The 72,089-nt window shown below is 31.2% G+C and overlaps 7 protein-coding genes across 11 annotated transcripts in view; 4 read left to right on the plus strand and 3 right to left on the minus strand.

The window, feature by feature from the left end:
• Window positions 1–852: 852 nt before the first annotated feature.
• Window positions 853–5,065, minus strand: LOC108782034 (zinc finger CCHC domain-containing protein 8 homolog). Its single transcript, XM_018550187.1, has 7 exons — window positions 4,755–5,065; window positions 3,834–4,071; window positions 3,072–3,364; window positions 2,569–2,782; window positions 2,282–2,459; window positions 1,917–2,071; window positions 853–1,431 (listed from the first exon to the last, which is right to left on the minus strand). Exons 1-7 carry the CDS (start codon window positions 5,063–5,065, stop codon window positions 853–855), a joined length of 1,968 nt encoding a protein of 655 aa, XP_018405689.1.
• An 861-nt stretch (window positions 5,066–5,926) lies between these two features.
• Window positions 5,927–8,125, plus strand: LOC108780759 (MORN repeat-containing protein 3). The gene is given in 4 exon segments (XM_018548564.1): window positions 5,927–6,195; window positions 6,763–7,055; window positions 7,345–7,495; window positions 8,023–8,125. Coding segments are annotated over 4 exon segments (723 nt in total). The 5' UTR covers window positions 5,927–6,019.
• Window positions 8,126–9,889: 1,764 nt separating this feature from the next.
• Window positions 9,890–34,756, minus strand: LOC108781633 (calcium release-activated calcium channel protein 1). Of its 3 annotated transcripts, none has more exons than XM_018549674.1 (4): window positions 34,487–34,756; window positions 15,260–15,462; window positions 11,519–11,647; window positions 9,890–10,657 (listed from the first exon to the last, which is right to left on the minus strand). In XM_018549674.1, exons 2-4 carry the CDS (start codon window positions 15,428–15,430, stop codon window positions 10,130–10,132), a joined length of 828 nt encoding a protein of 275 aa, XP_018405176.1. In that variant the 5' UTR covers window positions 15,431–15,462; window positions 34,487–34,756; the 3' UTR covers window positions 9,890–10,129. The 3 variants fall into 3 exon arrangements, with proteins under 3 accessions (XP_018405176.1, XP_018405167.1, XP_018405182.1); XM_018549665.1 differs by lacking the exon at window positions 34,487–34,756 and adding an exon at window positions 29,533–29,710; XM_018549680.1 differs by lacking the exon at window positions 34,487–34,756 and adding an exon at window positions 20,747–20,863.
• Window positions 34,757–40,353: 5,597 nt separating this feature from the next.
• LOC108781201 (SEC14-like protein 2) lies at window positions 40,354–57,630 on the plus strand. Its single transcript, XM_018549117.1, has 11 exons — window positions 40,354–40,407; window positions 43,775–43,902; window positions 49,762–49,831; window positions 50,728–50,771; window positions 53,259–53,376; window positions 55,261–55,470; window positions 55,548–55,628; window positions 56,281–56,480; window positions 56,985–57,127; window positions 57,212–57,366; window positions 57,468–57,630. The coding sequence occupies exons 2-11, from the start codon at window positions 43,858–43,860 to the stop codon at window positions 57,563–57,565; spliced, it is 1,164 nt and encodes a 387-aa protein (XP_018404619.1). The 5' UTR covers window positions 40,354–40,407; window positions 43,775–43,857; the 3' UTR covers window positions 57,566–57,630.
• A 397-nt stretch (window positions 57,631–58,027) lies between these two features.
• On the minus strand, window positions 58,028–60,529 carry LOC108780764 (thioredoxin domain-containing protein 17). Its single transcript, XM_018548577.1, has 3 exons — window positions 60,350–60,529; window positions 58,829–58,910; window positions 58,028–58,187 (listed from the first exon to the last, which is right to left on the minus strand). The coding sequence occupies exons 1-3, from the start codon at window positions 60,501–60,503 to the stop codon at window positions 58,028–58,030; spliced, it is 396 nt and encodes a 131-aa protein (XP_018404079.1). The 5' UTR covers window positions 60,504–60,529.
• Window positions 60,530–62,522: 1,993 nt separating this feature from the next.
• On the plus strand, window positions 62,523–66,474 carry LOC108781292 (ribosomal protein S6 kinase beta-1). The gene is made up of 12 exons (XM_018549224.1): window positions 62,523–62,654; window positions 62,788–62,825; window positions 63,193–63,370; window positions 63,939–64,022; window positions 64,244–64,377; window positions 64,466–64,528; window positions 64,664–64,792; window positions 64,884–64,974; window positions 65,084–65,200; window positions 65,307–65,546; window positions 66,004–66,179; window positions 66,286–66,474. Exons 1-12 carry the CDS (start codon window positions 62,565–62,567, stop codon window positions 66,341–66,343), a joined length of 1,398 nt encoding a protein of 465 aa, XP_018404726.1. The 5' UTR covers window positions 62,523–62,564; the 3' UTR covers window positions 66,344–66,474.
• A 4,443-nt stretch (window positions 66,475–70,917) lies between these two features.
• The window catches only part of LOC108781175 (uncharacterized), a 9,791-nt gene continuing 8,619 nt past the window's right edge, over window positions 70,918–72,089 (plus strand). For 2 of the 3 annotated variants that reach the window (XM_018549094.1, XM_018549107.1), the window contains exons 1-2: window positions 70,918–71,160; window positions 71,264–71,510. In XM_018549094.1, the coding sequence (XP_018404596.1) occupies window positions 71,472–71,510 (39 nt within the window). In that variant the 5' untranslated portion in view covers window positions 70,918–71,160; window positions 71,264–71,471. The remainder of the gene's footprint in view (window positions 71,161–71,263; window positions 71,511–72,089) is intronic. The other variant, XM_018549100.1, reaches the window with a different exon arrangement.

The raw sequence follows: 72,089 nt of genomic DNA on the forward strand, positions 1-72,089 counted from the left end.
GCAGAAATGCTAATCTAAAATTAAGAGAAAGTTGATATCTGCTATCTGATCTTAAGCAAGAGTTAAACAAATAAAGAAGGTATGGTCTCTCTGAGTCTTACCATAAGATTTTTCAAATTTAATTTAAATGTTTAGAATTTCGAAAGGAACATTGGAAAGGAAAGAAAAAATCAAAGAGTAACAATATTATATATATAATTTTTTAGAGTTTGAGAATAAATTCATTTTTTTATGTAAACATATATGTCTAGAGGAAAAAAGTTTTACGCCATCATAGAACATGTCCTACACATACACATATATATATATATATATATATATATATATATATATATATATATACCATATATATTTCAAGTATGTTATTCTAAAATTTTATGTTAAAAACTTGAAAAGATGAAAAAAAAAACAGTACATTCTGATAGATCCAAGTACCTTGTCTAAATTTCAGAGAAATATGATTGTAAGAAAGTTTCCTACATTACGTTGTAAAAAAAAAATTTAGAGAAGATTGAAGAGAAATAATAGACTAAAGAATCCTACTATATTCATCATATTAAATCATATTGAACTTTTAATCATGATTTAGCCTACAAACATGTTTGAGATCTTTCGAGTATAATGTCCATGAACACATTAATCTTATATTTAGAGATACTCAAAAATATATATTTACAATAGAATATCACTCAAAATAGCTCTCCTTTTCCATATTGAATTAGAAAAAAAGTAAGAAAAATAATTTTTGAAGTATATCTTGTTATTTTCTCTTAATAATCTCAATTATTATATATTTCATTAATTTTTAGTATTTACATAGTCTGTATTTATATCACCTATTAATTAATTTATTTATTCCTGTTGATGCAATTTTGCCATAGCGCTTCTAACTTTTTGCAAGACGCCCGACATTTGTTCATATTTGCCCGTTGTGTCAGGTAAATTTTCGAAATTGATAACGTCGCAAATATCTTTGGAAAACTTTTCTGACGATGGTAATTTACTATACGGAGAGGTACTTGGTAATACTGGTGTACCGAAATGTACCGATTTGACAGCAGCTTGATTTGTATCTGAAGATTTTTGCGAAGTAGAACGAATTGGAGTAGAATCGAATTGAGGTATTTTATCGGAAGCTGACGTGTTCAATGTAGTCGTAGTGTTTAAATCATTTTTAAGTGATGTGTCAAGACAGCACTGTATATCCGACTTTACAGAATCTTGAACTGAAGATCTTCTCGAAGTACAAGGTGTAGCCGTAATACTGGAAAATGGCGTTTCCGACACAAACATAGTATTCGAGTCGTTTTTAGTTGACATAGAATCAGAATTAGATTGCGAATTGACCTCTTCAATTTCCAAAAGTAATACTTTTTTCGTTCTTTCTAATTCAGACAAGGATGGCGAATTCCTGTTCGAAGTAGTGTCGTCCTGAAAAGAAAATGCAATTTTATAAGCAAACAATGCGATGTTATCCTTATTATGTATATTTATTATACGGTCCTAATATATAATTTGTAATTATAACCTGATGGACAAATTTGAACAATGGATTTATGTTCAACAGATAAAAATACATTAAAAATGATTATTGACACTCGTATTGTAAAATTATGAATAATATAATTACTTTACATAATTTTTTTACATTTTTTCGATTTTTATGAATTTTTTATAAATATTCCAATTTTTTTGTATTAAATATTAATGATTGCCGATTAAATGATTATCGTTGTTTATCATTTTGCAAATAGTTTCTTAGTAATTGAAATTTCATCAAAACTCAACGTATATAAATTAAGTAGTGTTCATTGCAAGATGTTAAAAATATAATAATTAAGAAAGAGAGATAGGGGAGAAATAGAGGGGGGAGGGAGGGGGGGAGAGAGAGAGAGAGAGTCCTTTTGAAGACATACTGCAGAATCCGACGATGGCAATTCTTGCGATTGTGAGTCTGAATCATCTGTTTGAGGTAATTCTGGTGGCGGTGGTGGTGGCGCTTCCAGTGATTCTTTCGGTAACGGTGGTATAAAATGTCCATTAACAGATATATTCTCCACAATATTTTCTACTACAATGAAATAAAAAGAAATAATTTTTTTTTATTATAAAAAATAAGAAAAAAAAACAAATTGAAGTTATTAATAATATATATACTTGATGTTAAAATAATTCTTATACATATTTACTTCTTACAGTAATTATCTTTTTTTATAAGTATTGTAGAATTACATTCAAGATAGTGATATTTGTTCAATTTAAACATGATTAATAATTATACCTTCGGTATCTTCTATTTCCATATCACTAATCGCTGCTACATTTTTGTTAACTGGCGGAGGTAATTTCAGTTTTTTACGTTTGTAACCATCGTCTGTTTCTTTGCCTTGCAAATGCAATAACATTACTTGTTTGCTATGTATAGATTGCATTTGCGGTACCCAATAGTTGTGGCTCTCCTAAAATTGGTAAATTTTAATGTTTACAATTTCAAATAAGAAAACGTCAGTTGTGAGATAAGATCATTTTCATGTATCAATACTGATTATTTTACTACAAATTACTTACGTCCGCAGTCCCAGGAGAAGGTGGTACATTAAAACCAGGAAAATCATATATTTTTTTAATATCATATTTATCTTTATCTCTATTTATGATAATTTCGCCTTCTTCTTTATGTGTATCACTTTCCGCTATTCCATCAGAATTGAACAGTGATAAACCAGAATGTTGTAAGCGCGCTTCTTCCAACCACCCTGGAGGGTAGCCAAGTAATCTCATTCTAAGAAAAAATGTTTTGACACGTAGAATGAACCTCATTGGCTCATTGGATTGAGAAATATAAATCTTTTCTTCTATTTTAATATTTAATTTCATATAAATGCACTTGCATTTGCAACAATTAGAGATTTCGAAACATTATATTGACTTAGAAATAGCAAACATGATATTAAAATTCTAAAAAATGTATTACTGATAATAGAAATATATATATTTATATTTATATCACACGTCGACTAAAGTAATATGAATGTTTTTCCAAAATCCAATAAATTACATAATTGTCATACCTATATATGTGCCTAGGTAATTGATTATCTTTCAGTCCAAGAGCCTTTCGTAGTTTGTGGCTTAATTGACCAGGAACCATATAACTAAATCTTTGGTCCTCACTCATGTGATATCGAACTCCCGTACCATGTTTTGAAGCAAACTCTTTACGTCTTCTATTGATATTGCTTTGATTTTTAGGCAATGGACAATCTCGTAAATTATGATTTCCACTACAATTGAAGCAATTTAATCTTGGCATGATATCTTTTGGTGTCTCATGAGATGATTCCTCAAATGTATTTTCATATTTCTAACAAAAAATAATGTTGTTTAGAATATAGAAACAACAAATATGAAATAGAGTAACATTTGCTATAAGCTAGAATACAAAATAATTGCAATCGTCCTTAATTAGAATAGAACATTACATAACAATTATACAAATATATATATACCTATATATGTACAATAAAAATAAAAAAATTAGCTAAGGAGAGGCTATGAACTGTGTCTCATCAATTTTTATGAATTTGCATGATACATATGTGTAATAATCGAACAATATGAAACACTTATACTTATTAAAATAAGAAAAAATAATTCTTGAGAAATAAATAAGTTATTTAATATATTTAAAATAATTTGTCAGTTTTTTTTTTAATGGAGTAATACTATCAGAAGGAATACTCAACAAATTACTCGCCAAGTTTCATAGAAATTGGTAAGAGATAGTTAATAGCTTCCCTTAGTAAAGTAGATATATAAAAAAAGCATGTTACCTGCCCATAAGTCGGAATATCCAAATCATTCTTTGCATTCGGTTGTTTATCAATTGTAAATAAAAAATCATGTGTATCATCGCATACATTATCGTTATCTACAAACTTTCCATCTTTGTAATCAATTCCATCATCCCAAATTTCTAAAGTCAGACTTGATTCATTTGAGTCTTTCTTACAACGGGGTTTTGAGTGCACTAAAGTGTACAAAAAGTCTTTTATTTGTCGCCGATATCGTCTGCAAATATATAAAATTCAATAAGAAATCAAATTCATAAAAAAAATTCAGTACAACAAATATAATAATCTTATTTGCATATCAATCTATGTTTAACGTTTAAAAATAGAAATATCAATAATTAATACGTATCTATTTTTACTCTCTCTCTCTCTCTCTCTCTCTCTCTCTCTCTTTCTTTCTCATTTGAATGTAAATAAAAAAGAAAAAACATAGGAGAGAAAGCTAATTAACTTAATCCTTTACATGATGTAACAATAAAAATAATATATTCTCAGAATATATAAAAATAGAAATTATAAATTTGACACGTCAGAAACTAGTTATATTTTGACTGTTGTGATAATTTTAATATTAATGTGCAAAATACATTATTATATTTATTATATACTTAATTTACACACGTTTATTATTTTATGTGCAAATTAAATAAATTATATTTGTTTTCTAATGCATGTCGTATCAATATTATTGTCGTAGCTCCAAGACACTGTCGTGTCTTCTGATAAATCGCACATTATCCTTTTTCCTAGAAACATATATAGGAAAACGCTTATAAAAAAAATCAGTAACGTTCCTATACGTCAACTATGTCGTTCTTGTAAAACCAGACGGAACAAATTCCCGCGTGCGCATTGTAAACAAAACGCTGGAAGCATATCATCCATAATGACAAGACGCACCTCGAGACATTCTCGTCACGAAACATAACCTTAAAGGCGGGCTGCGAGTTGATATCGCTCGACTGAGCGAATTGCGAATCTCTTCGCAAATGGACCATCGTTTCAATTATTTCGATGTCGTTCGGGGTCGAGGCGTGACTGATGCTCTTCACACTGTAGACCTGATTTTCATCATCAAAACAGGAGGTAACTTCTGTGTTGCAACTGGCATCGGCATCCAGCTCGATCACCTCCGTCTCCGAGTCTTCGATCATCGACGTGTTCAAACTCGTATCCGTACTCACATTAAGCACGCGGACATCGCTGTCCATCGTAGACGTGCGATGTAGAGAAACTTCGAAGTTTTCGCGCTCGATCCGTTCTCAGGACGAGACGCGAGACACGATTATCAACGCTACACGCACTGAACTGCACTACACTATGTGTAGAGTGCGTATCTGTATTGGACTGGTATTTGGACAGCAGCCGAGCACAGCCGAGCAGGACGGAACACGGAGCAGTAATTGATATTTAGCGTTGCAAATCTCCGTGCATGCGCGCAATGCGCGAGCAACGTGCAAACACAATTTTGTTTATTTCTATCAATGTTGATTAATTTTAACGGTTTTTCTTTACTTTTTATATATTTCATAGGTTCGTAAAAATAATTAAGTTAAACAACGAAAAATGGAATATAACAGGAAAAATCCAAAATAATGAATACAAAAATATCGATACATATATCAATACAAAACATGAAGAAAAATTATTGAAGTTTTTGGACTAATCTTAATATCCGCTATATCAATAACACACCATTAGATTCATTTCTCTATTATTAAAATAAAAAAAAGGTTCGAAAATATACATTTTTGAACTTAATATGCACTCGTGTATTAAAAAGTCGATTGCATATCTTGAAATAAAGTGAAAATTACAAAAGTGAACTATATAAATGTTGACCAATGAGTGTGTATATATATATGTGTGTGTGTGTATTTCAATAAAAAATTTATTTATTCTTGTAATTTTCTCTTATTTCGCTTTAAGATGTACAGAAGACTGTTACGAGGAGACATTCAAGTAGGGAGTCCGAACATAGTTCAAGAATTGATTTCAAATTTTTAAATACGATATGAATGCGATCGCTTTTTTGCTGCAATAATATAAAACGTTATGCAGTGTGAATTATGTAATTTTGTCTCAATCTATGATTATCGATTACTCGCGAAATCAGCGAAATGACAAATTAAGAAGTTTATTCCTTCGTGAAAATATTTGGCGCAATGCCGTTCTTGAAACCACAGAGAATCACGTGGTGCAAACGGCGAATAGAAGCTTGCAAACGAAACGGCTGGAGACACGCTATATATTTGCCCAAGGCGAAACATATCGCTAAAGCGCATTACAAAGGTCAATGGAAGAACGATAAGAGAGAGGGTAAAGGCATTGGAGTCACCAGGTATCACGAAGATTGACTGCGTTCGGTGAAAAGCAGCTTTGCAACTGTTGTAAAATTTTTTAATATGATATTAGTCTTGCCTTTAGTTCTCTTCTAAACGTATAAACAAATCATATCAATTTTACAACAGTTGCAACGCTGCCTGCTTTAAGCACTAAATTTTATTTATATAAAATGTATAATCTCTGTAAGATATATTTAACGTAAATTCTGAAATTACTATCAAATATACAGTGACTGCCAAAAATTTCAGGCTGTCATATAATTTTATGAAAAATTTTCATCTTTTTTTCCTTGTTATAATCAACTTCAGATTTACGATAATTCGAATATTATAACAATGAATATATCAAGTATCTATATATTAGATCTTTATCTGTACAGATTCTTTTTATCTCTGTGCAATACAATAAAATTATTATAATCGGAAATTTATAGTAACCGCTATATGTTACACATTGTTATATGTATATTATATATATCTTAAGCTTGCTCGCGAGATCATGTACATACAACCAAGCTGCCGATATTACGTTCGCTATTTTGTTAGGAATCGTTCCTTCGCAGCCACGGCTGGATTTACGAAGGCGACTGGTATAACGACCAGAGACACGGTTACGGCGTTCTCAGTAAAATTACAGAAGACGGCGATGTGCGCAAGGTATACGCCGGCAACTGGGTAAAGGGAAAGAAGCATGGGTTCGGAAGTAATTGGTATAAAGACGGCAGCTACTACGAAGGCACATTTCGAGAGAACAAGCGGAATGGTTACGGCCGAGTTTGGTACAAGTGCGGCAGCGGATATTACCAGGGCATGTGGCTGAACGATCGTTACCATGGAGAAGGGATACTCGTTCAAGGTTGCAATTAATTAAGAAACAAAACATGTAGATGTATGTACATGTGGAATCTATGAACTGCTTCGCAGAATGAATTCAAATGAATCCGCTTAAAGTCTTTATCAATTTCTTTTTAATTACGTATTACATATAGAACAAAAAGTGATACATTTTTCTTAGCTTGTGTTTGATTTTACTCTTTGCGTTTGCGAAAAATTGTGAACTATAAATTACATTATTCCTCATTTACGGCGTTTCACAGTTATCTTCAGAAAATCCCAATAAATAATTATCTTAAATAATTTTACAGAAAACGGTAATCTTTACGAGGGTCAATTTACAAATGGCAAGAAGGAAGGTCGGGGTATCTTCTACCATTTAAAGAGACGTCAAGTACAGGAAGGTCGTTGGGAGAATGACGTCTGCGTGAATAGTATGATAGAAGACATCGACTGCTGACAGCCAGCTTTATATCCAATATTATACATTCCAAGGATAAACAATCGAGCAACGGTATACTTATAAGTGCATTGCGTCTCGTTTACGTCTCTTCTCAGATTAATTGAATATAATGCTTCACGTTTTATTAGTTTTTTTTGCGTTCGCAGCAAACGGAAAATATAATGCGTGTATGTAGTTTTATACGTACGATTTTTTATTTTGATAAAGAGAATTAATAAAAGGAATTCATTTTTAATTTTTATTTAGCAATCAGTACGTTTTACACGCCAAAATAATATATACAAATAATAACCGGACATATACATGATGTCCCATCCAACGTGTATCTTTTATCTTTGCAGGATATGCACAAATCCCCCTCCAAATCATACAACTTTTATCTGAACATATTTTTGATTCAACTTGAATCTAAAGATCCGAGTTCAATTCTACCTGTACATGTGTTTTTCGTGTCTGGAGATCACCATTCAATCAGTTACTGAATAAGCAATATTTTGCCTCATCTAATGCAGATAACCTGTTTAAGCCATAATCACACTACAAGTTGCCAGTTACGATTACCAGTTCTCTTTCTGCCAATCACGTTGCAGGATATAACAAAAATGAATAACAGCTTCAAAAAGGCTTAAGCCCAAGACACAATGCGAGAGAATAGCGATAGCGATAAGTTTCAACTTATCAGAAATCGAATACACTGGAATACACATTTTTGATAGGTTGAAACTTATCGCTATCGCTATTTCCTCACATTGTGTTTTGGGCTTTAAGCTTCATTTCAAAGCAATTTGTGGTGTACTTTAAGCTGATTCGAGACGAAATTTGTGATATACTAAATGTAGGCGTCGAGTGGCTCACCGCTCGGTGCGATTGACTTGCGATCTGTAGACCCGAGTTCAATCCTACACGCGATTTTTCGCGTGTAAGGAGTCGAAAAATTACTCCACCTGATGGTAAGAGATCTATAATCATCAGCGCCGTTCGGATCCGGCGTTAAACTGTAGGTTCTCTACGAAAGTATATTGAAGAAGAGAAATCACTTCGGTTTATTTAATATCCCAGGGTATCACTATGGCCAGGAAATCATGGCCAAATTGATCACCAATGTCCGGGGGATCGAATAAGGCACATGAAGAAGAACTAAGGGTACTTTCCAGCAAGGACACAGTCAGACACAGTGAATCATTACATCCTTGTTGTTTTATTAAACAAGGATGAAATGATTCCCTGTGTAACACTTGTGTCCTTCCTGGAAAGCACTCTAAATGTGTTCTCTGCGCCCCGAGGAGGATAAACACTATTCTTAACGAATGGTACTGTGGCCTATGGTCCCATATAGTGAACCGAAAATGTATCGCCGGATACTGTTGACTTCGTACTTGTGTGCAACGAAACTCCGATAGAAATGTAACGTAAATGCAAGGACTATTATTAGCACTGGTATCAACACTATACAGGCTGACCAGGCAGCGACCTGTGAAAAGTCGTAGAACTTCACCCAGGGGAATTCAAAAAATCCTGCAAAGACTGATCACATTAAGTGAAACACTTTGCATATATCCGTACAGCACAGAAGCTTTCAGCAATATTGCTGGAACGTTTACAATGTTATTGCAATATTGCTTGAACGTTACAATGTTGTTACATGTTGCTGGAATAATCCGTGCTATATGAATGTTTTCATTTATCGTCAAAATAAAATATCTCGAGTGGTATCATGTATCTGAATATCACGTACCGAGTCGTTGCTTCTTGATATTTCGTTCCTTATTTTTACGGCAGTTACAATACTTGAATAGTAGTGTACTTGAGAGTAATGTACTTGGCGTGCTAAAAAATGATAAGCGAAATTGCTATCTATTTAAGAAAAATATCAACTTTTTTTTGTGTATCGGCGATGGCCAATTCATATAGCAGAACATATTAGATATAATGTCTATCTAATATAAAGTCACAACACTTAATAAATATAAAATCTATCGCGATTTTTTTTTCTCGTATAAGCACATTTTTCGAAAGATAAGTACATTCGGGTACATAGACAGTCATGTCACCTGTCGATAATTCAGGCTATTATATATCGCTTTTTGCGCTGTATACGATGATAACATGCGAAAGGATCTGGTAATAGCCTTAAAGTATACTATTCTTCCTACGCTTTAAGTCGCAATGCGAATGAAGGAATGTATTTTGTGCCTACATATACAACGATGTTATCGAACTTCGTATTCCTCATGAAGTCGACACGATGCTTTTATAACGCGTGCATCGTGCAGATGAGCGGAGTCTCATCACGCTTATACTAATTTACATCACAGAGAAACACGCGTATAAAAAAAGAAGAGGAAGATCCTTATTTGTTGACCGAATCTTCGCAACATCTGTAGCGCGTATGTGCCGATGTGTGTGAAGAAAACGATTGTCATGTTCTTCAAGTAGTTCACGTCGAAAGACATTCCTGGCAAAATTCTTCGAGAAACATCGCAAGCGCTTGTCGCAGCACGTTGTCTCGGAAAAGATCTCTGCCTCTTTGTCTCTATCTCTCTTTCTTGCGGTGTTCCGCGGAGCGGAAATTCTTTTGTCGCGTTCGATTCGCGTATCCAATTTTGGCGGCATGAACAATCGCAGAGACCGATTCATACGATATGCGTTACTCCGGTCTGCAAAAGATTCACGCCATTTCTGCCCTCCACATCCGTGGACTCGATCTGTTCCTTGAGTAACTCGAGTTCTCGTATACCGGATACCGTGACTTCGTACTTGTGTGCAACTAGACTCCGATAGAAATGTATCGCAAACGCAAGGAAGATTATTAGCACTGGTATTAACACTATACAGGCTGACCAGGCAGCGACCTGCGAAAAGTCATAAAATTTCACCCAGCAAAGTATCGCGATCTCCAGCAGAAACAGAAGGAGGCCTAGCAGCGTGGAAAAGGCCCACGCGACCTCGATGTACCAATGCAGACGCTCGTGCGGCGATTCATGTACAAGGCTTATGCTATGCAGATTGCAAACAGCTTCGATATTCGGCAGTATACAAGTGGATATCATCAGCGCCAACATGTGCACAGCTACGAGCAAGGTCGTGCACACGGCGAAGGCGATCAGCATCTCCGGTGGAACATGTGTTTCGGGATTCAGCTGCACCTCTACCATGGCGACCTGTGGACAATAACTGTTGAATCTTGGAAATTACCTCAGCGCATTTGTCATCGGAACATCACTAAGAAACGCGAACTATCGTTAACTCTACGTGACTCTTGCGTGGTTTTTTTTTTTTAAACATCATTACTCGTGTAAGATATTTCTGACCCAAACGTTATATACGTCGATTTTCATTATTCTCTTTGATGACTTACAATTAAATAAAGATTGATAATATTCTATACTTCTTCAGAGAAATAAATGCAAAAATTGTTTTTAAATTGTGCAACAATTTGCGCCAAATATAATAATGTATATAAAAGCATATATTTAACGACTTGACAATACAACTTGATAAGCGATTTGATGTTCTGAAAAAACTACGCGAGTAATAAAAAATTAATAAATGTCAAATAAATGTCAAAAACGCAATCTGATTCCACCAGCTCGCCACGAGATTAGAAAAAAGCACAACAAAATTTATTAAAAAATAAATAAAACTGAGTTGCTTTCGAAGATACTTAAATATTTAACATTTCATATTTAAAATAAGTATTACAATTTTATACGCGCAGGTGGATATTTTTTATTTGCACGATATCTGCTGTTAGAGAAACATTCGCGTTGATGAGTTCAAACCGAAAACAATACAAATCGCTTCCGGAATTATGTTTTTCAGTTCACAGAGGTTTTTTTTTCATTCCCGTGTAATGGTTACAAAACCAAACGATACAATCTATTACGGTTAGCTCGATTAATTAATCGCGGAGGATGCGAACGCGCGTCGATTTGTGAACATAGTAGATTGTGATAAAAACTTATCGCGCCGCTGTATCCGACGAAGGACAGTATTCGCTTCCGCGAATAACATTTTCTTACCATAGCGAAACCGGAGAGAAGGGCTGATGTTTTACTGGACGCCTTGAGTTTCGCGCGACTCAGTTGTAGTTTTCTCCAGGACAAATAGCCCGGTGTATGAAGGCCATCCCCCGCTTGTGACATTGTCGACTGTGACGAACAAAGAAACGCAGAGATAACAAATTAGTTTACATTTCGGATGGAAGGGCGCAATCGTAGGAAGAGATACGTGATCGCGTTCTTATTGTCTCACAGAGGGACGGGAAGAAAGGATGCCATAAAGCGCCTGCGACACTTGATCTCACAATCTTACGGGGAATAAACTCTTCGTGGAAGCTTAAGCGCGAGTAAGAAAGAGAGGCACGTACCAGAGATCGATGGCAACGTCGGTGCCAATGGGAGAACTTGCCAAAAGTCCCGCAGTAGTAGGACAAAAAACCAATGGATGCTGAACGAAACAAATAATAAGGAAAATTAATGAAAATTAATGAAAATGTAAAAACGAAAACGCGGTGGCTGATATATGTTACGGCGAGATCGACTGCGTCTTGCGGGAGGTCTGGTGGGCGTGAGGACGAAGAACACGTGCACACACACATTTACTCGTTTATATATATACACACAAATTATACATGGAGACATTGCGTGCGAGGGAGCACTTGCGCTGATGCATGCATTAACGAGAGACTTTAACATCGTGACTCGTTGTTTCACATATTCTTCGGGAAGATGTTGCTCAATTTAATTTACGATCGCCGATCTTCGCGCGATTGAGATTTCCGGTTGGGCGGAATGTTAGCGGGATGTTAAATAGAGAGGATAATGAAAAAGTATGATATAACCTGGATGAAAACTGCACGAAAAAAGTATACACAGAAAATAATCCGTGTGAACGATAGACATCGTAAAATATTGCGGCGTAAAGTATTACTTTACAAGCGCATCTTGTCACAAAATGTACAGAATGAATGCTTTCGAAATTTTCTCGATTCTTTTAGCGTTTCGTATAATCTTCACTTTCATGATCGGATTTAAATATTAATAAATATGACATCAGGAAATACCAAATTTAGGATATACGATTAAATATTATTTTTTCTACCTACGTCATGATATGTCATCGTGTCTTGATACGTCTTGAAAAATAATAACTGACAAGCGAAAAAGAAATCCGTTGTCACACGATACTATCTTTTGTTTGTTTAAAGCTAAGAAAGAGATATATGTATTCAATGTCAATCTGTATATTTCAACAACTCGATGTACACAAGCAAACACACTTCCAACATTTGCACTTACTTGCGAGTTGACAACACATATATATATATACAAAATCCAAAACCTAAAAAAGGCTTTTTTTTCAAAAACTATTTTTGAGATGTTTTATGTACTGATTTGGATTTTGTAAAATTGTGGTTGTGTAAAATTTGGTTGTGTAAAATTGCTTCGACTTATACACAACATATCACAGATTATTCACATTTCTTCCGTTTTTTTTTTCATAAAGAATAAACAGGCGATTATAAACACGTGATCAGCATACGGCAAAGCACACATTACGTATATCAATAAGTAAAAAAAAAAGAGGATGCATACATAATGAGAATGTCGCATATCTTGCATCATTATTTGCAGATACGTATGTTTATCTAATTTTGTACCGTTAATCGCAATAAGCTCATATAATAACCAAACATGCACTTCCTGAAGAAGTAAACGTACATAAATTTTCTTGTAACAACAAAGATTAATTAACCAGCATTATTTAAAAGCTACATTTTACACCTTAATGTACAAACATATCAGTAATATCGGAAATATTATTTTGTTCATTCGATGAAACATTTTACTATAAATTGCGAATATAAAGGTAACTATTCGCGCAGCGTGCAAAGAAAAAAAAAAAAAGAGAAATACAATATTACGGCGATATCGTTACGAACGACATCCGGATAATTATCAGTACGTAACACACATGCAGAATGAAGAATTGAAGAATATGTGATAATTGCGCGTTCAAAGTCAAATATAACAACAGTGTTCGAAAAAATAGCATATAATCTGTAAGTAAAAAGGATTTAAAAAAAACACGCATTTGTCATCTATGAATAAGATTAATCACAGTAAAGCTGACGGTATCGCATCGACGCTCAATCGACCAATCGCATGATTAAATTTGAAATACATTTTGTTTTAAATGTTAAAACAAATTGGATATTGAAATAATTCACTAGTTATTGTGTACCGATATCAACAATATTTCTGTTTTTATAAAATCACAATGCTACAATTTAATTATACCGGTATTGAACGACGAACACGAAAAATTTTTGACATCTGTAACTATAAATACATGTTACTATAATTATGATTATTACTACTGTAATAATAATAATAGCTATGTATATATTATATGTAGTAGTCCAAAAGAATATTTAACTAAGTAATTGTGATTATTTTATGATAATAATTACAGTAATTATAGTCTACACTATAATAATTATAGTCATTTTCAGTCAACAATATGTATTTGTTAATAGAACTATGTACATATTGTAGTTAAAAATTTCTGCTTTAAAGCGGAGTTAAAAATATTATTACGAATACGAAGAAAACAGATCTATTATTACGGACTCAATAGAAACAGTTCTACGTGCCAGAATCATGAGAAATCTAATGTATATTGATCCTGCTACGATCTTGCTACCGAACGTTTCAATTTTTCGTAATACATCGGAAATTACAATTTTTTAATGCAAAAAATGTATATTAGATACTTATATAAATTAAAAAATTGAGCTTATCTCGTTTTTTCTCTCTTTCCATTTTTGTAATACGCAATAAAAGTTTACAAGATTTAATATGTTATTTTACGTAGTAATGAAGAATAAAAAATAATTGAACATTTTTATGTAAGCAGAAATAAATCTATTGGTTAAAAATAACAAACATAATAATACTACCAAATCTTAATAATTTCTAGTAATACGCAAATATTGTGAAACGTGTTACGTTTAAAAGTAAAATTCTCCTAAATTAGAAACATTTGTTGTTTATTACACATAGTAAATTGGAAGAATTAATAAACATTTAAAACTTAATAATTATTTCATTCATCTCTCTTATTATCGACTTCTTTAACCCACTCTGTATAATAAACAATAAACAATATTAATTTGAGAAAATTTTACTTTTACACATATAAAATAGTGTTTCTCAATATTCCCTAATGATAGAGATAAATACAAATTGAAATGGTAAATAGATAATTGTAAATAATTAATTTGAAAAAGTTATAAATACTCCATATAAAATCACAGAAATAGAAAATGTTTTATTTAAATGTTGCAAACATAAAATAAACGTTCACTATTTATATCATAAATATATCTCACACATATATCATTATTTTGTATATGTATTTGAAACTTAAAATTTCAATACGTGTGCTAACAGATTATTCTCAGAGAATACGAGAGAAATAAAGTCTTTAACATTCCAATCACGTTATCGTGTAAACTTCCCAGCAATAATAAAAAAATCAATTAACTCGAATCAATTGGCGAGTACCGGGAGCGAGAATAATAATGATACAATGGAAAGCAAAATGAGATATAGGTAGTCAAAGTGGTAACAGCACAGAATAAACGGAGGAGGGAAAAAGACGCATATACTAAACGCGACAGGCACGTACTCGTGGAGTGGATGAAGAAGAAAGGATCTCTGCCGTGGAGAAGGATCAGCTAAGGCAAGTCTACCGACCTGACAGTGATCGTGGAACGGTTTGTGAAAGCAGTGGCCGTCAGCGTTGCGCAGGTGTTCGTGCACCACGTGTACGTGGGTCGGCAAGTGCGATGAGGGGGGCAGTACCGCTCCGCTGCTCTCCGCGCCAAACAATGAATTTCGTCCGGTGCTGGTCGACCATACGGACATCAGGCTCGATCCTTGCGCTGCTCTGTCCGGAGCTGTAATGAAACCAGACTGGATAAGAAGATTTCCCGATCACGCGATCGCACATAACGGAGGTGCGACCCTTTAAAAAATGGAGTACCAAGAATAAATAAAAATAAAAGCAGAATATAAAAAAATGTACATTTATTCAAATTACAAGATCAAAGATATGCGAATCGAGATGTGACATTTTTATTTGAGATATCTATTTTTTTCCTGACTGGATATAATAGATATAATTGTTTTGTTTCTCAAGTATAGTGGCTAATAAAAAAGTAGCGTTTAAAGTTTATTAAGCTCTAAGAGGAGACAAGAGATTTGTATGGTTTAATTGACAAAAGTGAATTTATCAGGCAAAGGAAGGAATAAGTATAATTCTCTGTTTAAATATTATTTACTACTAAATTCAAAATGTAAAAAATTAATTTGTTATATAAAATTTGTTAAAAATATTTTGTTTTACAGATTTGGAATCTAAAAAAAATATTTAGAAAATTATTACAAAACGGTAGCAACATAAATAAAAGCAATTTTTACGTAAAATTGAAGTTTTACATTTATACGGTTGTTACCATTATGTAATAACATTTTTTAATGATCTATTTTAAGTTCCATGTAAAGAGCAAAGTGTTGTGAAGAAAATGACTAGATAACTAACAGATTAGTTCCTCAAAATTTACGCCATCGTGGTAAAGTACAAAGCATCAACATTTTTAGTCCTTTGTCTTCAGTAATATAAAAAACTTCATATATATTTTTAATAAATTTTGAATTACATACTAATTTTCTACATCTTATATACATCTACTAGATAATAAACAACACCTAAACGTAGATTTGTATCTATTTATTTTTTTTAAACAAATTTTCAAATTTCACCTTTAATTTGATTTCCTTTCTTAAATTTTGGAAGTTACGCTTTATTATAGAAGTTTTGTATTTTTTAATAAATATTTTCTTATGTATAAAAATACAATATACAGAGAGAAGCCCAAAAATTACGAATGAAAATGCCATAACCAAAAAGGTTCTTGAAAAAATAAGTTAAAAAGGTATTCCCCATTTTTTGTTTTACACAATAGTTTTTGAGGTATAAAAGTTCAAAATTGACCAATTACAGATTACGAATAAATGGTTGTCTGTCCGTGAGTCGCACATCGATAGCGTTAACAGTAAGGACTTCCCATTTAGTTACAAACATCATTCTATCTTCTTCAGAGAGTAACAAAGATAGGATACACTTATGTTGACTTGTGTCGGTTTATGCCACCAAATGGAAACCACTTATTGGTGACTCACAAACAAACAGCTGTTTAACCGTAATCTGTAATTAGCGAATTTTAAATTTTTATATCGTGAAAACTACATGGAACAAAAAATGACAAATATTTAAACTTATTTTTTCGAAAACCTTGTGGTATTTTGATTCGCGAAAATCGAAACACCCTATACATATATTATACATATGTATAAATATATAATTTTTGGAATTTATGTATCTATTTTATTTCATCATTTTAATTTTATATGGCAGAAATAACGCTACCTCGTAGAGGAACTCAAGAATGTCTCTCTCTTTTTATTTAAAATCATTAATCTTGATTATTTTCATTTTTATTTCTCTAAAGTCTAAGCGGCCATTCTTAACGACAGACGACGGTAAACAGGCGCTGAAGGAAATAAAATATAAAAATATCGTTCATATAACTCAATGCTGTTAACATGTGGATTCCGGTATCCTCCGCTTTCGATTTCGTGACATCAATTTGACACGAAGTTACAATAAAATCAAAATGCATGAGATGCCGAAGTGTTCTACACTTTATAGTGCGCCAAGGAATGCAATTAGAATTAGATATGTCTATATATGTGTATATGTCCTTGATTCACTCGCTATTTCGCGATCGTTAATTTCGTCCGCTATGCCAGGCCTCGAGTTCGGCACTGAATCTCAGCTGATTTATCTTTTTAGATAAAGGTTTTCTTACGATCGTACATTCACGTGTCTAGGAGACCTTAAAGAAAAATATATAATGGTAAGAATTATAAAGGTAATAACCATACAAATTTTATACCTAGAGCAAATATATACTTTCTAAATTTTTTGGAGTAGAATGTCACTTTAACGAACGAAAATTAACCAATTTAAAAAATTTAAAGAGTGGTTCAATTATCGATATTTAACAGTGAGATTTCAGTCTTCAGAGTAATTCACTCTAAAAATTTTAGAGAGTACTTAAATAAATTATTTTATAGTTATATAGCAACTATAAAATAATTTATTCAACTATGGACATTAATTCTACATATCAAACTTTTATGATAGTGTCAGCTTTATAATTGCTAATATATTTTTCTTTAAATGAGCTTGAACAAAGACTCAATTAATATGTATGCTGTCACACAAGAATTTGATATAATTATTTTTTAATTTATCTGTGGAGATATGATAAAAGAAGAAGAACGCAGTGGAGATTTATCAATGGTGGAGTATCACAAAGTAAAATAATAGAATGCGAAACGCGACATACCACTTAATTTGCTTTAACGAACGTGTCAATTGAACAAATCACGCGACTCGTACGCGTTGTTGGCCTATCATACCGATTACAGCAATGCCGGAGCGATCGAAAATCCGCGACGTAATACGTTAGAGGCCGGTGAACGTCTCGATGAATTAATGCGCTTGTCTCCATGTACACGTTCTTGTAACACGCGCGCAAGGTCGAAAAATGTGATGCACGTTCGCCGGAAAGCGGTCTGGGTCAAACCAGTGCAGCGAGCTGAAAAGGATCGCCGATCTGAAAGTGTGATTAGTTGGAGCAGAAATAATCAGAGCGTACCGAGAGATGCGGCCTCTTGGCAAAATAATACAAAGTCTCTCCTAACTTACGAATTCTAATCATATTAAAAAGAAGAAACATGAACGAAATGTTTTACATTTTACGTGTATTCTCTTCTTTTTCTCCATCATATCCTTTTTATATTTTATTTCTAGCTTGTGGTATTTATTTCGATTTTTAAAAAAAGAACAATAATTAATCTTCCTCTTCATTCTAAAAACAAAAGATAAAGTATACTAATATATTGAATTGATAAATTATACTGATGTGAATAAAGTAGAAACTGCAATTTCCTTTTTTGTTCTTCAATATTGATTGTTCGTCGAAAGTTTCGCAATAACTGATAATTAATGAAAATTTATATCAATAAATGGTACGAAGAAATACGGAATTATATTAATTAATTTTATCATAAAGTTATGCTTTTTCTCATAATTTCGTATACTTATGTTTCTCATTTTTTTATTTTTTAACAATAAGATATAAGCACGTGCACAATTATTTTGTTTACGGAATAACAATACAGGGAGAGATAGCAAAAAATACAAAATAGATCTGATGTGATCGCGGCCGTTATATTCTTTTATAGGTATCCGATTGTTTTCCATGGTAGTTATAGCCAGGCAATATTATAGTTTATAAACACGTTTTTCATCGCCCAGGGGGATTACAATTTTAAACGCTGATTCATTTAAAATGGTTTGTACATTTGCATCTCTCGCACCGACAATGATAATCACCCTTAGTATTCATAATCATTCTACTCTGTCGCCGTTGTACACAACGATGTAATCGATACCTTAATATATTCATTCAATGAAGAATTAAATTACATAAGCAACAAGTATAAAAATTATGTAATATTTGCAACAAAAACATTCGTATATACTGAAAAAAAGATACTTAAAAATTTATTTGTGAAAAATAATTCACTGTAATATATATATATATATATGTATAAATCACCTATTTTAAAAATACTAATTAATATAAGGCTCTGTAAGTATAAAACAATAGAACCTTATTACTAATTATTATTTTTATTATATCAAAACTTACACTAATTATATAAATTATATTTGTGTTATTATAATTTACATTTATATCTATAAATTAGATTTTTTATTATTTTTACAGAGATACTTGGAAAATATTTGAGGAATTTGCTTTAGATTTTCTTTCAAATATTCTATTATTTTATTCAAAACATAATAAAGACGGTTACATTACATACGTTTCGATGCCGATCGGATCATCTTCAATGTTGCATGCAATAGTAACATACAAATGTATGTAATATAACCGTTTTTATTATGTTTTGAATTAAACCTTTTTATCACATAACTGGCTCTGAGCCCTTCGACTTTATTTTTATTTTATACTGATAGAGCCTTATTATTACTTATTACTATTATTTTCTATTTTATAATATTTCCTTCCGAAGTCAGTAATGATTTTACAATACTATACTAAAAACAAAATGTGACTAAATCAACAAGAATGACTTGGTGAGATGTCCAGAACTTCTATTTAGTCCCACCAAAATGCCATTCTTATTGGACTTATTTTTTGATTTAGGTAATCAGAACATTTTTCTCATATAGTGTTAATAAATATATGCTCTCTAAATCCTTTGGAGTAGAGTCTTATTCTACAGACTGAAAATTGAACCAGTCTTAAAAAAAAATGGCTCAACCTTTTTTTAAGAATGAGATTTCATTCTTCAGACCGATATTCGCTCTAAAAATATTAAAAAGTGAGTAATTAAAACACAAAGTAAAAACGCCAGCGACATATGTGATAACCCTAACAATCCGTATTCTTTTTCTCTTCTTCCTGTACTATTCTTCCTCCTTTTTTGGCATCGCAGATACGCAGACATCGGCACTTTGACCCACGATCGTTGATTACGCCACTGGTATCATCCTAACATACAACAAATCGCGATATATGTAACTCTGCCGTCTAGACGGCGGCGAATTGGCCGCGGAGGACAAACATAGAAGCGGCGGCTACGGTCGGGATTTGCGGCCAGTGCGAATCTACCGGGCCGATCGAAAATCTCTTCATCTCCTCGCGAAAACTATAAAGATATTATCGCGTTGTCACCATCGTTGTGGCGAATACCGGCGTCGTTATAACCGTCGTGCCAATATCACTAAAAATACAGAATCTGAAAAGCATACTTTTATTACGATCCCGCCGTTGTGACTCGCGTACGGAATTAAATCGCGATTAATAACGTAGACGCAGACTCAGCATCAATGACACACGATCGTCGTTCACTCACAACGAACAAAGATTATCCTCACGGCTATAAACTCCTTCCGCGAACGCGCAATCGATGATAACGCGGAAATCGCCCGTGACGGTCATGCATTCGTAAATATCAGTGTGACAAAATGAATCGGGATAAGCGAGAGGAGGTAACTTAAAGTGTCCATTCAAAAATTACCATTCTCGGGACGCGGATCGGCGAACGTTGCGAAATCATGATGAATGAATGAACTGAATGAAGGCTCGACACGCTGATCCCTTTCTCGATGATTGCCTCGCTTTCTTCGGAGGCTAACGCGTCATTGGTCCACGTCGGAACACGGTGAAAACACTTCGACACACACGCGCGTTCAAAACTTGGAGCGCGCGCTCGCGTACCCACCAGCGAAAAGATTCACAACGGACAAGTACGAAAGGACACCGACCAGCGCACTGATGAACGAGCACAACGCGGCAACCCGGAGCGACCGGCGGCGGGCGAGACAACACAACGCCGAGCGCTGCCGAGGCGGGCCGAGTATCGCCGAGCGCCGCCGAGACCGATCGAGGATCGCCGAACAGTCAGCCGTTCGGCGACGAGTCAAGTGCGCGCGAACGGTTTAATTACGGCGACATGCGTTCTCGATAAGCAGGAAACATTTTGGGTACATTTCAGCAACATTGTAGCAATTACAACGTTACTACGACGTTGTTAAAATGTTCCAAAATGTTTCTTGCTTACTGGATTGGTGCCAGGAAAACTCTATGTTTATATAGTTTCTTACATTGAAGACTGTTTTAAGTATAAATGTCACGAACCAATCGAAAGGCCTTATTAGCATCTTAAGATTTAGTAATTAACACGATCTAGAAATAAGAACAGGCTATGAATATATCAGCCTGTAATATACTGGAGCAAGTCATCGAGGAGTGGAGGTGTCTCAATTCGTAAACGAGACACGTGCAAAAATGCAAAGGTAGTAGACTGTTTTTTTTTATCATTTGCTAGTATTATTTTACTATCATAAGTAAAAAAAAAAAGACCAGTATTTACCTTCCTTCTTTCTGTCGTATTTTCTATAACTTTATATAGGAAGATTCTAATATATTATAGAGATCTGGTTGGAGCTGGTTGAAACCATCGAAGATTGGAGAAGACATTGTTAAGGATGTATCTAACATACAGTCCCTACTAAAAGTTTGAAGATAAAAATCTGTTACTATTTACATTTTCTGTATACATAAAAAGTATCTTATAAAAACTATATGTATAAACAGTTGTGTGACTAACATTATATTTTTAATCAACAACTTTTTATAGTTCATTTACTGTATTTGTGTTATTATTTTTTTATTCTTATGATACTTCAACTTAAAAAACGATAACAAATATGTCAATTTTTTAGGAAAAATTCTTTAAGCATTTAAAATGGTTTATGCAAAGTTTCATTGTGAGAGATTCACTGATTATTCCGTAAATAAATAAATAAGTAAATTTTTTCGTATTTCTTTATTTACAGACTAACTAGTGAATTGCAATAAGACATTGCATAAACCATCTTGAATTAAAAAAAAATTAAGACTTATCATTTTTTAAGTTAAAATGTATAACAATAAAATAATAACAAATACATACAATACATAAACTACAAAAAGTTATTGTAGAATAAAAATACAATGTTATTCATACAACTATTTCGTATCTATAGGGTTTTCATACTTATTTTTATATAAAAAATGTAAATATCAATACACTTAACTTCCAATTTTTTATAAAGACTGTATATCAGATACATCTTGAAGATTTCCAATATAGTACGATATAAAAGATTGCACGCGTAATAACCGTAAAGTAATCAGAGTTTCTTGACACGCGAGACTATAGAGAGAAAGAGAAAGAGAGAAAGACATTCATTCATGTACACTTATCTGCTAATAAACAATAATGTTTGAAAATAAACCATAACAATGTAAATGCGTGTAGGAATCTAAACTGGATATTCGTGTATCTTATTACATAAATTTTATTAGATATGCATTAAAAGAATAATTTAGATAATTTTTTAATGGATATTTAATAAAATTTGTAAAACACACAATATTACTCTGCAATGTAAGTTCTTACAGCATTTACATTAATTTATATTATATTTAGAACTTCATATTATATAATTTAGAATGTTTGGAAACTTGCTCTTTCATCCTTGTCCAATTTTATAACAGTGGCATTATGGTATAATAAAAAGACATATTTAGAAAAAGAAAAATAAGATAAATTATTGTCATTGGTGTTTGACTAATCGTTTCCTTGACGATGGACCGTAGCAATGCTTTTGTTCGCGTTTCCATTGCTCAGTATTTTCCGTTCCAAGTAATACGTATACTTTATGTTTATCGCGCCTCTATTCTCGATATAACGTATTAATCTTTAGTGCACACATGATGATTTTTCGGTCTTTTATTATACACGATATATTTCCATTTTTATAAGTATACAAAAATTATTATACATGATTCTCACATATACTTTAACATTTTTTTAAGTATTTGTAGAGTATTTGTATATTTAAAAAAGGAAAGATTATTATTTAGTCAGGTGCTCCTAGTATTTCAAAGAAAAGAAATGCGTAGGATACGAATGACAATCATGCGTAAATATTAAGGGTTAATATATGTATATATATATATATATATATATATATATAGATAATATATAAAATAGCGACGTTCGTAAATAATATGCAATATTTAAAAAAAAAATTTAATATGCTGATTTTTCGCGTGAATTGAATAATACATTAAATAATAATTCATATAGTTTAAATAATAGCGAACATATAGATACAAATTATATGTAACTATCGCGAAAATAATGTACTTAGATTTGTAGTTTTAAATAGACATTCGTATTTTTGGAATGCTGGAAATAATAAAAAGAACAAAAATAAAGTGATTACTTCGCGCAATTACATTAGCATAGAAAAGAAATAATTTTCTTTTTTTATACAAATATAATATAATGCTCATGTGGATATATCGTTATGATTATGAAAACATGTTATTACTCGTAATGATGTAATGTTCCTGCAAAATACCACGTCGTGAGATTCATTCTATTATGTCACTTTGGAGCACTAAAAAAAGAAGAAAAAACAAAGGACAGATTTTTGCTTGCTAGACGGAATAGATAGAACATCACGAACATTATTATCCAGGAAAATGTCACGTTTGCGGAACTCACTACAGTTAAAACATAGAAATATCAGTGGACATGTAAATTCAATTCCTGTTATTACCTATATATACATATATTGCATCGCTCGAAAATTTTATCGTATGAATAAGATAGGAATATAGTAAATCAATATTAATTATATGAAAATAAGTACACAACTTATCTTATACATATTTTCCACTCATCGAGGGACTTTGATCAAACAAGTACTAGAATATTAATTTGAATTTAACATGTTTTTGTCATTACTTTAAATTGCCTTTATTACTATATTTATCTATTCATTTTTTCAAACAAAGTTTCAAATTTTAGTGATAAAATTTTATAATGCTATTTGTTTATCGCAAAATATATACATTACTTCAAAGTCTTTCCGACTTATATATTTTTCACAGTAAACGTTTTTATATAAATAGTCGACTTTTATGTAAATATTCGAATATTAAAAATTTAGTGAAATCGTTAATGCAAATTTAAATAAAACATAGAGAACTATAATATATCGTCACGCATTAACGATGTTATGTTTGACGCAAATTAAATACACACACATGTATAAATCAATTTAATTAAATAAATTAGCTTTAATCGATTAATTTGCGATCATTTGTATAGCTCGAAATTCTGTGCATTTTAAAACGTTATACTTTATTGATGATGCATGTATATATTTCTACATAGAAATTACAAAACTGTATTTTTAAGTAGGTACGTGTGCGACGCCATCATATGCAATAAATTATATAAATGCGATATATTTTTGCGCAAATTACGCGAATTGCTTTTTGACGCGCACGTGTAAGCATAAATGCGCATTTATGTCATGTACGTGTGTCCGCTACTTTTATTTATCAGCTCTAACACATATAAAGTAAGAAAAAAATACGTCGTTATTGCTCCATTTTTTAAAACGATGTGTTTTCGTGACTCCTCACAATAATGCATGTCAGCATTCGCTTCCTATCCTGCAATGTTTCCTATAGAACGATATGCGTAGTTTGACTGAAAAAATTATTTTCAAAATAATTTTATTTTGCCGAGTTGATGGGCATTTCAACATTATAAAAGAGCTAGAAATATATTCTCAAGATTTCTGAGATATTTTTTTTTAAAAGATATATTTTTCGATCGACATTTCGCATCAATATTAAATACGTTTGAAAAATCAATGAAATTATGAATAAAAAAATAAAATTATATTGTATATCGAAAAAATTGAAATAATATACAAATTTAGTAAAGGCGAAAAGTTTGACCAATATTTTTTTCAATTTTATTTGGTAATTTTTTAGATTGTTATAACATTAGAGTGACTATTACAAAAAATCTTATTATTAAATATAATAAAATATATAAAGAATGCATTCTAAACTCATATAGTCTCAATGTATAGTCTATGTTAATTATTAATCTTCTCTCTTCGCACTTGTTTTTGTATTATATTTCTTTTTTCAAATATATCTTCACTACATATCAAATTCTCTTTATTCATTCACGCAATAGTTTTAGCTCAAACAACTGAATGGCTGATGACTACATAGCTAGAAACGTGAATAAAAAGACAAAAAAATTGTCTTTTTATCACTAGTTTAAATTTAGCAATTAAATGTACTATCTATTTCAAAGTGTTATTAGAATTTAGTAAAAGCATCGAAGGTTAAAAGTAAATTAAATATTTCGGTATATTCTTGATATACTAAAGCAAAATAATGAAACAAATAGGTGTAGGATCCTTCCGTATACATTATAACAAAAAAAGTATTTCGTGCTGTATGTATTATAATAGTTTAAGTAAAGTAATTTCGTGTATAATGTAACGTAATCTCTAAATTCTTCGGAGTGGAATCTCATTTTAAAAAGTGAAAATTGAGCTAGTCTTGAAAAAGAGTGACTCAATTTTCTATCTTTAAGAGTGAGATTTCACTCTTTAGAGCAAAATTCACTCTAAAAGTTTTAGAGAGTATACTTCGCGGACATACAGCGTTCCACTTTAATGTATCAGAAGAAATAGTCTCCAAATGTTCAACAGTGCCAGACATTCTGGAGGTAATTATAAGATGAGGAATAGAGAAAACGCGCCCACGTAATATGCGCGATACAGTTTTAGGAGAGTTATTCATCCATCGGTTAAAACATTCGCACTTCTCGTGCAAATAACCGATGCGAAACGGAATCTGTCAAATGGAAGCGTCGGCAGCAAAGTGGTCGTCTCGCCGCCACACTGTAAGAGTACGATAGGTAGTTCTATTTAGATATCTCGATGTGGCAGCCGTCCAGGATGCGGTCGCCTACACTGCGCCGTGAAGACGTGTTCGTTTGCCGCGACAGTCAGGGTCAGGGCATCTACGGCAGCCTAGTTACACTTAGCGCGGCCGATTTGATCTATTTAACACCTCATAACAAACGAAAGACCCAGATACACTCCTTGCAAATAAGGCACGTTCTTTATTACGTCTCACTTGATCTTGTCTTTGAAATAGATGGCTACAATGGCTTTCCTTTATTTTTTTAAATTAAGAAAGACTGTGGCAGGATAAAACTCAGAAAGGCTCCTACTCACTGCAGCTTGGATTGTGACATCAAGAGAGACAAAGATACAGAGAGATAAAGAAAATTCTTTTTTCGAATCATTGAAATTTCGCGATTTAAACGCTAAAGTGCATGCTTAATATTTAATCTACAACACGATTCGTAGACAGGTAGCAGGTAATCTGGATCCCTATTCTTGAAAAAAAAACATAAACAAAACAAAAACTAGGGAAATACTATAATAGGATCGTAAAGTAGGATTTCTTTTCAAGAATAGGGTTCTTGTGTAATTGATTATATTTAAATGTTTATATCTAAAAAATTACTGCTTGAAATAAAAATGTATACATAACATTTTTTTAATCTTTCGAAAACTTTCTTGCTGTAATATTTAATTAATTCGCGAATTTCGGAATATAGCCTGTATAAGTATTCTTCGTCAATATTTTCTTTAAATAAAATTATTTTTCTACTGAATAGTTATTTTATACATATTTTTAATGAACAAATAAAATTAAAGTTGAAGGATTTTTAATGAGAAAAGTGTCAAATATTATGACTTAAAACAGACAGACGAAACGTCTCAATCAGTGAATCATCGCAATGATTTCTAGATGATTTACTGTTCCAGATGATTTATGCTCTATTATAAATAAATTTCATAGATATACTACATGGCTGATGTTTTCTGTGAAAACCCGTCGAAGTCCGAATCAATAAACTGCGACGTCGTGAAATTCTTCCCACGCGAGATGATGGGGTCTTCAGCGAAAGAGGTCGAATACTATTAAATCCTGTTGATCTCTTGTAAAGATGATGATTCATGCATGTCACTTATGTCATCATTATTCTTAAATTTACATTTATAATACGCCGAATTGCTAAAAGATGGACCACAGGTTACATTCTTTTTTCGCCGAAAATGAGATGGCGTTTTACATACATTCTCTACAAATTGTCCTTGAATTATAATTATATCTTTATAAAAAAACCAGATATTTATCTAATCACTATAAATCAACGATGGAAATTTAATTCTTTTCTTTCTTCTTCGCACATCATTGAATTAATCGAGGAGAAATTAATTAATTCAATTAAGCGTTTTCTATCTTTCATCCATCGCCATCTCAAGGTAATCACATACAATGTAACGGCAATTCGTAATCTCGAGAATTGAGACCGAAAGAATAAATGATAATACTATAGCGAAGTTGTGTACAAGAGAAGTGCAATTGCGAAATGGAAATGGGTTCATTATAAATGCGGCTTGATATTTATTGTAGTCAAGTAATATCGTCTTAGAATTTTAATTAACGTCATCAGTTGTACGTATGTCTTTCTTCGTGTGAGATTTATTCGATACATATACTTTATTATTTAACTCAAGAATGCTTGGCTTTCGAAAACTGTCAGTCGAAAACAGAGTCGCTAGTTCTGGAGAATTACTGCAACCGCGGAAATGCGTTTCGATTCAAGTGCTATCTAATCGTATATTTTTTAAAGTGTTGCCGACTTATGTATTTCTCTTGTTTGTTCCGCATATTTAGACGATTCGTTCGTTCATCCTGACGCGCGTCCTTGATGACGTAGATGCAGACGTAGATGTCCGAGAGAGCTACGTCATTTTCGTCGGCATTGCATAATTGTTCGACTTTGTATAACTCTTATAAGACGGGATGGCTGTATCGACTTCTACAATTTCGGGAGCCATTGATTAAAGAAGAAAACGTGAGTACATTCATTGTTACGTTAGCAGCCCATTATTTGCGGTATCCTGTTTGTGCGATTTACGAGTAATTATACAAGCGGTGTTGTGACTGAAAAATCGGTTTCGTACACGTGCACTTCCGAGAATCTAGTTGCGATCCGTTTTGATTTCTTTCGAGGTCAATATCAAGGGAAACCCGGGAAAAATTAGTTAACGCCGTGATCAAGTAAGAGGAGAAACAAGTAACGATTTCAATTACCGAGTTTTATGCAAGTCACCGTGCTTCATAGCTATGAATAATTTTCTCGACTGTCGTGAAGTTATCCTCACTAAACTGGATATTATTATACTTATCATGTTGTTATCTTAGAAAACTTGTAAGACATTCTTATAAGACTATGTAAGACATTCAATAACCAAACATATATATACGCACTTTTTATATAGGTAGCGACAAAGCAAGGTAAACTAGAAAGATAACAGCAAGATAGTAAGTATTCACAACCAGGGATAATCTTTTCCTTTAACGGAAAATACGTATTTAATTCTTTAACAAGTGCAATTTAAACATCGCTAAAATAGAAATAATTGTACAAACAATATGTACATTAAACAAATTAAGCTAATCTTTGTAATGAGATAGTAAGATCGACAAAATGGTAAGCAGTAAAATAATAACGTTACTTCCAAAAATAGAATAAATAAAAAAGTAATTTCGAAACTGATAATCGCTGCGATTTTTCAAGATAAAAAAATTATTATTTTTATATGAGTTTTTAAAGAAAATGTCAATAAAATATGTATATGAGCCTTCATAGTTGTTAGTGCATAAATTATATAATTTTTACTTTAAAAGTAACGCAACTCAAATCATAATTTTCAAATTATTATGAGTTTGTACAAATTACGTATAAAAAATAAACTAACTTGACCTTACAATCCATCAAATAGCCACAATTGTGTCGTTCTTAAAATATTTTAGAAAATCCTGATATCTACAAAAGTAACGCATTTTGAGTTATGACATTTTTATAAACAAAAAAAGAATTTTCTACAGAGAACATTTAGAATTAAGATAGTTTTGGTGATCAAAGTTTGAAAAAAATATTCTTTTACTTTTAATTTAATCATTTTATCTAATGACAAGATGTTAGATATTTAAAGTAATGACACTTTGATGAAATATTCTATAGTTATAACTTTGTAAGATATCAAAATCGTTACAATCTAAGAATAGGTTTTTTAAAGATGGTTTTTTAAAGATTGTGTAACAAAAATGAAATTTGTTCACATTTTTGAGAGTATATTCTTTTTGCCAATAGTCAATAATTTTCTGTTAAATTAAAAAATAATTCTTCCGTTTTTCCGAAAAACTTAATTTTTTGAGTTGTGTCTTTTAAAGGAAGACTTTTAAAGGAACAATATATTCACATAAGCAATAAACATTTTACTTGTATTAGATTTATTCTTATAAAGTCGCAAATATTACTTAATTTATTTTAAAAGAACTTACGAGTGCCGATATCAATACGCCGACGAGTTTCCATGTTCATAAAGGTAAACAACCACGAAAATTAGGTCGCAATATTAGCAACTACGCACTCGGAATGTAAAATGCTTTGCGCGAGCACTAGTTCCTTCTATACCGAACATTGAGAACAAAACTAACAAGATTTTCGATGTGGTCTTGATGAGAGTTTTATTCTTTGCTATACATAGATACACTGAGAGAAAAGTTGCTAATTTCAAAAAGTATTAGATGATTTAACTAACTATGACGGTCAAGTAAATGTCTATTATTTTAACAATTCAAACAAATAACATATTTTAAATTACAAGATTTTGTTGACAGGAGTTGTTAAATATACTCACGTATATTTAACCAAGATACATAAATATACTTGAACTAAAAAAAATCACTGTAAACTAAACGTAATTAAATACGTTAACAACTTTTCTTCGTATATAGTGTACACAGAAGAACCGTATTCTACGCGGCGCTCGTTGCGTTTTTATTATCACGAGTAAACATTAGATATTATTCTTTTGATATTTATAGCACAGAAATCCGATTTATGTCGAGATACTGTATTCCACCATGCACGGTAGCGTTATTTCGACAAATAATGACGGGAGAGCCGGGAAACCGCTCACGAATCCAATGGGAAGAGCGACATATTCCCGTTAACACTCGCGGAATGCAGGAAAAGAACCGCTAGAACGGAAAGAGTGGAAAGCAGCGCGACAAACTCCGCAGTGTACGCGCTACGCTCACGAATGTCGACTGGCACGCTGCTCTCGAAAGGCTGTTCGTTCGGAGTATCGGTCGAAAAGCCACGGCCGTGTCAGCTGAGCGTGGAAAGCAACGGTACACCGGTTACAAGAAAACTGGAATCTCTCTCTCTCTTTCTAGCTATCTATCTTTGTTTCTCCCACGTATCGCTATCACGCGTCGTCGTGAGAGTGCACGACGATAGATCAGCACGCAGACTGACAAGGACCGATTAGTGTCGCGAGCTACTAATTATTTTACGATAAGCGTGTAATCAGACACGAGGCGTTCTAATAGATGATGTTAATATTATTGACAAATTTTGAAATTAACACGTGTCCTTTCTAGAAACTTATTATTAGAAAGGTAATGATTAATTGTATTTATTTCGCATTGAGAAAAATGTTGAAAATAAACGAAGATTCTGATTATACCAATAAGATTTTCGGTTATCTTAATTAGAGTAGTGGTAGATAGATTTAACTAGAAATTCGTCTATTTTCAACCAGAAATCCAATTAATTCAACCAGACGTTTTTCTCAATGTGAATGTTATTTAAAGTACTGTTCAGTGCTTTTATAGTATACAAACTAAATAATTAATCATTATTTTTAGTATTCCAGTATTAAAACTAAGTTTCTGTATATGTAAAGATTTTGATAAAGTATTTAAAAATTTAGACAGATATAGATCTGAAAATAATTTTGTTGGCCTATTAAAATAATTATATAGGAAACTCAAGCATGAGCAATTTTGCAAAAAGTTTTGATAAGCAACTATAGTTTCAATGTTCTACATAATTATTTTAATGATTCCGACAAAATTATTTTCAGATCTGTATCTATCTAGCTAATGGGTTAATTCTAAGCAGAATCGTAAAACTTGTAAAACCTTATGACTCGTATTCTAATTTTATGTATATGTATCTCGTAAGATATACGATTAGTAAATATCTACAATTTCTTGCAAATCCTATAGCTAGTAAGAAGCTACTTATAAGATATTGTATAAGGGTATAAGCACTTAAAGTTCTTATAAGTTTCACGAGAATATGTCACGAGCCTTACGATTCTGCTTAGAATATTTATTAGACATAAGATACTTTAGCAAAATTGTTTTTTCCATACATAATTGAATAAGCTGTCGATTTTTGATAATTTCTTGTATCTTCATTATTTTATTATTATTACTATATTTATAGAAATTGTATGTGATGTTTTGGGACAAGTAAAAAAAATTGTTTTGAGTCAACTGTATATGAGAATCAAAAATCTTAGTTAAGATTTTTTTATTAAGATACTAAAACTAGACTAAGATACTAAGATACTAAAACAATAGCATTTCGAAATTTTCTTGATTAATATCAACGGTCTCATTATATAAAACTTCAGTTTGATGTAGAATTAAGAAGGTCACTTTCTTTAAAAGATAAATTGATATTATTAAATTTAACATTAGGACCGCGCATTTAAATTCACCTAATCACGGTTTAAGATAAATCTGGCTTTTGAAGGAGGATTGTCATGGTAAAAGATAAAATTACTTGTAATTAATTATGATTATTTACAAAAATCTAAAGCTCTACGTGCAAATTAACTAGGAAAGAAAAATGATCAGATGAGTCAAAAATGACACGGTCGCGGTTTTAGTGTTAAAGAAGTTTTTATAAAAAAAATATCACAGTATCTCTGGAATAGTATTGTTATTTCTGCGCACGCAATTATTATTTAAATATCAAAGTTCAAGCTTTACATCAAAACACTGATAATTATATGTAGAAAAAAACGATTAGTCACTGAAAGAATAGTTGACAGCGTCAGGAACAAAATTTTTTATCTAAGTTGCGTGTGCAAATAAAGATTATCACATCACAGCTGAGATTGAAATTTAAAATCGGATATTTTTAAATAAATTATTTATTGTAATAAATGTTAGCAACTAAAAAATATATATATATATACTATTAATTGACGTGGAGAATTAACATGCGCGTGTTTGCGGCATCAAAATCTGAATTTATAGAGATTTAATCATTTCCAATGATTGATTCAATATGTATCAATAAACCATAATCTATCGTTAGTCATGAATAAAAATAGAAACGAGTTTCATGCATCAACTGAAGTTACATCGGCTTCAACTTAAAATATTATATTTTAATCTATGCGGAAATCTACGAATGCATTGATATTGCAGTTGACTAACGACAATTGCTATATGATAGCCATTGTATTTATCGATTTAAATTTTACAGAGAGAGTGTTTAATTTGACCCTTTTTTGTCGTTGCCTTTACCGATACCCTTTGTTCCACTCAATTAGCTTTTACGAGCCAAGTTAACGCACCATTAACATCGACAGCAATCGCTATTAACTGCTTCGACGCTTAAATATCGTTTTATTCAAAAGTTTTCGTAATAATGACTCTTTAATAATGTAATCTCTTTCAGAATAAAAATATCTCAAAAAAAAAGGAAAACAATTTTGTAAACGTTCCTCTAAACGTTTCTGCTCCAATTAATGTAATCTCTTTCAGAATAAAAATATCTCAAATAAAGGAAAACAATTTTGTAAACGTTCCTCGTTTTTGCTCTAATTAATTAATACTGATTAAAAACTTCTTATCTTAAATTAAAATATTTAAAAAAGAATGATAGAAATGGCAAGAAAAAATCACCGACAGTCTACTATTTTTGTAGAAGCAACGCTATGTGTTTTATCAATATTATGTCATCGAGGTGATTAATTGTAAGTGGAAGTAATTCTCGTGTAATTAAATCACATCGTTACTTAATCTGTTGAGTGTGTTTATGTTACTTTCTGATATGTATACAGACACTATTTAATCTCAATGTCAAGTTTATAAATTTCTGTGATGGTAGTGTGATTTTTTTTCTATATTGCGCGTTACAACAAAAATAGGAACACGTTCTCGCACGTGTATTCGTTCCGATTTATTTGATTCACAATTATATACGCGTGTTGAAAAGAAGAAATAACTCCTCCCCTCCTGCTCTTTTCTCCCATTCAAATTATTAAAAAATATAGTCAAAAAGATAATCAAATTATTAAATGTATACCTTCTATATGAAATTATATAAATATATTAAAGATGCAACCACCAAGGAATTTTAATCATGCTAAGCACATTAATAAATATTAAAAAAAAAATAAATACTAAACAATATTTTCTGAAATTTGAAGAAAAAAATTTATAATGTTTTAATGTTATAATAATAAAAAAAAATAGTAGTCAAAATTTGTATACAAATAAGAATAAATATCTCATAACTTTTTAAAAAAATGAATTGTTTAATACTAAATGTAGCAAAAAAATTAATATATTTAAAATTTATACAATCGTCTTTATATTTCGTTTCTCTATTATTTAATAATTCAGAAATCAATTTCGCTTCAATAAATTTAAAAAAAAAACTGGCAAAAACTTTTTAATTCTAATAAATTATATACCAAATAATAAGTTTCCATTATAAAATAAACTTGAACAATAAAATATAAAATAAAAGACGTCAATTACTAAAATTTGTTTTTTCGCCAATAGCGAAAGTCCAAATTTTAAAGTAACCTAAAACTGAAAGAATAAATTCATTCACATGAAATTTTCGCTAAACAGCAGTTTTATTTCGAATATATCGATGAAAATGTTAATTAAGCAAAAACTGATATAGCATACATATATATACTGTCTCTTTGTCCCTTTCTTTCTCGAAATGCATGTGTAAGTTTGCACGTAAATGGGACATCAATATTTGTCACATTCATGCTGAAATCGCGTAAACTCTACTACATTTACCCACGTCACATCAGTTTCGTGACAGCCGAAAGTCACCCATGCACCCAGCGACAATCCTTTTCCTAATTCCTCCAAATATCATTTAAAACACACGTTCAAAATTAATTACAAAAATATCTAAAATATTTCAACTATCATAACAGTACTAACCCAGTGATAAAAATTCAGAATCTATTTCAACACATACATATGGATCCTTCCCTCGTCACATACATATTTAACAGCGCGTTGTCAGTTACCAAAGAAACATAACCTATACAGTGAGGCGGTCGGCGAAGCTCCATTCGTTTCGCGAGCTACCTCGTTAATTGTCTTATCCATGATATCGTCGCAAATAAGACAAAGCACATATACGTATCATTTTAGAGCAAACCTGACTTACGTGAAGACTGCTGGCCCACGAACCTGCGTGGGTGAGCCGCGCGCCCTTGAAGTCAACGTATCGACCCTGTCACCGTGCGATTCGCTCGCTCTTTTTTCGCGGGGGATACGCCGGATGTGACGACGGAGTTCGACGGTGCCGATAGGACACGATCGCCCGATTTGCATGCTTCGTTATACGCGGTGTCCTACGCGAGGCACCTCAATCCGCCTCGCGAAAACGACTTGAGGCTCGCGAGAACTATGGGAACCGCGGGAATCACTGTCGCACTGCCACCACGTCGAGTTGCGTCACGTCGAACTTATTCGCGTCGCATACTCGCGTCGCGACCTTCCTTGTCATAAGTCGTAACCCCCGCGATCACCCTCCAATCGAACTCGCGATGTATACGCACACAACTGCGCGTTGTACTCATCGTATCGTTGTATATGGCCTTACGTTTGCAACTCGAAGTGCGTTTAGAAAAAGAAATTGTGCAATTTTACTGTGGTAAATTCTTTAATATCATTTAGTTTATACATTTAGATCCAGTTAGGAATTGAGGACAAGAGCAATCGTATTACAAAATTTTACAACAGTTACAAAGCTTGCTTTCTTCACTGAAAACAGCCAATGTAATATTGGAGCAGCTCCGATTTCCAGTTAACTTAATCGACGATATTACAATTTTACAATTTTATATATTATTCGTATAATTGTTTAACTTAATTATACGAGTAAGATGTATTTTAAGTTCCATTTTGCATTGACCTCTTTGATAATTTACAATTTATAAATAAACGTTGATGATGTTCTGCATACTTTTTTATACTTAAAGATAAGTAATAAAGTTCTTGTTTAATCATCGTAAAATAATTTATACAGCATTCAATCATAAAAAAATTCAACTCCGTCTAAATTTAATATATTTCTATTATACGATATTTTACATCTCGTGTCAATAACGCAAAGTTCGCTTTTCTCTAATCTCTCTCTCTCTCTCTCTCTCTCGCTCTCTCTCTCTCTCTCTCTCTCTCTCTCTCTCTCTCTCTCTCAATGTTAGCCAATACTAGATTTCTGTGAAAGTCACACATGGATTTAAGGGTGATTATAAGAATATATTAATATATGTTCAAAAAAACGCATATAGATGTATACGTAATTATACGGAGTGCCTCAAAATTTGCAACATAAAATTCTATAACTAGATAGTTTTCAAAAAATGTAATAAAAAAATTATTTGTAAATTTTAAGTAGTAAATTTTTGAAATAATTAAAATTTAAATATAACCAATTACAAATTATATTTAGATACATTTCCGTGAATCGCGATAATATTAATGAGCACTGATACGCGCGCACTTTACAGCGTTTACTGATATGTATAGATGACTATCTAAATACTAATTTATATAAAATCTTTATATTATAGAGAGAGAGAGAGAGAGAGAAACTATTACTTAAAATAAAAATTTATAAATAACTTCTTTTTACTTAATTTTTAGAAAATTGTTTTGCTATATCTTTAGTCGCAAAAATTCTGTTTATGAGTCATAAATCATACATATGTTGTTATTTGTATTATAATTATTTTATATGACATGAAATCCTATTGTTAAAAATAAATATCAACCGACTGAAATTTTGCGGTTTCGTATTATGTCATTTTGAATCGTTGCTATAAATTTTGGCGCGTCTGATATATTTGTCCAAAAATTTCGAATGATAGAATTCATAAAGTATGGAAGTCAAATCAAATGATGATCAGGTTCGATGTTCAATGCGAAAGCAGTACTCGCATTTGTCGACAGATAACGCCACCAGAACCATGCATGATGCTGTTGTGATATAATGAATCCTCGTTGAAGAATAACAAATTTATACAGTCTGAATGGAAATGACACAAAAGAAATATAATACATACACGAGCGATAAAATCTGATTAATGGGATCAATTAGACACGCTCATTATCGCATATATTCTCGCTGTAACTTATCTATTTCCATTTCTTATTCGTAGTAAAAATTAATTCTACAAATCTACAGCATAATATCAGATCCACGTAATGCAAATAATTTTTAATAGAATTTCAAAAAAAAAATTAATGTAAATATTATTTTTTTAAAATCGAATATAATATATTAATAACATGGTTACCATATTTCAAATAATATTTCGGTAGATATTCTTCGAAGATCTCACACTATTCTGCCGGAGATTGATTACTATTAACAAAATTCGTTTTTATAATGCTTTCTCTACAAGAAGAGGTGATCAAAAAAATTGATACACACATTGCGAAAAAAGATCATTAGAATTTAGAACAATTAGCTGAACATTTTTTTTGTCCACCGGTCGGAGATCTTCTCGTTCAAAAAAGCGAAGTTTCCTGCAGCCGAAAACTCGAGAAAAAAAGACAATCAATTAACAATTATAATAATTCTCAGGCAGCATTCTCTAAGTTTCGTAACTTGCGTAGCGTATATGCAAACATAATGCAAATAATAATAATAATAACAACAATAATGGCCCTCGATATATATACATATATACTTAATTTAAATTTAAAAAGTCCGATGGTCAGCGCAGTAAACGATCTTTATAGATAAAAATCTCTGCATATATATATAATAATTCAATAAGTCAATCGATATACAGATATATGTAGATAATTAAAATATTATAAACCGGACGTGGCTCATCATCATCTTCTATGAAAAGAAACTAGAATAATGCGGTTATTCCGATTTTAATTTATTTTTTCCTTATAAGAAAAATTTATGTCAAAACTTCCGGTTTGTAAATTTTTATGATTTATCATGTAACTTATTAAATCATTAAAAAACTTCATCTTATCTATAAAAACTGCGCATTATTCATGCTAACTAACTTTTATCGTTCTTTTTCCATTGTTAATTTGTACCTGCAAGTCATTAATATTTATTATATACGGAAATTTTGGCACTTATTAAAGCACGTATGTGCTTGAATACATGCTTGGATATCTAAATTCATGCATTAAATTATTGACATTATCTATATATAAATTATCATATCTTGCTTTAAAAAAAACATTTACCTATGTATTTATTTTTTTTTTACATCGTATTGTGCAGCACATTTTTATTTCAATTTTACACATAAATTTTAATACTTTACTAAATTCATGTTTTTTCACTTGACTCAATATATATACATATATGAATATTATAATAAAATTTAAATAAGATTAAAAATATAATCAGAAAAATATAACAGGTTTCACTTCCTTTTTTGCAACATGCTGAGCATTTTTATTTTTAGCTTACGTTGTATACAAGGACAGTACTTTGTGTGTATACTTAATGTTATCAAAAAAGAAAGTTAAAAAAGAAACCTTCAATAATCTATTGAAAGATTAAATAGCAATGTGATGGCTGCTTCCGCCAGCATACGATCAATTGCAATCGCTAATTTAAAAGCATCGGTTAATCAATGCAATCACGATTAAAACTGAATTTGACTTATAGCTTTTAATTATAATTTAGGACAGAACCGATGAGAATGAATTTTATGCGAGAAAAATTTATTATTTTCGTTTAAAACGCAGACTTTAGTATGTGTTTATTTCGATGTGTGTGATTTTATACACACACACATACATAAAATTCTGGTAAAACCGCGCCAAAATCTTCAATTAATTCTTATAATAACGTTACTTCCTTATTCAATTTGCAAATAATAATTTACAGAAAATCTATTTTGCATCAAAAAAATCAAGACAAAAGATAATTTTTAAACTAATAAAAGAATGGTGCTCAAGTGTTTTTAAATGTGACACATACGTCTTTAATCTCATTCTTCTTTATTTGTCACGATGATCCAGTAAACATTCCACGTCAGACAAAATTTCGACTGCTGAATTAACGAAGCGCAGCGATGTCTCGTTTCGCTTGCACTTGCGACGCAATTCATGTCACAGTAAAAGCGTGACAGAGAGGCGCACATGAAGAATTAGTTACCTACTATTTACAGTGTCGTGTGTCGACTAGAAAATTTCCACTTATGTGCGGATCAGGTTGAATCTTCCGTTACGGAGAATCATATATGATTACTGCGAGAGATGGAGAACGATTACATTGGTGCTCAACTTGTCAGGCATTTAAACTGACCTTGAAGCCAAGTTATATTACGATTTCTCCTGAAGTACGCATGACAATCAGTACAATTTTTTTTTACAGCGATTTCTCGGATTAAAATCCGATGTGCGCGGACAGTGAGATTTTAAAGTCCGAACGTCGTTGTTCAAAATAATCACATAATATACTTACAAACTTGTGACTCGAGATTGGATATGATTAGATAAGATAAACGAATCGCTAAATTGAACGATGGCATTTAGAGCGCCGAATGCAGCCTATAAATTCTCAAGATGAACCTCTGATACATGTCATTCCATGCGTGTAGGTACATCGCGAAGACGCTCGTAAATTCTTAAGTTAGTAGCCGAGTCAGATAAAAACGCAGATTTCGCATCATGCCGCAAGAATATTAGTAGAAAAAAGCAAAACATGAGTGTGCTATGTTTATAAATATCCACACAGCACGCTTGACTATTGGTCGACTGATGGTCGACATTTTTTTATCAACTTAAGTTTTTTTTTATCGACTTTCAAAGTTGACATTTATAGCAGAGACTATTAAAATAAAGTTATAGATGATTGTCGGCTTAAAGTCGACTACACTGGCTAATTAACTGACACCTAACTATAATCAGGGTATCTGTCGTCTTTTAGTCGACTAAAAGTTGACATTCAGTCCAACTCAAATCCACTTTAGACTTCTTCTGCTTCTATGTGTAATACATTCCGTTTAGCAGAGAATGTTAGGAACGCGTTAAGCATTGTCTGCTATGAGATTTTAAAGACGCAAAACTTAAGCTTTAAGTTTGAAGCGTAAAAAACTGACCGATCATAGTCGATTATTCTCTACACATTCGATTGTGATCGGTCACTTTCTTACAACTTAAGGCTTAAAGCTCAAGTTTTACGCCTGAAAATCTTATTGTAGACGCCGCTTTATATGACAATGCGCAAACGTTCGGCACTGCATCATCGCCAGAGCACGATGCAATCGCGCCGCACCAACTGCATGGACCTCATTCTGTGATGGTGATGGTGGTAGTGACGGACGCTTAATGTCGAATACATGCCTGCGTCCGGTCGCGATGTCGAAACACAACTGCATGCACAACAAGTTTTACTGTCTAAAAATCTAAAAATTTAACTAGATATATAAATTTGAAAATAAATTTTATTGGACTATCGAGATATACTATAATTACGCAGGACGCTCCAGTAAATCACTAAAATATCAAACTTTTTTTTGCAATATTGCTCACCACCACATGCTTGAGTTTCCTTCAAAAATATTTTGATAGATTAACAAAATTATTTTCAGATTTATATATCTCTCTAAATTTTTAGGTGTTCCAGTGATTCAGTGTTCTCTCTGCGTGAGGACCAGGTCGGAGAACTGGAGCTCGAGTGTAAGAGCTTGTCGATCGAGTTTCTGAACGGAGACAGGATCGCGCGTTCACTTTACGTAGACCAGCTCCACCGAACAACGTCGCGGCGACGGCGAAGGTGGCTGGCGTAAGCGATCCGATAGTGGGGCGGTTGGAAATTCGCCATGGTCGAGAACAAGCCGGTATACCATTCCTTCGGTACTGTTCGCCTCGTGACGTCTCACCTTCGTAAGTGTGATCGCGTCGAGTGAAGGCGCGTGCGAACGCATGCACGCATGCACAGACGCGTAGCAATCGCGGTCGCTGCAACAGACACCTGTTGCCGCGTCAACCTGAACACAGCCAGCACAGTCGATGCCGAACAGTCGCAATCGCGGGTTCGAAGTGGTCTCCGGGTTCGTGTTCATCAAGTGATCTTCGATATCTTCGAGGAGTGTTCGTAATTTCTGATAACTTTTTGAATTTAGCAAATCCCTTTTTGGTATCGCATATTTCCAGCTAGTAAACGTTAAAAAAAACGCGTTTGTGACGATAACTTGAACGATACATATATAGGAAAATATTTATATATTGTGTAAAAAATGGAATGTTTTTTTCTAAAATTATGCCGACTTATTCTGTGTAAAATTTTCTTATTAGACATTTTATTTATAGCATGACGAAGTTGTGATGATAATGACAAGTGTCAATGACAATTGGTTTACATTCTACGGAATATAAGCGTTTATTGTGTAGAGCATACACAAACTATTGCTCATATTTTATTCCTCCGTGTATTCAATTATAATAATCATCAACAAAAACTATACAAGTAGTAATTTAACTACGATTGCGTGATCCAATAAAGCTAATATTAATTTTATTAATTTTATAATTAGCCACTCGTTTTGGGGTGATTAACGAATTGTCAATAATTGTCATTCGTCACAATTAAGAATATTTGAACTATACTATGACTGTGTTCATTTTTCACACTGTAAACTTCATCTCATCATTATTACTTGTAGAAAAAAAGATAGAATGGAGCTTCATACAGCGCATAAGCGTGAAAAACGAACGCAGCCTAAAAAATATCAACTGAAAATTATCAAAATTATAAAAACCACAAATTTTTTAAATATTTTTTGTTATCAAAGGTTTATTATCAAAAGTATATTATATTTATTATCAAATATATTATATTAATATTTGTTATCAAAAATATATTAATAATCAAAGTATATACACGTATAGTCGTGAATATGCCTTCAAACCAATTACAAAGAACAAAACAATTTAGTCATAGGCGCAATAAAAATAGACCACGTATTCCCTAATCTGTGCTTCGTTAAAAAGAATTGAATCAGCATCTCTTTTCGATCTCTTCTCTTGGTATTTTAGAAAGAGAAAGAGTGATATGATTCAACCTCATTTTTTCTGAACCGACATTGAGAACATTATAGAAACGCGTAATTTATCCTTATTAAATCTCTACTATCATTATCGCTCTGTGATAGGAGATATTGCTATTCGAGAATGAAAAAATCTGAATCTAGAGATAGTCTACATTTATCAATATTACATTTACATATTACATTTATATATTATATTTGCACAATATTTATTGAAACTTGACGATATTATTGATAGTGTAAGACCCAATTAAAGATATTAGTTTTTGATATATGTACAAAATTTTATTTAATCTCTTAATTCTACTTTCTCATTAAATTTACAAATAAATATAAAATTTTACGATTTTGCATAATACGATTTTACATAAAAATAAAAACGAACAAAAATCATGTAACTACTAAATCAATAAGAAAATGTGATCAAATTTTATACAAATATTTAGACGTAATAAGAGAACAATCCATGAAAAGAAAATAAAAACTTTTGGCTAATATATGAAGAAATACTGAAATGTAAAACTTACATAGCAAATTAAAAAATTTATAAATACTTATGCAAAATTGAGTAATATAATATATTATTTCTTAGACAAACAATAAGAACGTGAGACAAAGTCGTAATTGAAGACAATAAATGCTATTGTATTTATTAATAAAGAAAAAGAGGGAAAGAGAAGTAAAGTAAGACATCGAGATATCTCGAGAATTAAGGATTGTATTATTTAAATATATGTATAACTCAAAGATAACACTTTCAAACAATGTTTCCGATATTTACCCATGATAAGCGACATATCATTCAATTCGCTTAAATAAATTTTAATGAGATATATAACTTACCTCTATATATACCTCTCGAAATTTCTTACTATTTAGTCAAAAACAGCTAAAATTTATTTCTAACATATCCTCTTTATATTTTTTGTTACACTTTAACATGTGATATATATATATATATCATATCTCAAAATATAACGTATACAGGGTATTTAACGTAACGGTCCTCACGATTTTTTAGACACTTCTGACAATTAAAAATAAAGGTTGAAAGGTGATTATCCATCTGTTTCATGCGGGCTAATTTTTAGCGCATGTAACATGCGATAAAAAAATTAAAAAAAATTTTTTTATTAAAAAAGTCAAAGTCATCTTGAATTTTTGAAATAGCATCACAATTTTTTTCTATAATATTATAGGGATCTTCAAGACGAATTCAACGCACTATCGAGATTGTCACTTATGGATCTATATGTATATATCAATAAAATCAATAAAACATCAATGAAAGTGGCAATCTCGATAGTGTGTTGAATTCGTCTTGAAGATTTCTACATTATAGAAAAAAAATTGTATGGTGCTATTTAAAAAATTCAAGATGATCTTGACTTTTTTAATAAAAAATTTTTTTTTTAATTTTTTTTATTGCGTGTGTAGTCCACATGAAACAGATGGATAATCACCTTTCAACCTTTATTTTTAAATTCAACACACTATCGAGATTGCCACTTTCACTGAACACTCTGTATATGTATATAAAATATACAATATAAAAATATATATAATATATGGTATATCTCTTTAAAGAAACAACCAGATCATCTCATTTCTATGATACGATATTGTTTCTCTTGAACTTTAATCTTAATCGACGCAAATATAACGTACACTATCGATAAAAGAATTGTTATATTCTTCATATTTATTTATCTCTTTGTGTATAATTCAAACATATGATAATATTAAATTAAAATTACAACTAATAATTTAACCGCATCTGATAATAAACGCAAATTTTATAATTAGTCATTTAATTTGGGGCAATTAGTGGATTGCCAATATATAATTTTCATTTATCATAATTAAAGAAATAGTAATACAGATCTTCATGTTTTATTGTTTAGAACATTGGCTCTATACTGTTTGAATTAATTCTGTTTATCGATTAGAAATATTCATGAATTGCATATTTTCCTTAAACTTTGATCAATACAAACGACGTCATCAAATATAAAATTCCTTGAGGGGACTACGTAAGAAATAATTAGAAGATTTAATTATTTACAATATTTTTAGATTATTAGAGTTGCGTTTCAAGACCGACGATTGTTCGGCGCACAATCTTGGGGGGACTACGTATATTAGTTAATAACGAATTTGTGACTTGTAGCCCTTTTTTTCCTATTATTATAAAATATTTTTGTGATTTAATATCGATATATATAAGCGTTTTCATGTAATAATAATTATTCTCTCTCTCTCCAACAACAATGTCATATATATTATCACATACTTATGTAATCGCAAAAGATATGAAAATAGATATGTACATGAAGATACTTCATTCCTAAAAAAAATTTACTGTAACAGTTAATATGCATTATATATAGATATCTATTTTTTAATTCCAGCTGCAGATATATAGGTCGACTGCGAATACAAAGAAACGATCTGTCGATAACTTAAGAGACATTTAGACTGACAAACAACAAAAATGTCTTTAAAATTGGCAGACGATCAACGATTTGCATTGATGAAGGTAAGTCCCAAAAAAATATTATTTATTCTAAACAGGAAAACGTTAAAAAGTAGGAAGTACAGTATGTTAATAATTATCTTAAAATGTTGAATTTCACGGATACTAAATCATATTTTCTACTAGTATAATATAATGCTCTCATTTTTAATAGTTTACATCTTGCTTGATAAAAAAAAATAAAAAATATTAATATCTAAATTATTAGATGTCTAAAATAGATGTCTAAAAATAGATATTATCAATGAAAACTACTATTTTAAACCTTAATTAAATTACGACATCTTTGAAAGAGAAGGTTATTGTTTACACTCAATTTCAAGGATTTTCTTCCTACTCATGCCAGTAAGGTCAAACGTTCAAAATCTATCAGAGATCTTCCAAAGTTATGTTGCTGATAGTGATAAAATTTCGATATATTTATATATAAACGTACTATTTTATTATATATTATTTTAAATAATTTTATATTAAATAAGCACAATAACAAGCACAGTTTTTTTGTATAAATAAAGTATATCATATATTTATTTTATGTTGGTATTCATAGCTTAGTTTTTTCCTCATAGAAATGAAAAATATCTTCCACAATTATAAATAATAGAAAACATATATAACGATATGAAAAAATATAAGTCTGTGCTTATAAATTTATTATTAGTAAGCAATATGGATAACATAAAAACAGCGAATACGTACACATAATTATTAATCAAAATAATTAGATTACCAGAATAATATTTAATTGTTCCAAAACTATAATGCAATAAAAAAAGTTCAAACAATTCTTATTATTTCTCGAATGCTAATGAATTGCAGAACTTCAATGATTTCTTGAGTTAATATTAATTAATCGTTTTTTTATAGCCTTTTAATTTATGATTGTTAATTTGTTTTGAACAAAAAGAGTTCATAACTAGTTTATATTTATTAAGATTTTTTAATCGTTTTTATAGAGAATTTTAATTAACGTATAGACAAAACTTGTTAACCGAGTATCACTTTTTCTTTCCTCTAGGAAGGATAAATTACAAGGTCATTTGAAAGACTAAAAGTTGTCTGCTACACTTGAAATATTTTTCGTGAATCTAAAAAATAAATAAGCATGATAATTATTAAAATTTTATTTTGGTATGACTAATACATTTAAATAAAGAAATAAATGTTATGCGACGGTTTAAAGAAAAGAAATGTTTATTATAATATATTGCATAGTGTATATAATGCTTATTTATTTATTATTCCCGAGTTTCTGCATTATCTTATACATATACATATGTAAAAATGATAATATTATATGTGTGTATAATAACGCTCTATAAATATATTTCCATATATGAAATTCTAAACAAATATTCATCTTCAGGATTACTCGAGATCGTTCAGAAATATTTACAACATCCGCGTCAACAGAAATATCAATATATCACGTAAACGATGCAATATACATTGATATAATAGCGTTAGTTATCACATAAATCTAAAAAATTGACATTTATTAGATACTTGACAAATTGACAATTCAATTAAGAGGCATGCACATAAATACAGTTGATAAGTATAGATGTTGACACTCATGATTAATCAGCATAGCAAATTTTTTCAAATAAATCCTTTAAATTTTTAGCAATCTGTTTTTCTTTTCTTCTCGATAAAACAAAACAACAAAAACTGAAGAAAGATTTATTTAAATGAAAATTTTTTATTAAAATTTGAGATATTAATAAAACGCACAGGAGTAAAATGGAGAACCTGATAAAGTAAATAATTATATTCTTTTTAAATATAAAGAAGTATTCATATTTTTGTCAAATCTGCTTCTCTTTAAAATTATAAAAAGAAAAACAAATTTAATATTAAAAAGTATCATATTAACTGTTAGTTTTATTAACAAAAATGCCATGAAAATAAATGCGCTGTGAAATTTTTATAAGATACTTTTAAACTTTTAAAAATATAATTTTCGTAAAAAGCCTTGTACGTTAAAACAGATTGTAAAAAAATTTCAATGTCTTTAAAAGAAATTATACGCACTGGTTCGGTAAAGATTTCTCAAGGGTATCAGGTTAATCCAGATTTATTGACACGATTTCTCAATAGGGTTGAAAATTTTGTTACACGCGATACGGCAAACACTTCAATGCGCGTAGAGAAACTGCTTTAGTCTTCTTACAACCTGGTGATCATTCACCTCTGATATCTAGAACGGATAGTAAGCAGTCGAGCACTTATTTCAAGCAGCAAGATGCAGCGGATCGCGAAGAGATTGGCACTTTTCCGATTGCACCGTAAGAAAAGAGTTGTCCTCGGACTTGCCGATTGCCTTTCGATTTACGACCTTGTTTCGATATTAATCAGGTTTTTTTATGTCAACTTTATGCGTCACTAACAAAAAGAAAAGAGTAAAACATACAGTTCGTGATATATACATTAAAAAAATTTATTAAGTTGCTTTGTTTTACTCATTTAACACCAATTAACGTGACCAGTTAAATTAACTATTGTTTTTTTTCCTGTCGCTCGAGAGGAAAACGTTGCGGTGATGTGGCGACACTTTCATCTTTTATGTTTGGAAACTATCACACAGTCTCGCGACTAAAGACAATTGAGCACATGTAAATCTTGCACACTTCAAGAGTCCTCAATGCATACGTAAATCCGAGCGCCCGCGCTGCACCGTCTTGAATTACGACATCGATGCAAAAATAAACAAGATAGCTATCGCGACGTGTATATGCATAAAATGACTTCTTCTCGGCCCAATCCATTTGAGTGAAGCAATCGTACAAAATGTCTTGGAAATATCAGTTGAAATTTGCAATATTAGTCACTAACTGTATAGGCAGTATAGGTAAACAAGGGAAAATGTCGAAAGAAAAATGCAAAATTTAATAAACATGTTATATGGTCTTAAAAATAATATTCGCTTTTTTTATGCAATTATCAAAGCATCTTTGCAATTGAGAAGTATCTTGGAAATTTACAGAAATTGTAAATAAATAATTAAGTAAATTATTAATAATAAAACGGGAAAAATATTAACTGTTAATATATTTGCATAACGTGTTTACGAGATTTTTCATTTCTTTCAACATTATCCTGTTCTCTCTATTTCAAGCTAATGACCATAAATTAATTAATATTTTATAATTAATAAAATAAAATGTTAATTCAATTATTTTTAAAATCATGTTCATTAAGAAAAGAAAATTTAAGCATATAATATTTCTAAAAGTCGTCTGAATATCTTTGAAAATTTCACGTTGGAATTATTTTTATGTAATTTATTACAAAATTTTAAGAGAGACTTTGATTACGTATCTTGTATTTTAATAATATCATTAATAATATCGTATCAGAATAATACATTAATTAATAAGTACTCGCCTAATTTTTCTAATTTTCTTTTCTATGTCATATGCTGTTCGGAGAATAAAAATATTGAATGGTATTGCATTCATAATTTCGTGAAAAATGTATACAATATTTTTGCTACATGTTTAATGCTCGTAATGTTTACTACAAAACCATATAAATTTTTCATTTAGTCTATAGATATTGTTCCGTAATAGAGCTATCATAACTGACTGTAAAGAAATATTGCTTCACAGTGTATTTCTGATACTTCCTATAACTTATAGCGAATTGCAATATATATAATATTTTACGTAATTCACGTAAATAGTCTTTTTTCCAAAATCAATTATTTGTTTCGTAATTTACTTTCGAGAAAGTTTCTCATGACAAATCCTTGATTTCTATTTCATCTCTACTTCCAAGTAACTTGTTCTCGATTTCATTGTAAAAAACAATAGAAATTGTATCGAGAAAAATATTGCATTTATACTGTTGATTGTTATCGTTTCGCTGTAAATGGCTTCCTAGTAGATATGACAAAAATTAAACATGCGCGACCTTCATTGAGAATTCGACAAATCTCCCAAAATGTACGGATATAGTTAGCATCATGGAACTAATATATATACGTCAAAGATATGTTTGCTCTTTTTTATTACTTCTTGCACTTAAAATAAACAGCGAATAAAAAAGCTACACTGATAGCATCTGTAAAGTTCGATTAGAGCCTATGTGTTTTTTTCCGCTTAGCGTTTCACACTCAGCGCACCAAGACTATATTCGAATCGGTGTGAAAGAACTTTTTGTGTTCATTATGCACAATACCATTAACTTTAGCCGACGTACATGCGGAGAAAAAAAATCGCAATTACAGACAAGTTCTTCAAAAGAGAAAAACCGGTTTACTTGTCGTTCGATAATTATGATGACGATGTGTGACCTATTCTGATCCTCTTACTCCTGTTTACATTCTTTTTTTTATTCTTATTCATTAAGAAATAAGATCAATGTCATAACATCTTTCATACAAGAGATCGACAATAATATTCTTATCATATCATTTCGATTATTTCATGCATGCAATGGGCAATTATTTTGTGACGAAACACACACACAATTCGCAATTTTTTAATAGAATAATTAGCAAGATTTTCCTTCCTATTCGTAAGAAGAATTTTAACTGCTATACGCTTTAATCTTGTTCAACTATTCAGCTCTACTAAAAACTTTCATTATATGTATATAAACATATACAGTTTATGCTACTCTCGTAGACTCGAAATCCAGTCGAAAATTGTTTCCACCTTGCAGCAATACTTTCTTGTCATATGCTGTATTTACTGTATATTCTAAGTACTACCATCAAGGAAATTACATGTTTTGACAATTCGACAAATACGAGTAATTATGCAAATAATTTTGTTTGTTAAGAAAAAGATTCACATTGATTAACTTGATGGCACAAAACAATATTCCTTTTCTCTTCTTTCCTTTCCTTTTTATAAATAAAAATATTTCACCAATAGATGCATATGCATTTCACATTTTGTTCAAGGCGATATCCATAAATAAATAAATTCATGCGCAAAATTATCTTTAAAGTTTTAAAGTAACTTTTAAGAAGCGACTTTTAATCATGTACGAATGCTTATCGAGGAAAAATGTGAATTCTATTTTAGTTCATGATAATATATTTACGCAATATAAAGAGAAAAACTAAAATCATTAGAACAATGAAAATCAACTGAATTGTAAAACAAATTATATTCTTGAAGATGAACATCTTATATATATATATATATAGAATATATGCAAGATAAATATTAACATCATCAAACTCTACGCTCTCTGTGATATCCTATAGATTTAAGTGAAAGTAGACACTGATTAGGTTTAATAATAATGTAACAACTCGGTACAGAGATGTCTTTTATCTCTCTCTTTCTTTATTTCGCGGAGATAACATTGATAATTACAAGAGTCGACACGGAAGTTTCACTTCCTCACGCTCGCGTACATCATCATTATTATTATATCACACGGTAGCATTTGTTTCCTATAAATCATAATTAAGAATCGCACGTTGAAAAACCTTGCGGTGCAACGACGATTCCAAGCAACGTGAACAAAGTTAGTGCGCACTATTTCTAGAGAGAGAGAGAAAAACGTATAATATAATCTTTACGTAAACATGTTACGTTTTAATGAAAATAAACATTTAATTGCTTATAATGTGCGCACATCATACATATTTATAAAGTAACTTAATATTCTTAGTTTTTATATTATCTTCATTCTCACGTTCGATTTGTAAACACTCAGACAAGATCAAATGAAATTATAATAATCATATCATAAAATCAATCATAAAATTGTTTTCAATTAATCTTATTATTGTCATAAAATTGTGCAATCAAAAGTGTACGCTTTCGATTGTTATATAATGTATATATAGAAAATAAACAAAGCAGATCTAAATATTTCCTTTCTTCTCTTTTTGTGCAGTTCCGACGGTCAGTGCAAGACATCTTACAGCCACACCACGATGACTACTTTCTGCTTCGCTGGTTAAGAGGTATGGCCCTCCGCATTTTCTACCTGATAACCAATTAATAATGGCTGCATTCAGCAAAAAAAATATCTTTGCAACTGTTGTGAAATTCTTGAATATGATTGATGTACATATTTAGATCTAGTGAGGAACTATAAAGGCAAGACCAATATATTATATTAAAGAATTTTACAACAGTTACAAAGCTGCTTTTTCTACTGAAACACGACCATTATCTAACAATGAGAAACTATGCTTCGTGATTTCGATAAATGTTTTATCCTGTATTATGTGTACATAACGTAGTCATGCGTATCGTGAGAAATATCCATATATAGAAATTGACACGACATCCATTGTCTTTTACTTGTTTTGTATGTGTACATATGTTCCGAAGCGGCACTTAACGAAGTTATTAAACTGTTTTGAAATGGAACTACAAAATTGCGGAAACTCGACATTATCGGTTATCATTAGCTACTTCCAGAATTGTGAGTCATATAAATTGCCAAGACTCATATACGCCAATAAATAGTGAAAATGTTTTCAATGTATATTTAAACAATATTTTTCATTAAAATAATATAATTTAATAAATTTAATTTTAAATAAGTAATGCAACAACTTTGTGACTACGTGAGTAAAACTGAATATTTTTTATCATTTTTTTATGTTGTCATATGCATAATAATATACGAATAAATTTTATTTTATATTATATGCAAATTACACCATAATAAATGAATAAATTTTGCACTAATATTCGCCATCCTTGTTGAAATATAGATGTCTTTGATAAATTATAAGTATCGTAGATTTACATATAAGCGATACTTTTTTTTACCGATAATTCAAATAGTTCTTAGAAATATATCATTTACAAAATGTAAATTGAAATAAATTTGTTTTTTTTTTTTTAGCGCGAAAATGGAATTCAACTGCAGCCGAAAAAATGCTGAGAGATGTAAGTATAATTGTGTAAAAACATGTTTTTTTTTATATCGCAATTGTGTATCTAATACTCATAACATTTCACTTATATCTTAAATCTAAATAAAGTACATGTATATTTTTGCATTACTCGGTCTATGGACGCTACGTTAGTTACCTACTCGACCTCCGTTCCCGCAGATTAGATTCACTATTCGTATTACACAAAACGCAGGCGAATCCAATTGAGAAAGTCTGGTGAAACACGTTCCGGATACGGTCACCGAGCCTTTTAAATTTCTCTGCCACGTGAATTACTCGCGAGTCATTAAATATTAACGCGGCAGGCGTAAACTTAGTGAATCGCGTCACAGTTCGTTACATTCTAAAAACTTCTTTTGTGTATTGTATCTCGATGAGAAATCCTCATCTATTTTTTGTGAGTGGAGTTCTATTGATCGGAACTGAATACCGATCGACAATGTCAAGACAACTTCATCATCTCATTGTTAATCCGTCTCCTCCAACAGAAACGTTATTTCATCAAAGGTCATACATCAAACAAAAATAGATAGATAAATGTAAATGTTCTATTTTTTGTAAGTATTCTTTGATTTAATGATAAAAAAATAAAGATTAATTAATGTACACAATACATGTTCAATAATATATTTGTATATACATATATAAATTTAATATGTAACAAACATAATAGATTTAATGTTTTGCATTATTTATTAATGTGAAGACGATAATTTAATGATCTTTTTATGCGTAAGTAACGATCAAATAATTGTTACATGATTCAAAATAATCGCAGTTAATTCTATCGCGATTAAATTAAAGAAAGTATCCTTCCGGATTCGTATCGGATATTGAGGATTTGCTGTCAACGGTCCCGCTTTTTTGTTCTCATAGATGTTTTATATGAAATAGAAAGTTGCACTCTGTACATACCATTTTGTAAGTCGAAAGTAATGTGCTGATTCTCTGAAGCACGTTCGCGAAGTCACCATCTGTACTCTTGCGTTGAGAAGTTTCACAATGATTGAAAACCGAGGATCTATGATACGACTCAATATCTTCCGAAGTAATTTCTTCAGAAAATTATCCTTTTTCACTTTCTATTCCGCGTGAAACCCCGTTATTCCTGAAATCGTTAACTGTAAATTATGAGAAATATTTCTTTCATCTTTAGTGTGTCTTCGGATACCTCAGCACTGACTGAAGACGTTCCAACGGCACATGTTATACCGTAACATATAAACCTACAAGCCGTATTCTTTTACACAGATATTACACGTGTGAAAAAAATAGCACGGAACAATAAAATTATTTCAAATTTCTGTTATAAGCGTAATATTTGGTTGAACTAAATACATATTATATTTTTTACATATATTTTTATATTTAATAATTTTATACGAAATGATATTATTGCGTAACTTTTATAACAAATTTAAATATGTTTTGACCTACTTACATCAAAAATACTAGAACGTTTGCGGGTCATCGCCCTATCTTTATCCGTTACTAATCCATGCCAACGTTTTGTGAACCTTGCTGTTCACTTCATCAGAATGAGGAGTGCACTGATCTACTTACATCACGATAACCTAAGAATTTTAAATGATTTATAACACTGTTATAATTTAAAAAAATTAATTTTTTTTATTTATATATCGCCAATTTATTTAAAATGTAACACTTTTCTATCATGTACATCTGTTTTGAGTGAGTCAAGCAATAAACAACTGATATGTTTAGATTCCAATTAATCTATTATCGTTTTTTTATAAAAGAAATTTAACTTTCACAATATATTAATGTTACAAAGAAAAAAAATTCATATGGAAATATTTCACGTATTGTAATATAAACATTATATGTTGCACTTTTAATTTTGCGCTATTGAATAAAAAATAAAAGTTATTGAAAAATCTCTTGATTAAATTATTTAAGATTAATTAAAATCTAATTAAAATAAAAATGCCGGCATATGTATATCCATACAGTATAGATATTGTTGTAAATAATGTAAAATATCCGAAATAATAAAAATACAATATAACAAAACACGTATTTATCAATATAATATCAGAAATATATATAAAAAAACATTGATAATTTTAAAATACCAATATGAGCCGACACAAGTTATCAGTGTGTTTTTTATATAAAATTTATTCGAAATGAATAATAAATCTTATTCGTTACGACCTTCGGTTCAGGTCCTCTTCAGTACAAAGAAAATTAATTAAATATAAAAGTTACATACATAATGGTAGCGCACACAAAATATAAATTATTTAAGTGTGAAGTATAAAATACCGTGGTGGTAACGTCCGATTTAAGTCAAATCTTGTGTTCAACAAATTGTTAAGTTTACTAAAAATAATATTTTTTTTCGATTGAAAATCTTACAATAAGCCTATTGATTATCTTGTTGTTTTGATAATTTTAATTACTACACAATGTACATTCTGTAATAATTAAATGAAAACAAAATTTATTTATATAGTCGATACAATGGCGAAAACAATGGGATGCTGATAATTTGGACGATTGGGAAGTACCTGAAATAATAAAACCGTACCTGCCTTACGGATTAAGTGGATTCGACAAAGATGGAGCACCAGGTAAAATCTATTTTATTATAATCAGTATGGTCGATTTTTGCATCGTAAATCTACTTTAACCTTTTTACGTTTATAACATCCATTTGATTTTACTTCACGTGTTTAAATTTTTCCTTAAATATTTATTATAGAAATTGAGTAACAAAAATAGTAATACAAAAAGTAATACAAAATTATAAAACAAATGATAAATATAATATAAAAAAATAAAATATCCGAACTTATCGTATTTAATTTCTTATATAAGAAAAAGTAACATATAAATATAACTTGTAAAGTAACTTTTCCAACTCTATACATATTATTCAAAAAATATTATAAAATGTTATTGTAAGAAAAATTCGAGAAAAATAAAAATTACAAAGTGTATATTATACTAAATGAGCAAACATTTTGCTGATACACTTTAATGACATCGATATAGTTACAGTGAAAGTTCGGGTATAATATCATTTATAAGATATGTATATCGTGCTTTTATAAATTACATTTTACCAGCAGAATCGTTATAGAAGATTATTTTCAAAATATTTTTCAATCTGAAACTTCTCAATCTGAATCCGAAGAGAATTAATGACAAGAAAGACTTAACAAGAACAGATTACGAATAGTTGTATAAGAATAAAAACGATAAAAATAAAGAAGAATAAAATGTAAAAAAAATAAATAATGAAGTAAAGATAAAACATAAAAAAATAAAAAATAAAGAATCAACAAAAAAAATAATAAAACAAAAAAATGGAGGCAGTAACCGTCACGTCCCCGTTCGTTGACTCCAGGTCACGCACGATTATCTAATGTAAAACCTATATTTATGTAATATAATTGATCATATAATTGTGCGATTTCTTTAATTATCCTTCACATTGTCCAATTTTTTGCATAATAATATGCAAAAGATCAATTATGCTTATATTTTTATCATAAAAGAAAAGCTGGGCGTATATATGTAGATATCATATATTTACCACTTATATATATACATATATATGTGTGAGTGTGTAGATCTTCCTGGTAGGATATTCTTATAATATTTCATGATCCAACATGTGTTAGATGTAAATAAACCATTAATTTCGTTATCGTTTATTAGAAACAAAATAAGTTTCTTTGCAGAGCATTTAAACGACCTGTTTTATTATTTTTGAAAGGTTTCCCAAGCTTTCTTGGATAAGTAAGTATTATTCCATGAATCTATGGAAGCTGTACATTCAGGGCCAATTTTAGCCATTTTTACACTCCCTCCTTTTAGTTTAGAACCTGAAATACAGGTTTCAATATTTCAGTAATCCGGTCAAGGTCTTCATTCAACTCTCGCAAAGGTTCTCTTTTAATTTCTTCATAAAAAATATATTTAACAAACCCTTGATCACAATTATTTCGAAGCATAATATTCTTTTTAATGAATCTTTTTGATTTTCTCTTTTTCTTTTTCTCTCATGATAAAAAAATATCATTAACACTCGAATCAAATATCGAACACACCAGTGTATTTTAACTGAAAAAATAATTGTTATTTAAGACTTTATATGATACTATCGAAAATTCTTTATTTAATTAGATTGAATTCGAACAAATTTTTCTTATTGGCGATAAAAATAATTTTTATTCAGATTTTATTTATACATGTTTATAAATCTGAAATCGACAAAAAAATTATTATTTAATTGCGCCGAATTTTTGTTATTGCATTGAATATATTAAACGTTTACTTGTAATATTTTTATATTATGAATATAAAAGATAAAGTGTAATAAATAAAGCAAAAGAACTTTCAAGCATAAAAAGATTATGAAAATTTGAAATCGATAAAATGCTTTGCTTGTGCTTTTTTAAAAATTAATATTATTTTTTATTATATGTATATGTATATTATTTTTACAGTGATCATCGTACCATTTGTTGGTATGGACATGTACGGAGCATTACATGTAATAACACAGAAGGAATTCGTCAAACTTATGATAAAATTGTTAGATGGTTATTTGAAATTAGCCAGGGAGCAATCCAAGAAACATGGGCAGATTGCTAATCAACTAACCGTTATCTTCGACATGGAAGGATTTAATCTTAAGCAGTACTTGTGGAAACCAGGTAAAAATACGACATAAATTTTTTCTTAATACATTCTATTATTTTTTTTTTTTACTGTTATTGTTTTATCGGTATAGCTGGCGAGCTTGTCATCACCTTCATCCAAATGTACGAGGCAAACTATCCGGAAATTTTAAAGATGTGCTTCCTGATCAACGGTAAGTTTAATAAAATATAATAATCATAATATACTAGCACGTATTTAGATATCAGTGATCTATTACTGCTTGAAATAAAATATTCTTTGATATACTGATGTCAAAAAAAACTGAAAAAGAAAATTAATAAAATACAATGAAAGTGCAACGCGGTTGTTAGTGCGTAAATAATGCGTGTAGTATTATTTAATTGTTTTGCTCTGTTGAGATATACATATGTACATATATGATATAACTTCAGAATAAGACAACAGTTATACATGATACTTATATACTAACTGCGTCGCATTCTTATTGCACTTTATCGATTTTCTTTTTTGTTTGTAGTTGAACATTCTTTCATTATTAAATTAATTTGTTTTTGAAAAGGACTATTTATAAAATATCAATACAAAAAATATGTTTTAACGTGTTTCATGTTGTCCCATTAATAACAATTTTTTTAATATGGATCATCAATGAGTCATAGCATGATCATATATATTATACTTGAAAGATGCATATTAGTTTTGGGTATTCCGACATTCTTTCAATTCCATTCCTCTTCGAAATGTCAAGTAGTCTGAATTTTGTTCAAGATAAATTACTTACAACTGACATATCTAGAAGATTTTTAGAAACATGAAGAGGAACTGTGTATGCATTGTTGCAGCTCCAAGAGTTTTTGCTTTCGCTTTTACCATCATTAAGAAATTCATGGATGACTATACTTTGTCAAAAATACAAATCTACAAAGCCGAGCCGATAAAATGGCAAGCAGCAATTCTTAAACTCATATCAAAAGATCAACTACCTGTCCATTATGGTGGAACACTAACAGATCCAGACGGCAACCCAAGATATACTTCAAAAGTATTTTAAATCTCTTTCAAAATTACGCACAAAACACGGAATAGCCGGTGAAATGAAAACTCCGATAGAATATATGTTTTGTAATAAGCTTAATTACGCCTCAATTTAAATACTAGTATTTGAAATTAATATACCTCTCCTCAAAAATTTTCATTTAAAAAAACTGTAAATCTCGTCAAAAAATTTGGCTTTTTATTGTAATTTTTACATCTTGCTTTATAAGATACATTTATTTGGCTTTGTGATAATAAATCTACTTAGGTTTCGTTAAGGCTTCTGACCATCATGGATCTTTAGATTGATGATGTCAGAAACGAGAAAACACATAATAAAATTCTTTTAAAATATATTAAAAATTCATTTTAATATAGTTTGCAAGAGTTTTTTAAATGTATTTTTCTCGCTTTTGATGTTATAATCTTAAGTTACAGTGAATAGAGCCTTAAATGTAAAATATGTATCGTATAAACTATTTCGAAAAATAATAATTAAAATTATTGTCAGATCTGCCAAGGTGGTAAGATACCTAAAGAAATATACACCAAAAATATGGATAAGCCAAACGAGGATTATACTACCGTCGTCGTTCGGAAAGGAGGAAAGTTAGAATTCGATATTTCTGCACCCGAAGTGGGTTCCATCTTAAGGTAAATATATTTTCCTTACTACAAACATATAGGAAGGGAAAGTTTCTTTCTTTTAATTCATATCCTTATATTCATATCCTTCAGTTGGGAATTTCGAAGCGAGGGTCATGACATCAAATTTGGAATTCTGAAAAAAGACGAGACTAATGGTACAAAAACAGAAGTTATACCTATTCGGAGGGTTGCGTCCCATCAATCGGATGAAATTGGATTATTAACTTGCGAAACTCCAACGATTTGTAAGCCTATATTGCTTGAGCAGCAAATAACAACGTTGTTTTCTAAATTTTATTTACATATACGGTCGAATAAGATTCTTATTGTTTAAAATTTATTTCAGATTCCGTCGTTTTCGACAATACCTACAGTATTCTAAGGAATAAAAAGGTTCATTATTCCGTACGTATATTACCACCGACAATGACATCAATTATGTAATAAAATGGATCCTTTTAGGAAATTTACAATACCATTAGTTGTTCATATTTCATACTCGTAACAGATCAAGCTAAAATTTTGGAAGGATGTTACATCACGATTTCATAGTAAATTTAGATATAAAATAAATTCTTTGTAATTTATAGATTTTAGAACAATATTTTAATTGATTGTTTGTTTGGCATTTCTTTTTCTTTATTGCTCAAAAGTGGTCGATTATTACAATAATAATTATAGCATATATGCATGCAATGCATAAAAAATAAATATACCCCATTAGTTAAATTTAGATAATCTTTACTCGTATTCTTGACATTTTTTTCAAAGTAGGGTAAAAAGGATAATTATAAAAAAGAATAGATAAACAATACAATCGTACATGAGAATGTGATTTATATACATTTATAATTCAATATGTATTTTTTATTAAAAAAAATATAGAAATATGTATTACAAATATTTTTAGTCTACATCTACATCTGACAGTAACATTTCGATAAGCTCAGGATTCAGTAATTGATCACCCTCTAAACGTTTCTCAGTCCTCCATTTAACTAAAGTCGGCAAGACCTTCAACCTGGTATAACGATCTGTCCTGAATGGACAATTTGGATCTTTCCAGCTAGGAAAGTGTATAAAAGTATTTTAAAACTTTCTCTCTTACATTATACAGTATGTTCTATTTTAATTGCCATAAGTAAATATCTCAAGAAATATGGAAGATATATGGAGAGATGCTTTAGATAAAAATTTTATGGATTAAAAGAGGACAAACAATAATAAAATCTTTTTTTTTTTTTTTTTTTCAAGAAAGTCGTTCTTTTTATGTTATATAAAGGCCACTTTTTAAAATGAAATTCTATGATATTATTACGTAATTAATTCTGTAATTATTTTGCATATAAAAATACAGAGAAATTATATGTAAAAGAAACCATACAATTTTATTTTTTAAAAATGGTCATAACTTTGTCTATAAAAATTTGACTTTATCGAAAATTCTATTGTTTTATTTCCCATCAGATCATACAATTTGAAAAATGTTTTCCTGTATCTTCCATATTTTTTAAGACTTTTCCTGTATTAATTAAAATAACATCTATATACATATGTTATATGTTATTTTATGTTATTAAATAACAATTATTACATAATATACGCTCATAATAATTCATATGAAAATAACAATTGCAATATTTGTATTATACATAATAATTCATATAAAAATAACAATTCAATAGTATAAATATTTTATATACTTACAATGCCCTGTCCCCGACCTCCACTGTCAGTAATACTGTACCCTGAGGTGCATCTGCGAAACCAGCTTCAATAAATGGTTCAGCTGAAAGAAAATAAAGCAATTCTAAGTACATATAATGATAACCTAAAACCCAATTGTATCAGCATTAATATATATTTGCATTTTCTTCTTTCCAACATTATATGCATAAAAGTAAATAAAAAATTAGTGTATAACTTAAAATTAATTAAAGAGAAGATATAATATTTAATAAAATTTCAATTTTCTCTTAAATAAATTTCTTATTCTTATATTTATATCTTGATATGAAAGTCCTAAATGACGACTAGTGCAATAGAGTTCGGATAATTGATAAATTTTTTATTTACGGAAATAGATATCTCATGCATTGTTTCATTATTAGTCATATTATTTCCTATCATATTTCCTGTATTTTAGAAATCTGACATTGATATTTAACTTAATTTTAGAACATGCAGCAATCAATGAAATATATAATATAGATAATAAGAAAAAATAGTGAAGTCTGCTCGAATTCTGCAATTAATTTTCCGTTATATACTGTGTTGGCATATTTTGAATACTTTCCAGCAATATATACAAGTGTACTGTGCAACTCAGTGTTTGATTCGTATACTTTCAAACTATAACGCAAGTCAATAACATGATACACTGCAAAAATGCTGTTTTCGATTAAATAGTTTTATATCACTTTACAAATGTTTACATTTCATTACCATTTAAATTTCTAAAAGTGATACTTCGATAAGAGATTTCCAAATTATATTCGAATATATTTAGATATAAATGCGTATGAGACACTTTATTCATTCTTATGAATTAAAAAAGCTAACCAACATTTCAGCTACAAATTGTTTCAGCTACAAAAGTTAGAAAAATAAAATAATGTTTGTGTCACTAAATAGAAAGCATCTTTTGTCATATTTTGCTAACATTTTCCCAAGTAGAGAGACATCAAAAGACAACGTAGTGACGTCTGTTTTGCTTTACTAGACGTCAGTGACATACATTTATACACCACTATTAATCAGATTTAGTAATATCTGTAAGTATCGACAACTGACGTAAAATATATATGTAAACGCTAACGAAATAAATGATGTTATATAAAAACTAATTAAATCCGGCTTTAAAACGAGTGTTTTAAAAGTCAATCGAATTAACTAGCGCTTACATGACACTTCTTGCGTCAGAAGCAATAACTACTTATAGGTAAGTACATGAAGCGTTAAACCCGATCAATGATGACGTCCGAACACAGTGACGTCTATTTTGAAGTACTAGACGTCACCATCACGTCTTTTGACGTCATCCTGCCATTCAAGTAGTAAATCCAAATTTACAATAGACTTTTGTAAAATTCGTCTCCGACAATTCTGAGCTATTCAAAGAGATCCGACAATACTCAAGAGTTAGGTTATGTCGATGCGAAAAAAAAAAAAAAAGGAAGATCGCTCACCTTCCACGCAATCTGGACACCAACTCTTGCCGGAGCTCACCTTCCACGCAATCTGGACACCAACTCTTGCCGGTGTCCGACAGCTTTGTACCGGTGAACAGAACGTAATTAGGCTGTTGTGGATCTGCTGAACTCGTAACTTCAAGAAACTTCTCGTATCCTTGCACGTATCGACGTTCAATCGATGGGACCATTTTTGGCAAATACGAGCGAAGAAGACCCGGCGCTCGCGTCTGTTTAGAAGTACGGACGGACGGACGGCAAACGTATGAAATTCTATCGCCTGTAGGAGGATACTTCTTGCGAACTTACGTTATCTCTATCAGCAATATATACAATAACGTGTTATCATTGTTATCCAACGTTCGGCGCGATAACGACACCGATAAGTAATCATATCGAATTGTATCAAAAACGTATATAAATCATTCAACAATATTAAGCAAAATGATTTTCCATTCGAATTCGATACATTGCGAATTTCGCAAAATTGCACAATTCGCAAGCGCGCGATCTATTATTGTATATAGTTACACCGTGCGATGAGGATCTTTATTCGCGAACGAATGACGCATTTGCGTTCCGAGAATTTGATATAGCTCCTGGGAACAAAAGAGGGATGAAAGAAATAACGCTCGAAATGGTCTAAACAAAGATCTTTGTGACGAAAACTCGACAGGCATTCCAATTCTTTTAGGGAGCGAGAGATAATTGTGACCGTATACGCATTATATTTAACAATTGACGCGAAGATAAATTTATGATATGAGAACAAGCAGAATTAAAAAAAAAATAAAACAATTCCCGCTTATGTATTATATTATGAAACTTTCTTTTTTTTTCGTGTATATTTAGGAGTATAAAAATTTTCAGACAATGTATTCTTTTCTTAAGAAAACGACATTTCTTTTATAGATCTTTTTGAAACGGGGTTGCACAAAAGAATCATTTCTATTGATATTATTCTATTCTTATTGCCAACTGAACAATGTTTCTTTTTTCTATTTTTCTTCAATGTCAGGTAGGAAAAACGGAAAGTAAAACAAATAAGAAGACATTTAGCTAAAAGAATATTTAGATAGCAGAATCCAAAAAGATTTCAATTTTATACCGTCAATTAGCATTATTTTTTCTATTTCTTAATTTTTCGATCTTTTAATTATATAAAAGTAAATTATACTTCGGTGCAAATTAATTATTACTTTTATTGAAGGTAATATTTTTGTATATAAAAAGTATATAATATATTTGTGTATATATATATATATTTTTTTTAAATTTATTTTAAACAAATTATGTTAATTCATAAAAAGAACTTAAGAAGGTGAATATTTTTTGAGTTCAAACGGATCAGTTGTGTTATCTGGGCTGGGGTTGATTGCGTATCTTAAAACGAAAGGAAAGTAAATGAATTTATTTACAAAAAAATGAATAAATTTATTAGATATTGACCAATAAAATTATAAATATTCTAGTAGAGAGATTCGTTCACTTTTGTAAATTTTCATCTCGTTTCAAAATACATATAGCAGCTTTCTATTTGGTAATACAAATCGTTCTGTCTTTTGTTTGTTATACTCGCTGAATGTCAGGAACGATAGAATGATGTTTATGCCAACTGTATCACTAAGATCCGATTGCACTAACATTATTTTGACTTTAAGCGAAGCTCAACCCCTCTCTCTCTCTCTCTCTCTCTTTCTCTCCAAAGCCGAGAGAAAGAGAGCCTCGCTTAAAGATAAAGCAACGTCGGTGCAATGATTGTCTAAATGGAAAGCAATATGAAAAGCAGCCAAAAAAATGGACGACTTGGAATGTCGAGAATGCTCGATTCGAATCCGCCGCGTGGAAGCCTCATGGTTAGTGCGTGGGAGCGGCAACGCGCGACGCGATTGGCTGAGAGGTTCGTGTTCCCCCTCTCCACGGCAGTCGGCGTGGTTGCGACGGGACAGGAGTGATTTCGGTTTGTTCTGCGAATCGAGTTCCCGTCATCACTCGTCGTCACTCCGCGACCATCTGCGAGCGAGTCTCGAACGCGTTCGTCGTGCGGCTCCGCGTATACCCCGCTCGTACCTGCTGGGGCGGCCTGCTGCTTTCGCGTACGGCGCGCTAGGACTGTACGGATTTCATGTGTTGACATCTCGCGCGCGCGAGAGGACGCGAGAGAGTGATCCGGCGCGCCTGAATCTCTCTCATCTCCCAGGTGTCGGGTGTAAAGTGAACAGCGACGCGACTGCGAGCGCACCGACCACACGATGTCCGCGATCTTTGATATCGAGCTGCAGGATGCAGGACTGCCGCACAGGGACGAGTCGGAGGACGACGACATCATTGAGATCGACGCGGTAATTAGGACTTCCCCGCCCTCCTTTTTATATCTCCCGACTGGAATCCCAATACCACCTCCGCGTCGCGCCCGCCCGCGACAGCGGCACGTGTACCGTCATTCTAACGTCGCATCTGTTTTCCTTTTCGCAGGAGGAATGCGTCACGCTGAACGAGCATGAGATCGTAAGGTGAGTATAGGACCTCCGCGCGCGTGTTCCGCTCGTGTCGCGTGTACCTCTACCTGCACGCAATCTGCCCCCGCTTGTCATTTGGGTGATCGAATTCTTGATTAGCTAATTTCGGGATATCAACTTTGAAACATTGGAACGACCCTGGGATTTCCCCGCGTTGGTTTAAATGTGCACTAGTAAATTTATATAATGTTCATTTACGTTTTGTGATAAATTGGGATAAATGGCGTTCTTTCGAGACGCTTTTATAGAGATCCGAAAATCGAGATGGCCTGCAAAATTTGCGACGGGTGGTTACTCCACCTTGCCACTCTTATCGTTAATGCCAAGAAATTATTAAATTTCTCCTGCTTATCGCTTCCAGCTCGTCGGACGTGGTGGAGACGGTGGCGATATCGGAGCATAACGTTAATCGCACGCACGAAAAGGTCGGACCGCAAGACTTTGAATTGTGCAAAGTTATTGGAAAAGGCGGCTACGGCAAAGTGTTTCAAGTGCGCAAAATAACGGGAAACGACAGCGGCACGATCTTCGCTATGAAGGTACTGAAATTCTTTTAATACAAAATTGTGCAATGTGATTTCTGTAAATATGCAGTGTTTGCTAAATAAGCAATGTGTGAAAACTACCTTCGATAAAGAATCATTACAGCAATATTGGTAATTTAAGAATGTTATTTCATTGTTTCGTATTACTAATATGTCAAAATTATATGATACTTTGCTGCATTGTTTATGATTACATCTGATAATAAATAGTACAGTTTATGTAATTGAAAGATGTATTTCAATTTTTTATAAATATATATATCGAATAGATACCAAAATCTAGTCCGTATATTTGATCCTTCTTTATTATTTGATTTACATTTCATATTTTTCTTGGTCAGCCAACATTTTATGAACAAGAAACTTACATGATCTAGCAATTTTACTTTAATTGTTGTGAACTGAAAAAAATTAGCTTTTACAGTTTTATCTTTAGAATGCTAATGATAAATTCTTTAATCAGTATCTATTTTTATATTATCTTCCACTGTCATATGTTTTTATCTGTATCACTTTTTTCTTCAATCATTCAACATATTCTTTTGTGTTTTGTTTGAAACAGGTATTGCGCAAGGCTTTGATTGTAAGAAATCAGAAAGATACAGCTCACACTAGAGCTGAAAGGAACATCTTGGAATCCATAAAGGTTAGTTATATTCATATACGCTAAAAAATATGCAGTATTTAGAATTCAACAAATGGTTAATATACGTATATAATCTCTTAATAGTACGTATAAAAAGATACTTGTAATTCCTAACTTTTTAACATGTTTAAAAGCTAACGTTCTATTTTCTTTTATCTCATATATCATACTCATATTTTAAACAAAATATCAATTCATTTATTTATGCTTGCATTTGGCAGCATCCCTTTATCGTAGATCTCAAGTATGCCTTTCAAACTGGTCATAAATTATATTTGATATTGGAATATATGTGTGGTGGAGAATTGTTCCATCATTTAAACGACGAAGGAATTTTCATGGAAGATACTGCGCGGTGAGTGAATCATGAAAATATCTTAAATTATTTTGTTCAAACTTCAAAGATATAACTAGCATTTTATATCATATCATTTGTTTTGCAGTTTTTATTTATGCGAAATTACGTTAGCTCTACAACATCTACACTTGCAAGGAATTATATACAGGTATCGTATTTTCTTTTTATAAATTCTCTACATCAAGAGTTAAAATATAATTTAAAGCTGCAATATATAATTGATATATATTAAACATTTTGTTTGCGGCATTGAATTTATGACGCTTGTAATAAATTGTTTCAGAGATTTGAAACCAGAAAATATTTTATTAGATGCAGATGGACATATTAAATTGACTGATTTTGGATTATGTAAAGAGCATATACAAGAGGGTGCTCTTACACATACATTTTGTGGAACTATCGAATATATGTAAATATCATAAAATGTAGATTGCTAAGAAATTTTACAATTATAATTTAAAACTATAATTTGTATTGATTGTTGTACTATTTTATTAAAGGGCACCTGAGATTTTAACAAGAAGTGGACATGGAAAAGCAGTAGATTGGTGGAGTTTGGGAAGTTTAACGTATGACATGCTTACAGGAGCAGTATGTATTGCCTTTACGTATGAACTAAATGAAACCGTTATAGTATATTCATGATATGAACTTAAAGAATGTGCATATTAATTCACATTACTATTTGCTAAATTTTTAGCCACCGTTTAGCTCAAACAGTAGGAAGAGAACTATCGACAGAATTCTACGTGGTAAATTATCTCTGCCAGCATACTTAACAGCCGATGCTAAAGACCTTATTCGAAAATTATTAAAGGTTAGTGTTATGAATTAATCTCGCTGTTAATATTCTTAATTTAAAAGCGATATTATTTTGAAAAAATGTAATATATATTAAAAGTATGTAATTTTCTTTTGTATAGAGGCAAGTTGCACAAAGATTGGGATCTGCTCAATCAGATGGTGAAGAAGTAAAGGCACACAAATTCTTTAAACATATCAATTGGAACGACGTTATATCTCGACAGTTAAAACCTCCTTTTAGACCAAAATTGTCTAGTGAAGAAGATGTATCACAATTTGATAAGAAATTTACTACTTCAGCACCAATAGACTCTCCAGTAGATTACACTTTGAGCGAATCAGCTGATGGGTTATTTCAGGTAAGTTTTTTCTTAATTATATTAGGAGCATAAGAATTTTATAATAGAGTACGGCTACAAGCGATCTTGCTAAAGTTCTACGAGAAAGTTATGTATACTTCTACACACATACACACTCATGCTCACTCACTCACTCACTTTAACTTGTATGTCTTACTCCTGGCTTTAAGTATGAAATAGTATAATATACAGAGAGAAAAAAGTATATCTTTCTCATAAGACTTGACAAAATCGGTATATATATGTCTAATATTTATTTTCACCAATGTAGATCTTCTTTCTCCATTTCTTAAAACTAAAAAAATTAATAAGTCATGATGCTTATCTGAGACTATATATGTGTCTAATATTTATTTTCACCAATATAGATCTTCTTTCTTCATTTCTTAAAACTAAAAAAATTAATAAGTCATGATGCTTATCTGATAGCATTTCTTAATAATATAACTTTCTTCAGGGATTCACATATGTAGCACCAAGCATAATGGAAGATGTATTTCTTCAACAACCCTATTTAAGTACCATGTCATCACCACGAGTCATAAAAGCTAGAAGTCCTCGCAAAGCAACTCGTGGTTTTTCACCTCGGACGACGCATCTTCATTTTCACAATACCCATTTACCAAATCACACGTAAGAATATAAAAGTTACAAATTCTATTTTTAAATTAATTATTTTATAGTGTACGATTTCATATTATAAAATTATCGAGTTAAAAAGAATATGATAATGTTCTAGGTATAATGTTGTTAGTCACAACAACGTGGAAGATGCAGAGATGATTGAAATAGGCTAACCATTACTATTAGACTAGTAGATAGCATTTTTGCCCAACTGCTGGATATTCATAATCCTCAGGGAGGGGTTTTATAATTTAGAGGGAATAGTTAGGGAATGGATCCAGTATCCATATTATTACATTGGATATCCAGCAGTTACATTTAGCAAATCTTTTTTATATCTATATATTGCGCATAAAAGTATCAATTAATAGATTATGATTTAACAGCGACGCAGCAGGTATTTGGTAGCATATACAGTAGTCGCATTTTTTAATGTGAACAGATTAAATAATCCACAAAAAAGTATATTATTTCTTAACCAGTTATTACAGATTACTTCAATTAGCTACAGATTCATTTAAAAAAAATTTGTTGCATTGAGGAATTATTCACGTATCAATTTCTATAAAACTTCTATCATCAGTTTAAAATTTTTCAACTTTATATATACGAATCTTTATTGAGATTGCTTGCAGCAATCGTGTTATTTTTTATTTATATATATAACAAGATTATTTGTACTGTGATGTAGCTAAAGATAAGCTTTTAAAATTGTCGAAATATTCAAGTTGATACTTGAATCTTAAGAAACTTTATATTATTGGAAAATTCGATGTGTCACTACACTACCTGGCGGGAGAAATTGGAAGTACGAATAAGTAACTTTCTCCAAGGAGACAAAATCCTATTCGTTAGGTTATCTACTCACAGTAATTCGATTGCTGGCTTTAGATGAAGACTTCATCGAATTTCTCAATAAGGAATTAAAAACAAGATCTCTTGATAATATTTTTACATCTAAAGATTTATACATACATCTCTAATAATGCAAGCTTATTTTATAAGCTGAGAAATCTATCAATATTTATTAATTATCTTTAATTAGTTTTTTAATAAGAAAAGTTCCGAAAAATGCTACCACAACCGCTCTGCCGCTTAAAGTTCGTTCCATATATACCGTATATACCGTATATATTATTAGGAGAAAATATTTTCAGCAGTAATAACGTTTCCATGGCAATAATGTAAGAAATAGTTTGCCTAAGTAATGACTGTAGGGATGGAGTATATAACACTACAATGGAATTGCATTTACACAATGAAAGTTCCTATACATTGCAAATTCGATTATAATATAGTTTATATTCTCCAGAACGAAAGAACACTTTGTTAAATAATCATGTATATCGATATCTTAGAATGAGAATGACCATTGTCATTCAGTAACTTGAAAGCGGAAGACATAAAATATTACAATTGCAAATGCGGACCTATATCCTGCGTGTATTTTTAACTCCAGGTCACAAGTTGTTCTTATTGTAAGGTATTGATGTCATATTGAAAGGGATGAATGCTTACGTAGTTGAGTTTATATATAAATAATATTTTTTAGATGGCTTTGTTTTTTTAACTGATATATTGTATCCTTTACTATACGTTCATGTTATTAAATGATAAACGCAACTCTTTGAGGTACAAATCTAATGTCTTCTTGCGAAAGATATTTTACGTTACATACATTGAATCAATGAAAAGTCAGAATAGTACAAGATGAGAACAAGTTACCATGGTAACAATGTTACTGCAAAACATGGACTTTCCATCCGAATAAGTATTCTATACTTGTTCCTTACGTAACATGCATGATTGTATCATTTGTGTAAATACATATAGATAATATTGATTTTACTTACAGAACGCAGTAGGAAAAAAATAGACATAAGCAAGAGTGATTGAAATCACTCACAAAAGCTCCAAACTACCCAAGTGTTCAGTAGGCCATGCTAGCAGGCAGATATCTTTCAATTATTTATAACAGATAACTGGATAGTCGAAATGTAATATTGCTCGACACTCTCTCTGTCAGATATTTTTTGTCCGTACGTAGAAACGTTCTCTTGCAGGCAAGTTGCATTTCGACTACGTCGCGTAGTACATAAATAAGTACATATATACCTTATAAAATCACGTTATATACTCACAGCTGCATTTAAGAGAAATGTGTATTCAGAGACAATGAGAATTTCTGATCGGTTTTTCGGTACGTATCTGAACACATGTATTTTCGACTTTAAAGCAGGAATGTGCCTACAGAGTTGTCAAGACGCTGTTCGAAGATATATATTACTCGACGACATACTAAAATTTATAAGAGAGATACCAATTATGTGTCCTGAATTACCCACTGTCAGATTTTGATAGATACCAAAACTGCTGTATAAACTATATAATTGTTACCTAAGATTTGCTTTAAATTAAAGCATGCCAGAATTATGCGGAAACGCTACTTGACATCACTGCCTCACACAACGCACGCGTTGTTTGTAACTTCCGCGGGATTCCGTGTAACGAGTCTTGTTTATGAAGTCAGGGCATTTTTGCAAGCGAGAGAGAGACTGAGAGTGCGTCTCGCGAGCACGAGAGAACTTTAGTTGATTGATTCTCCTAATTAAATTGGCGCACTCTCAAAGAAACATTGATGCTGATGCGGTTTATTTTGATTTTGATTTTTAGGAGGAATTAGCCGTTTTTATGATTATTGTTTTAATGATTATTCAAATTATTAGACAAATGTTTTATATGTACCGCGTCATGCGACGGTCTCGTGCTCATTTCTAATGTGTTAGCTAAGTTCAATCTTAATCAAATTATATTGTAGTTATAAGATTTTTTCGCAATAAATATAACTTCCGTCTTACCGTCGGTTCTCACACAAGGGTGCCAGGAATCTGTGCACTTTCGAATATCATTGTCGAATGTTTGCACGCGCGCGAACAAAAAGATATTCGAATAGTATACGAGAACCGACATTTCTACCATTAAGTGAATCGATTTGTCGATTCGATTCTAGTTCTATTTTGATAAGACAAAAATTAACAAATTGGCGAATTAATTTATAATTTTCTAGCGTATAAAGAAAACTTGCATATTTATTTGTAACTCGAATGCATTAGACATTTAAGGAATGGAAAATATCATCGAACGATATGTAACGAAGTCTAGCCATTAGACGGAAAAGTGATAAATGATTTATGCTTCCATTTAAGATTAGGGTTACCTTTATCACTGCTTTATGATTTGTAAGCCTCTATAAATCGTATCCATAAACAAATATGCAACGATTTCCGAGGGTGTGTATATGCGAGCGTAAATGAACGTGTCTGCGACGTGTGGGTGTGTGACATATCTTTGTCATGTGTATCATTTTACTTATTTCAATGTTATGTACAATAAATTGGGTATAAAACTGTCACGTTACTTTGATTTAACACAATGACGAGTGTAACTATGCAATCCAGGAAGTCACCACCTAATTGTTTTTGCATAAACAATCAGGTAGGATTTTTAATTCCAATTAAAAATTACTCATTAATTACATATTGATCGTTCTACAATTTATTAATAAATATTTAAGATTATTGTATGTATGTATAAATTTATACTCGGCGTTTTTTAATAAGAAATTAAGATAAGTATAGAGTATTGATCTATAAAGAAGACTGTTGTAACTGAATTTTATTTTCTCGCTGCTAGAATATAAAACTCACTTCAGATGACTATTCTCTAAAGATTATAAAGGCAATCTTTTGCAACTTACAATTCCCGAATTTTTAATTCACAGATCATTGTTACATTTATCATTGACACATAATGCAATTTATAGATTTTCAGTATACAGAAACAAATTTAAAAAAAAAGAGGGAGAAGAAAAGATATTTGTTAGACCCAATCTATTAATTATCTCCTGAATATTTTTGTTATTATAAATTATAACATTGTTATATAAAACTACAAATTAAAAGTATCTTTGTTTTGTGTATGTACATATTAATTAATATTAATTAATATAAATTAATGTTATATATTCAGATACGTTATTATTACCACATATCTCGTTTATCCACATATAAGCTTGTCGTAAAGTAAAAAAAAATATGTATATAAATTAATTGTGTATAAATATAAATCGAGATAAATATGAAAAGATACAATAAAAATATAACGATCGGAACCTTGTATTCTTTAAAAAATAAACAAACTAAACGATTATATTATACAAAAGGAGCTGTAAGAAGTCAGCACGGTACAATTTCTTCAAAATTAATTACAATTTAAATTGAAATAAGTGTGTGAGGTTTATGCGATGAATTTACATACACGGATAAAATTTCGAGTTTCTCCCGCGTTCCTTCGGTCGCGCTGTTCCGATTCAGGCGCGGTATAACTCTTTTTTTTTTTTTTCCCTTTTTTCTCTTTCCGTCGGTGATCCGCGTTGGCAGGTGTACGGAGGCGGTGCGTGGTCACCTACTACGCAAATCGCGTATTAAGTAATGTTAGGTGTGTGCACGCCATGTATTTCCAGTCATCGGCGTGACAGCATCGGCACCGCGTTGTAGCTCTCGCGCCCGGTCCTCCTTCCGGAATAACAATTCTCAGTGATTTCGACGCGCGGGAGGAACTTTGAAAAGGCGTCGAGAGCGTCGATTATCCAGCCCGAGGTGAATCATCGCGGCAATAATTGAGAAATGGTATATCTATAGCTTCGACGAGTGACGCGATACGACTGCATTCGGCCGGATGATCGATCGGCCGGATCGAGCGAGGCGTAGACGACGAGCGCCGTCGATCGCGACGCGTCTTGGAAATCGAATCGCGCCGGGAGTGACGTGACCGTGAACGTTTTACGATAGGCATTCAGGCATTTTATGGTCGTTTTAAATATGTTTAATGAGTGCCAATAAAAGTGCTACGAAAAATTCGATAAAATATGTCAATGGATCCATCATTTTGAAATAGGCGCGATAAGGCTCGAGCCCGCGGTTTCACCAATGTAAGATCAACTTTTTCAACTTATTTTTCATCTTTTATTAATTCTTTTGTTTATTCTCTTAAAACTAAGAGAAGATGAAGAGTTAATTGAATCGAGATTTAAGTTAATTTTATATTGGTGAAATCGGGCATCGCAGAGATTCACCATAGATCAAGAATTTTTTTGTCGGAAGACGATTAAAAAGGAGAAACTGGCGATCGAGATTGTTTATCGAGTTTCGTGAATTGTAAAAAAAATATACCGTGGAGATAATCCACTGACACTGACGTCGATCCTCATTGAATATTTGGTAATAAATAAACAGCGAGAATATGGTACGAGCAACTCGCGCGGATGGAGCGCTGACGAAGGTGAGGCCTTCAGCTATTATCATGTTAATTTTATAGTGAGTAGGCTCTCAGCTTTGCATACTTTTAATTCTCAAACCTGTTGGTGCACTTTTCTTTGTTAATATCGGTGTGTTAACAGCGAGATTAGGGATTTCTTCGAATTCGTCGTAATTTTTTGCATAATCGTTATTCCTGATCGAATGCGAAACGAAAAGTCAAACTTCGATGCCGGACATGCGAAGACAATGGATCCATTCAGAGGAACCGTAGTCCGCTGTCCGCAATGACGGTAAAAAGCATGCGGAAGCGACAAATTATTGTAACATCATATGGTAAAAATTTGCAAGGCAGAGCATTACATTTTTAATTATCTTTATTTCTGAAGATGAGACTTTTGTAATTTATTAATGCCTTTATTAATTCGTTATCATTTTACTGAAGTACGAAATTTAATAAAATTAATACTTCACGTTGTGTAAAAGTGATTGATGTGCAAAAAATATAAGAGAGAAAATAATTAAAATATATTTTTTCCTTAATTTCTCAAGCTTGATATATTTGACATTTTTTTTATATATATTTATTTTCATTTGGTGTCAC

The sequence above is a fragment of the Cyphomyrmex costatus genome, unplaced genomic scaffold (genome assembly GCF_001594065.2).
Source record: "Cyphomyrmex costatus isolate MS0001 unplaced genomic scaffold, Ccosl1.0 scaffold123, whole genome shotgun sequence".
NCBI lineage: Eukaryota > Metazoa > Arthropoda > Insecta > Hymenoptera > Formicidae > Cyphomyrmex > Cyphomyrmex costatus.

Bases quoted from the DNA above. Each gene is read 5' to 3' on its own strand.
- LOC108782034 (XM_018550187.1), bottom strand. From the start codon at position 5,065: ATGGACAGCGATGTCCGCGTGCTTAATGTGAGTACGGATACGAGTTTG. The intron at 2,783-3,071 runs GTATGACAATTA...ATTTTTTCTTAG, and splicing joins TTACCTAGGCACATATATAG to AATGAGATTACTTGGCTACC. The intron at 2,072-2,281 runs GTATAATTATTA...ATTTCATTGTAG, and splicing joins GGAAATAGAAGATACCGAAG to TAGAAAATATTGTGGAGAAT.
- LOC108781633 (XM_018549665.1), bottom strand. From the start codon at position 29,572: ATGAACATGGAAACTCGTCGGCGTATTGATATCGGCACTC. The intron at 11,648-15,259 runs GTCGGTAGACTT...TGTTCGTCACAG, and splicing joins CGTTCCACGATCACTGTCAG to TCGACAATGTCACAAGCGGG. The intron at 10,658-11,518 runs GTAAGAAAATGT...TATTGTCCACAG, and splicing joins TTCTCTCCGGTTTCGCTATG to GTCGCCATGGTAGAGGTGCA.
- LOC108781201 (XM_018549117.1), top strand. From the start codon at position 43,858: ATGTCTTTAAAATTGGCAGACGATCAACGATTTGCATTGATGAAG. The intron at 49,832-50,727 runs GTATGGCCCTCC...TTTTTTTTTTAG, and splicing joins TCTGCTTCGCTGGTTAAGAG to CGCGAAAATGGAATTCAACT. The intron at 50,772-53,258 runs GTAAGTATAATT...TTATTTATATAG, and splicing joins CCGAAAAAATGCTGAGAGAT to TCGATACAATGGCGAAAACA.
- LOC108780764 (XM_018548577.1), bottom strand. From the start codon at position 60,503: ATGGTCCCATCGATTGAACGTCGATACGTGCAAGGATACGAGAAGTTT. The intron at 58,911-60,349 runs GTGAGCTCCGGC...ATTTTCTTTCAG, and splicing joins GTGTCCAGATTGCGTGGAAG to CTGAACCATTTATTGAAGCT. The intron at 58,188-58,828 runs GTAAGTATATAA...ACACTTTCCTAG, and splicing joins GAGGTCGGGGACAGGGCATT to CTGGAAAGATCCAAATTGTC.
- LOC108781292 (XM_018549224.1), top strand. From the start codon at position 62,565: ATGTCCGCGATCTTTGATATCGAGCTGCAGGATGCAGGACTGCCGCAC. The intron at 62,826-63,192 runs GTGAGTATAGGA...TATCGCTTCCAG, and splicing joins AACGAGCATGAGATCGTAAG to CTCGTCGGACGTGGTGGAGA. The intron at 64,975-65,083 runs GTATGTATTGCC...CTAAATTTTTAG, and splicing joins ATGACATGCTTACAGGAGCA to CCACCGTTTAGCTCAAACAG.